Source organism: Sesamum indicum, linkage group LG5 (genome assembly GCF_026168435.1).
Source record: "Sesamum indicum cultivar Baizhima isolate 11 linkage group LG5, ASM2616843v1, whole genome shotgun sequence".
Classification (NCBI taxonomy): Eukaryota; Viridiplantae; Streptophyta; class Magnoliopsida; order Lamiales; family Pedaliaceae; genus Sesamum; species Sesamum indicum.
The window spans coordinates 8,389,929-8,462,017 of NC_142661.1; the positions used below are offsets into that span (position 1 = coordinate 8,389,929).

General features: G+C 34.6%; 5 protein-coding genes and 1 pseudogene across 5 annotated transcripts; 5 read left to right on the forward strand and 1 right to left on the reverse strand.

The window, feature by feature from the left end:
• Positions 1-13,400: 13,400 nt before the first annotated feature.
• LOC148788100 (putative disease resistance protein At1g59620) lies at positions 13,401-13,964 on the reverse strand. Its single transcript, XM_088880351.1, has one exon. The coding sequence runs from the start codon at positions 13,962-13,964 to the stop codon at positions 13,401-13,403; it is 564 nt and encodes a 187-aa protein (XP_088736477.1).
• A 7,894-nt stretch (positions 13,965-21,858) lies between these two features.
• LOC148788101 (putative disease resistance protein At1g59780) lies at positions 21,859-24,914 on the forward strand. The gene is made up of 3 exons (XM_088880352.1): positions 21,859-22,228; positions 22,722-22,862; positions 24,022-24,914. Exons 1-3 carry the CDS (start codon positions 21,859-21,861, stop codon positions 24,912-24,914), a joined length of 1,404 nt encoding a protein of 467 aa, XP_088736478.1.
• Positions 24,915-29,550: 4,636 nt separating this feature from the next.
• On the forward strand, positions 29,551-33,215 carry LOC105179883 (small ubiquitin-related modifier 1-like). The gene is made up of 3 exons (XM_088880842.1): positions 29,551-29,688; positions 32,008-32,157; positions 32,822-33,215. The coding sequence occupies exons 1-3, from the start codon at positions 29,602-29,604 to the stop codon at positions 32,897-32,899; spliced, it is 315 nt and encodes a 104-aa protein (XP_088736968.1). The 5' UTR covers positions 29,551-29,601; the 3' UTR covers positions 32,900-33,215.
• Positions 33,216-37,956: 4,741 nt separating this feature from the next.
• LOC148788102 (putative disease resistance protein At1g58390) lies at positions 37,957-41,190 on the forward strand (annotated as a pseudogene).
• Positions 41,191-46,531: 5,341 nt separating this feature from the next.
• Positions 46,532-47,340, forward strand: LOC110011435 (uncharacterized). The gene is made up of 2 exons (XM_088880353.1): positions 46,532-46,681; positions 46,852-47,340. Exons 1-2 carry the CDS (start codon positions 46,532-46,534, stop codon positions 47,338-47,340), a joined length of 639 nt encoding a protein of 212 aa, XP_088736479.1.
• Positions 47,341-52,617: 5,277 nt separating this feature from the next.
• On the forward strand, positions 52,618-57,407 carry LOC148788103 (putative disease resistance protein At1g59780). The gene is made up of 6 exons (XM_088880354.1): positions 52,618-52,685; positions 52,755-53,354; positions 53,475-53,565; positions 53,616-53,780; positions 57,192-57,296; positions 57,369-57,407. The coding sequence occupies exons 1-6, from the start codon at positions 52,618-52,620 to the stop codon at positions 57,405-57,407; spliced, it is 1,068 nt and encodes a 355-aa protein (XP_088736480.1).
• Positions 57,408-72,089: the final 14,682 nt, after the last annotated feature.

Sequence of the window (72,089 nt, forward strand, 5' to 3'; positions counted from 1 at the left end):
TAAGAAAGCCACACAAAATGGGTTCGTGAGTTGAAACAGGTTTGCAATAACCTGCCAAAACTTGCTATACCGCAGGACAAGGATGAATTGGTACTCTATACAGACGCCAATGATTACAGATGGCCAGCAGTGCTCATGAAAAAGACAACTACATGGGAAGAACCTTGTAGATATACAGGAGGGTTGTTCTCAAAACAACAAGCCAAACTTTGGCACATCAACGAGAAATAATTCTTTACGGTTTGGAAGGCTTTTAAAAAATGGCCGTTATTTTTACTTGCCAAACAATTTACTTTAAAAGTTGATAATACTAATGTCAAAGCTTTCTTAAAGAATTAATTAGAATAAAAAATAGAGAAAGCTCGTATTATCAGATGGCAAGCTGAATGCCAATATTATTGTATAATATTGTTGTTATAAAATCTCATGAAAACGTTCTTGCAGATTTTCTGACGAGAGATGGAGGCATCTGAAGCAAACCCATCATGTTGATACTCAGGCACCTTCGGGAAAACCGAGAGTAGCTTGACATAAAGTTCGGACAGCTATCGGTTATTGCCCAAGTTGCCGGACAAATCCAAAGGGATCTAGACATTGTCTAGGTCGCAATAAGGAGTTCCTTATTAGCATCCACCTCGCTATGGAACGACCTATGAGAACATATTCGGAAGGCGTCACCTTCTGGGATGACTTACGAGTTGAGGGACCATGACCCAAAACATGCCTTTAGAGTCTAGAGCTCTAGACCTGTAGTGTCGGATTCGAGTCCATACGGGTATGGTCCTTTCATCCACCGTCTCTCGGTCTTAGTCTTGGACATGGAATTGGGTGTCAGTTCCCATCCTGGACTATGCGTCTATGTTTAATATACTTTAGATCCCATTACGCCAAATTGCTCGACCTAGGCACCTCTTTTTCCTATCCAACCAATTACTGTGGCCTGAAGTTTATAAAGCATTAACGTATCTCCATGTACATAGGAGATACCTCTGTCACATTTAGACAGGGGACGGGTCCTCATTTTGAAACTCACCATCCTCGCAACATAGTTTGAATGCACTAAACAAGGTTTATGATGACCATGTCTGAGACACAATCATCTCTCACACAAATCTAAGATACAATCATCGCATACACGTGACTGCCGTATTTCTTCAATTCTGAGGAGTACTCCAGTACTATCAGAGCTGGGGACTCAAGTCATACCGACCAAGCCTGAAAGGCTTCCATATGACGATCCCCGTGAGTTAGTTCAGTCGATTTGACACCTAGTCAATCGACCCATTAAGATCACATAAACGTCCCACGTCTATTGCAAATGAAACATGACACTCATCAAATGAATGCGACTCTTAATGCAAGTCTACATCGGACACTTCGATGTCCATTCTCGAGGTCCTCAACTTGCAACATTTCAGACCCAACCCTAAACAGTTAGTTTCATGACCGCCTTCCAATGTGCAGTCCAACTGTTGCACGGTTGTTCAAGGTGGTCTGTGGGTTTTGTTGTGATGTTTGAAAGAAATGCAAATATAAATGTAATGAGCACAACAATGAAATGCCAATATCGAATACTCATTTTATTCACTGAATAATATTGCACAACATCGACTTATTATTAGAATAGATTATAAGAATGCCAATCCAATTAGCATTCAGGTCACCTATTCTAAGAAGTAGTAGCTTCCTTATGATATTATTATGGATGGACGCCCTGAACAGATTGAAATGCCATTTCAATCCATGTCCATTATGGACTTAATATTTAATTAGTATCGTGCTCAACCCATCAACCAAATCATACCTCAACTTTCGCCCCCCACGACTATTTTGTCTGAATAACGGTGAGCGTGTTCCTTTATTCACAATATTGGTGGACCTTGCCTCTAATCAGAATGTGCCACGACTCGCGAGACCACACTTGGGCAGTGGTAGTTTCCTCACCACATTATTGTGGATGAAAGCCTTGCACAGATCAAACAATTTTTATCCAAGTCCATTTTGGATCCCAACACTTTAATTTGGTCCAACCAATTGCGAGTTAAATTTTTAGTGTTTGACTGAGATCTCATCACATTAAATTTTGCATGCACAAATATCAAATATTTAAATGAATTTAACTAAAAACATTAAACGCATCACATGCAACAAAATTAAGCATACCCCTGTTGGATGATCACGAGCCCAAGCTATGTGGCCCACTAAGACCGTAGTCAGTCTAAGGTACATCTAAGGTGGCCCTAAGCTATTAGAAATGTAATTTACTCATTAACATATAGATGGGCCTTGTAAGTCCTCCATGGGGCTCCTTCTCTGTCGGCCTCCTCCTCCGTAGACCTTCTTCTCCATGGAATTGCTTCGGTAAAACTAAAAATTCCACCAAAAATATATTCTAGTCTCATTACAATTTAAAAACAAATCCTGATCAATTGTTCAGGAGAGTACACAATGGGAGGAAAGCAAGTCTTATTTCCAAGGCAAAAACGAGCAAAGGAGGAAGATAATAAAAAAGCATATGGGCCCACCAAACGTAAACAAAATAAATAAATACATTCAAATGGTCAAGGGCTCCATGATCATCCATTTTTATCCAACTAGCAAAATTATCCAATTAAACATGCTTGACATAAAATAATGCATTCCATGCATTAGAAAAATCATGATATCGAACATTACAAAAAAAAATTATATGCAGAAAATACAAGTTTAAAATTGCAATCGAAAGGATGATAAAAATATGTGCATCCAATGCACAAAAATAAACCATATTAAGAAAAAAATTTAATTTTATCCTTCATATGCGAACGGGCGGCTGTGCAGCACCGACCGACAGTTGCTGCTACAGTGCTTAAATTATTTTTTTGATTCCACACATTAAACTAAAAAAATAACCAAGTTTTACAGAAAAATTCAAATTTTCTTAAATACTAAAATCATCCAATTAATCATAAAATTATACAACTTAATTTCTACACATAATTATCAATAAAATAATCAATAAAACATTCTTTAAAAATATTAAAACACGTTGACATGTTTATTTGACATAAAATCGTTGAACGTTCATAAGAGATTCCAACATAGGAATTCTCTAAAGATGATCCTATCACACCAAAAAATGAGACCTTGATTCCTTTGTTAGAAGGAATCAGGATGATAAAATTCACCTAAGGTAAGATGAAGGGGGCAATCGAATTATGATGGAGAAGGAGAGGGAATTTTTCTGTTGTATTTTGTAATGAATTATTACCCTAATAATCATACACAAAATATATTTATATACCTTGAATAGATAAACAAGAATGTGTCTAGATACATTCTATTATCTATAAGGTAACTCTTCAATCCGTTCCAAATAGAGATGAGCTAATTATGACCAAACTAACAATTTCTAAAATGCAATTCTTTGATCAACTTTTCCTCCATCAATTTTGCTAGTGCGCCTTAGTTATTGGGCCGATGTTATGTAAAGTAATTTCAAGCCCAATGAATTTTAATTAACTCTAATATAAAACAATTCATTTAATTCATCCCACTAGGTATTTAATCTAATTAAATATTCAAGATGAAATTGTCTCTTATTCATTAATGGAATCCAATTCATTAAACTAATAAAGACAAGCACAATTTCAATTAATTTAATTAGTTTAAACTTGGGCTATCCATCCACTGTACCCTCATGTGTGAGTAATCAAATTACTTACATCTTATGGAATTAATTTCAAATTAGTTCCTTATTCTTTCTCGGTTATTCTTTCAAGAAAGTCCGTTACCATGGATGGTCATCTAGCAACGGTCCATGGCACTAGAAACTAGATGAATTTTTGTGCGAACATTTATTTTCACCAGTCCGTACGGGTACGGTCCTTTCTTCTATCATCTCCTAAGCTTAGTTGAGGGCATGGAATTAGGTGTCAGTTCCCATCTTGGACCAGGCATCTATGCTTAATACTTGAGATCACTGAACACCAAGTTTCTTGACATAACCCTCCTTTTCCTATTCGATCAACGACTGTGGCTAAGGATTCATAAGACGTGAATGCATCTCCAAGTGAATAGGAGATACCTCTATCACATACTGATAGGGGATGGATCCTCTTCTCGGAACTCACCGTCCTCACTACACACTTCGACTACACTTGATAAGGCTTATGATAATTACGTTTGTGACACAATCACCTCTTCCACAGGTCTAAGATACAGTCATCGTATGTATATGACCACTGTGATTCCTCAAGTTTGAGAACTACTCCCTTAGTATCCGAGCCAAGGTCTCAAGTATACTGACTAAGCTACTGAGGCTTCCATATAACGATCCCCACGAGTCAGTTCAGTCAGTTGACCACCTTGTCAACAAATCCACTGAAATTCCAAAGATGTCCAACGTCTTTCACCGATGAAACGCAGCACTCATCAAATGAATGCAATACTCAGTGCAAGTCTCTGTAGGACTCTCAATGTCTAGTTTTGAGGTCATTGACTTGGAATGTTTTAGACCAACCCTCAAAAGTTAGTTTCATAGCTGCCATCCAAAATGCACAACCAAACTACATGGGTTATTGAGTGGTCTGTGGGCATCTGTTGTGACGTCAAAGTAGTGATTGACGTATTATGACAAGGACAATAGACACATGTGCTAAAGTCACTTACCATATTCGTCGGAACAATACTGATTAAATAAAGATTTCTAGAATAATTCTCAAAACCGCCAATATTGGCTTTTCACCTTTTCCAACAGTTCAATTACTAATAAACTGATTAAAAATTTAAGTATGGTTGCATCCACTACAAGTGAATACGTTTCAGTATAATTAATTTTTGGCCTTTGAGTAAAGCCTTGGTCAACAAGTCTAGCCTTGTATCTTACAACTTCATTTCATTCATTTCTCTTTGTTACAAACAACCACTTATAGCCAACTGGCTTGAACATCTTGTGGTGCTGGAATAATAGATCCAAATACTTCTCGCTTATTTTTAACTTTTTTCAATTATTTGTGTTAGCATTCTCTACAGTTTGAGAATCATTTTCATTTTCATCCATGTTTTCGACGGCTACAAAATAGGCAAAAATCTCATTCATTTCAATTTCTATTCAAGGATAACTTTCATTTTTGGTCAAATAAGTGGACTCGTTTTTAATTTTGGTCGATAAGGATATAAAAGTTCCAATCCTTCCGTAGTGACAAAGAACTTCTCCATTTGCATCTGTGTTTTATACCTTTTTCCTACTAAATGGGAGAGATAAGAAAACAAATTAGCTATTCAGATACGGTAGAAGAACAAATAAACCTTTCCCACCAAATTTTCATTTATTAGTATAATTTCCCTCCAAATTTTCACCCACCTAACGGAAAAATAATCTGTCATTAGCAACTTAATGATTGCCCCTCTTGTGTACTGACATTGGAAAAGAAATGCACATATTGGATGGAATGTGTAAATCATCTACAGTATGGCACCAAAATTAAAAACAGGTCCATTTATGCGATCAACAAATGCAATTTACCCTCTTTTCGGTAACAACCTAAACTGTTGTAAAGATAATTAATAGACATCTCGTAACTGACCTTGAGATCTTGCTCGTTACATTTAGATAAATTAGTTCAAGAATTTTATCCTTAGAGACATTACGTGGTCACATTAGCATTGTGATTAATAGAGACGGCATGCTCCTTTCTCTTTCGAGGATTTGCTTCTTCAGAGCCAAGTGTTCTAGCACGCTATTTGATTTACTAGAATATTATGTGTAACCTTGTTTCTTTAGGTAATCATATAGTAGTTCTTCCAGAGCCCTCAATAAGATTACTAACTCCGAAAATAGTATTCACAGTTGGTCTTGTCATTAACAAGTTTCAAAACAAAATCTTGTGTCTTAGAATGGTATGTGTAGTGGCACTCTCAAGAAAACAATGCTCCTTGCCATTGAGAATTATAATGGGGTACAATATGAGAAAATTATAATAAATGGGAAGAAATTAGAAAATTCCCTAAATAGTATCTTAAGCTAGCCTGTAAAACCAAAAATCTTGTGGATCCCATCTCTTGTGCTATTATCGTATCCTAGATCTTGTGCTCCGCCAACCACCTTTATGGATGAGATTTGGCTAGAGCACATCATCATACCATAAAAAAAGGTGGGATTTGGCACGGTCAAGACAACCATTCCTAAGCCCCTTTCATCTTGGAACGGTCTTTGGAACACATAATGAATGGATATGAAAAGATGATGTCATGATCTATATTTTTTTTAGGTTATAATTTTTGAACGGGCAAACCGTTCCAACATGAGTCCCAGACAATTAGTTACAAAATCTGATCCAAATACAGTTACAAAATAGTAACAATAAATGGTTGGAACTCTATTTGGAACATAATTTTAGAATTAGGTACGGTCTTGAATTGACCATTCCTATATGGGTGACAAAGGATGTCCAAAAGATGACAGTTAGAAAATGTATGCCAAAATGAGGTACAATTTCGAATGATTTTGGAACACCCTTAATCAATTATGCAAGAACCATTCCAAATTATTAGTTTTATTTAAAAAGTAATTTGTTTCAAAAATCGTTCCAAAACTTGGTACAGATTGCAACTATTTTTTTGTATTATTTATTTACTATTACTGAGACTGTTCCAAATGAAATACAACGACTACATTTCAATGGTAAAAAAAAAGTGTTCCTAAACTCGTTGAAAGAACCATTTCAAAATCTAAATCAATAGCTATTTTTAACAACTAAATATGTGTGCTCTTTCCATTTAATGTCACTATTTTCTTCCATTCTTATTTTCTCTCTATTTTCTCAAACTCTCTCGATTTTTTTTGATCTCTCACTAACCCACAAACATTTTTCTACTCTTGTTCGTCAACCTATCTCAAATTTTTGTTGATATTTAAAATTATTTTGATCAGGTAAAAACATTAACCCTTTACTTGTCAATTGATTATATTTTTTGTAATTTTATAAATTAATTTAATATCATAATATATGTATATATCAGTGTGTGTTTGTGTGTCTGTGTAGAACTCACTGTCATGTTAAGATAGTTGAGGAGATGGATGTATGAGAAGAACCTTCCAAATAAGGCGGGTCTTACTCTATTGAGGATAGTGTTGCTACATTTATAGAATTATCCAAGTGTCAACATGCATATATGGATGGTGAGAAAATTAAGTGTCCTTGTCGTAAGTGCAAAAATGATGTTTTCAAAACCACGGACGAGGTAAATTTTGACTTATTTATGAAAGGTTTTATGCCGAAGTATTATAATTAGACTTCTCATGGCAAGTAGAGTGTGTAGGAGTATTTTGAAGCCATCACCGTGGCCCCATTTCAAGAGGAGCAAACTCCCATTTCTAATGTTATGGAGGGTACTAGTACGGCTAGTGGTGATGCGGTGCAGATGGATTCTCGGCACAGAGGATGGTTTTTTATTCCGCGAGGCTGGCTGTCTGGTCTTCTAAGTAAAACCATATGTTGTGCCTGATAATCGTCCGAGGTCATGTCCTACTAATATAGGGCCTAGTTCATATTATGGTAGAGGGCCCTAATTATGTGTCTGGGCTAGCAGATCAATCTCACGATATAGTGCATGCATTCAAGCAGCCATTGTGAAACGGTTGCACCCAATCTCAATTGAAGGTTGTTGCTGAGTTGGTGAGTATCAAGGTCGCCGACCATTTTCTCAGCATATGTATGACCAAATATCTTAGTGGGTTGATCATATAATGCCCCGCAACCACACCCTGGCCCATGATTACTATAGTACAAAGAAATTAATAAGAAACTTGGGTTTACTGATTTAGAAGATTAATGAGTGTAAAAATGGTTGCATGTACAGGAAAGACGACATTGATCTGCACTACTGCAAGTTTTGTGGAGAAGCTAGGTAAGCGAAATCCTAATCGTAAAAAGACACTGTATGCCATTCTTAGGTACCTATCAATTACCCCTCGCCTGGAAAAGTTGAATGCTTCAGAAGCGACTGCCGAGCGAATAACGTGGCATGCCAAGAATCAAACGGAAGAGGGATCCATGTGCCATTCGTCTGATCCAGATGCATGGAGGCATTTTGATCGGAAACATCCTCATTTTGCAGTAGATCCCCGTAATGTTAGATTGGATTTCTGCACGGATGGGCTAGCACCGCACGGGCAGTACGGTGGTACGTACTTATGTTGGCCCGTTATACTTATACCGTACAGTCTCCCATTGGGAATGTGCATGAGTGCTGAGTATATGTTCGTGATGATGGTGATCCCCGGTTCTTCCAATCCAAAACGTCTCATTAATGTTTACCTGAAGTCGTTGATCGAGGAGTTGCAGAATCTGTAGTATGCAGTTGTACTAAGGTGTGACACTAAGAAATGGGATAAACCCAATGCAGGCCTGTTGATGTGGACTTTGAACGACGTACCGGCTTATGGAATGGCGTCTGGATGGAGTTCCACTGGTATTATGTGGTGTGCAGTTTGTATGGAAGACACACATTCATTCTACCTGCAGAACGGTACAAAGGTGTGCTGCTTTGACTGCCACAGACAGTTCCTGCCCCTAGACCTTCCGTTCCGTAGGAATAAGAAAGCATTCACAAGGAATCGAGTAGAAAGGAATGTTGCACAATTAAGATTGATGGGAGAAGATCCGCAAATGGGTTGAAGAGTTTAGTCCTGCGGTTGAAGTTTCGCTGTCACTCCCGGACGGGAACAGTAGCAAGCATAAGTGGACAAAGAAAACTATCTTCTGGGAGCTCGAGTACTGGTCGGTACATCTAATACGACATAATCCTGATGTCATGCACATTGAGAAGAACGTGTGTGACAATATATTCAATACCGTTATGGATATAAAAGAAACAACGAAGGATACTCTGAATACATGGAAGGACCTGAAGATTATATATGATTGACCGGAGCTTGAGTTGGATGAAAGGAGGCTGAACGTGACGCCCAAAGCTGTATATAACCTGACTCTCGATGGACCGACATTGCATTTCAAGAGATTGAGACAATACCTACTCCATAAGTTGTGACGGACAATTAGTCGTTCCCCTTTCTATTGCTAATCAACAAGGAGCAGGTACATATTGATCGAGGAACAATAAACTGATGACGAGTTTAACGAGGATAGCTTTGATGAGGATTACGAGAAGACAATAATTATGATTGACATTTACCATTTTCTGTATCAAGTGTCTCTGTATTTTGCCAATAGAAATTAGTAAAAATTAAACAATTATCGATAATAATTTAGAAAAATAGTTTTCCAGCTAATTTAGAAGTATAACTTGCAAACTATTTTGTTCATCGAATGTAGTATTTTGTCGATTTTATACTATCCAACGGCTTGATAAAAATTTTATCAGTCTGATTAGACGATGCAATAGAACAGTATAAGATGTCACTTACATCTACATAAGAGTAACAATCTTATATATACAAATATACTTGATCTTCTCAACATGTATCAATTTAATTTATAGCATTATATGTTTTCAATGACCTTAATTCATTCTGCAATTATAGAATGTCTGTGTAATTTTTGAAAATTAATTGTATAGTTGTGTAATTGATGCAAGTATTGTTAAATTTAGTGCAATTTACTCATGTCACATTCCATAATTTTTGCAATTCTTATGTGTATAATATCATATTGCTTTTTTTTTGTGAAATTTATTGTATACATGTGCAATTTATTTTATAAATATGCTACTATTTACATCTTAATGTAAGTAACCAAAAAAATTAGACAAATATATAATCTCAATAGTAACATTATTTAAATAATAAAAAGTATTGGACCAATATTTTCAAACAATATAATTTTTACATCATAATCTAAACAATCACAAAAATTAGACCAATAGTTAATCCCAATAACAGTATTATTTAAATAATAATGTAAATAACAAAAAAATAAGTTCAATATTTCCAATAATAAAAATTTTAAGAAGTAATGTAAACAATAAAAAAAATTACACCAATATTCCTAATAATAATGTTTTTACATAATAATGTCAATAGTAAAAATATTAGACCAATTTTTTCAATTATAACATTTACATAATAATATCAATAATCACAAAGTTAGACCAATAATCCCTATAATAATATTATTAACAAAGTAATATCAACAATAACAATATCAAGGTAATATTTCAAATTAAAATACAATTACATAATCATTAGAAATAGAAAACAAATTGAGGACAATATTTTCAATAATTAATAATTATTTAAAAATGTATAGTTCTTTGGTAACTGCGTACAAACAAATCACGCATGCCTTTCTTGTTAGCCCATTCATTGAATTTTGCCCGTAGAACTTGTTATGTTTATCCATCTTCATCTGTCAACAAAATATAATGTTAATAGATTAAAATGTATAAATGTAACGAGTACTACAATAATAAGTTCATGTGATAGGGTAAACAAGCTTAAATCAATACTTGGCCCGTTTGTATATATGCAGAAGAGAATTATACATTTTAAATAATTAATGAGTACAATAATCATAACTTCATGATAATGTTTTCGATGTGTAAGAATTAGAATATGCTTTTTTATTTAAATATTAATGTCAATAACCGTAAAATTTAGACTAGTACTTCTGAATAATTTGTTTAGATCTTGTTTAGTGGTATGCCTCCTATACCACATGGTCGTGGTCGTCCCCCGCCACTTCTACCATTTTCGTGGGATGCTTTCCAATTTGGGAAGCAGTTCTTCAACCACCCACACCACCTGACACGACTGCACCGTACCCCGCATCGCAGACTCCAGATGAGGTTGAAGCATCTGGAGCTGGACCGGCAGCGGAAGAGAGTATATAGCAGTTTGTCACCCCGGCGGTTGCTCCACCACTACCATCAGTGCGCCCAATACATCAGCCTCGATGACGCGAGGTAAATTTGTTTAACAATTTTTTTTAGTATTATTTTATATTAAAAATGTCTAATATAGCATGTAATTTTAAATCTGACCGCCACTTTCACGAGTGCATCAATGCAGTCGTGACGGGGACATTTTCCCCACCTGTCGCCATATCTGATGAAGGTGCCGCCAGAGTACCAGCATTTCTGGTTTGACAGCGCAAAGGTAATCAATTTTAAATTAATTTTGTTTTATCTAATAATCTAATTATTTAATGAATTTTACTAATGTGTTATTTAATTTTATTATTGTAGATGACCTACTGGTGGGACTGTGACGATGAGTTAATGTTCTTGGTTTTCAACATGTTGGCCGATAAGTGAATCTGGAAGATATTTTCTATCACCCTGTCCAGCCTCGTCAGGCCACTCTGGCTGGCCAACAAGATTTGGCTCCAGCTCCAGACGTACTGGGCCAACGTGGATTTCCAGCAGGAGTCCTCAAAGAATAAGTCAACCGGGCGGCGAACTCTACGGTCTCCTCAATTGTGTATCAGGGGGAGGGGATCGTCCTCTATCGGCATGAACAAGAGGAAGTTGGTAAGTAAATAATATTTAAATGCTTTACCATTATTTTATAAACAAGATGCTAAATGTTTATTCTTCTACATGAGGCAAAGGTCGGTCGCCCCCCAAGATAGATAGAATTATTGGAGATGTGCTACAAGAAAAAAGTAGACGGTGGCTGGAGTGGGCTGAGGGCGTTGGAGGTGGCAGTAATAGATACATTATTAATATTATTTTCTTAAAAAAATTAATTCTTGCTTAAAAGTGTTTATAATTTTGTTTGTTTTGCAGGAGACGTTCCAAAAGCTACTAGAGGATAGGCAGCCTTAGAGTGGTGGATATTCCAGAAGCTGCTTTATTTTTTGCAATATCCAACCCTCTAGTCTTTGTTATTCTTTTAGCTTTTTTAAGTGTCTATTATACATATGTATGTAGATATATAGGAATTAATGGATTCAAATGTGTCAATTGATTTTTCTTTAAAAAAATATTTGAAAGTGATTTGTTCTGTGGTGGCAAAGAACCAAATAAATTGGTGCAAAAAATTCCTACACACATTAGTTGATGTGTATAACTTTAATATAATTGCAATTCAATTTCAAACATAAATTACTAGACTGCAGTTCATCAATGAAATCCAGTCCTCAAAGTGTAATAAATGACATTAGTCTATACCTATCTTTATGTACCAAACCATTAATTACATCTTTCAGATTAAAACACACCTACCACATATATTTCGCTCTAATATCCAGCCTTTGAAACCGAATTCCAAACCGGTAGTTAAAATTATTGCCAAATTTTATAAACACAAAATGATTGAACTTGCAAGAAAGGTATACATGATTAATTTTTCAATTTTGAGTATCAATTTTAACTTCATCACTACTTTATGTTTATCAATTTTAGTCAGAAACTGTAGTTGTATACAAAGAAGTAAAGACAAATGGTTGATTACAATACAACAATATGTACAGATTGATGAAATCTTTAATTAATTTTCATAAATGTTGTCTCATTTTTTTTTTTTGCTTTTTCTGGACCAATTAATATAGAAAATAATTCATTGTATTGTATTCATAGATAGAATCAATATATACATTTCTTTCTAAAAATGCTTTTTGTCTTATTATTACAATAATTTATGTAACGACAAACCAACAAAGAAGAAATTAATAGGAAAATATTATGACAAAAAGACAGGATGTAACTTCCAAGGCTTCTGCTACGCCCTCTCGAGATTTGTTTTTTGAAACACTCGCACATACACACACAACATTTACTCACACTCTCTCAGTCAACCACTCACACTTCAGATTTTCTCACGCCTTTTCTCCCTCAACACACTCACTGCAGAACACTGTTCAAGTCCATAAAGTACTACACTCAGAGAGCCCTAGGGACGTTACATCTGATTCCTTCGTTAGCCAAGAAATGGCGAAAAACTCTATAAATGTAAGATGAATTCTATCCAGGCAACTGCATTATTCCTTTTCTCAAACATTTGATTCTTTCTTTTTCCTTCTTTAATTCTTCTTTTTGAATCAATTTGTTAATTCGTCATCGTTATAATTTGCCAACAAAATACTTCAAGAACATACACTAAAGATTTTGGCCGGATTATTTCATCCGACCCAAATTCAAATTCATCTTGTAAAATTTCGGTGATGTGCTATCGTCAGATCCCATCTCTTGTGCTCTTCATGCAAGATTAATGGAGCCTTAGGTACAGATTTAATTATTTCTCCTTTTGTTTCTCCAATTTGTTTTTAATTAATTTCTTTTCTTGTCAAAGTTTAAAAAAGTAAATATTTAATTTTTGAATATATTAAGAATTTCTTTTCCATAATTAGGGTTCAACAAGAAATTCAACATTATCTTCACAATCAATAAAATAAAATAAGAAATTTTACAAACTAACCTTGTGAATAGTTGTTTGGGAGTTCTATCTTTTGAAGGAGCTACCATCCTTCATCTTCATCCAAACACTTCATATTGTGGACGTATCCTGTGGAAACAATGTTTTGATTTCTGGTTGTGAGCAAAACTTTGCTATCTGCCTCTCCAATAGGAAAAGCGTGCCTTAAGCAATTCCAGTGATCAACTTCCCAAACGTCATCCAAAACTAGGAGACATTTTCTGTCTCTTTGTCCTTGGTACAACTTTCTGATCAATGTATCTTCATCTTGCTCCTCACTTTCATTGGGAACAAGTTGTTTTAATAGTCGTTGGAAAATAGTGTTGGGTTGAAATTGTTGGCTTACACAAACCCAAGCACGATATTTGAAGCACCGCTGCACGGCCTCCCCATTGTAAATTTTAGTAGCAAGAGTGGTCTTCCCCAAGCCTCCCATGCCACATATGGAAATCACTCCATTTGATTTGTCATCAGTTGTCGGAACTGATTCTAATTGTTTAAAATGCTCCTTCATTCCTACAAAATACTTTTCAACCTCATGCCCATACGTTCTTCTTGACCAATCGTTATCATCTACCAATCTTAATGAGTTGTCTCCTACACTCATGGACTCCGACTATTTGGTGAGGTCGGACATACGAGACTTGATATCTTTAACGTCTTCTCCAATTTGGTGCATTCTCAACCACTCGCTCAATATACAAGTGAGTCGAAAACACTAATTTTGATACCTTATATTTAGCACAAAACGGGGGATGAAGAGAAAGTGCAATAGCAGTGGTGATGGCTCAAACCAAACCTGATTGTGCCTATTTTCTTTTCTTTCTTTTTAAATGAAGATGAGATACTTTTTTCAACAAATTTAAATAATTTATGATTTTATTTTAAATAAATAAATTATAAATTAAACCAAACAAATAATCAAAACTACAAAAAAAAAAGTAGCTAAGACCGCATAAAGAACTTAATAACAATTGAACCAACTAGCTACAAATAATAAACTTAAATAATGGCAAGCCCAAAAAAAATTTAAAATACATTTTAGAAAAAATAACAATGAGTTTTAGTGAATTGTTGTACTAATATAGAAGTATAAGAATAAAGGTAAAAATTTTTAGAGTTTCCAAAGTATATAAAGTATAGAATAGTTAAGCTACAAGAATAAAATAAAACTTCTATGTCATATATTATTAAAAAAAAAAGAAGTGGCTCGATTAGGTCAGCCCGCTAACTTGACCCAGGGTTAGGAGGTCCTAGGTCATTGGGCTGGGCCTATCCCAAGTATTGATACTTGGAATCAGCCTTGGTTTGGCATGGATTGTACCAACCAACTCTTTTTGAATGGGCTAATCAGATCCTAGGTTGAGTCCCTCTTGATCCCGACTCTTTAGGCATCTTGATCACCTACTAGAAACCATGTGTTTAGTCCATGACCATTGAATTAGCATTAGTTTGGTGGATGTTTCTCAATTACAAGATATAATTTGAAATTCCTATGACAAATAAAACTAAAATAATAGTAATTCTTTATTTTTGGGTCGCAAGCTAGGTTTATATATCAAAATCATTTGAAGATTAGAAATCCGTTTGCTATTATGATTTATTGATTCCGAGTACTGAAGTAATCTTTATCTCATCTTATTAATTTTTATTCTAATATTTAGTTATTTTCTTGGTAATTTTTTATTTGCTCTTTAATCTACATATAACACTTTGTTTGTAGATTTTTTGACCATTCCTAAATAAAAAAAAAATGTGTTTTGTTTTTTTAAAAAAAAATATTGGTATGGACAAATAGTTTGAAAGTTGTACTTCTAAATTAGCTTGTAAACTATTTTTATAAATTATTATCGGTAATTTTTTAATTTATACTAATTTCTATCGGCAAAATACACAGACACTTGATATAGAAAATGCTAAATGTCAATTAGAATTTTTGTTTTCTCAGTCTCGTAATCCTCATCAAAGCTATCGTCATCAGACTTGTCATAAGATTTACAGTTCCCCGATCGGGATGTACCTGCTCCTTGTTGATTAGCAACATAAAGCTCAATGACTAATTGTGTACCATTTGGGTTATGCAGGTTATAATTATGATTGTCCGTCGGAACTTCGAGGTATTCTCTCAACTTCTTGAGACGCAATGTCGGTCCATCGAGAGTCAGGGTGTATACGGCTTTAGGCATCACGTTCATCCTCCTTTTATCCAGCTCAAGCTTCTGTCAGTTACATATGATCTTCAGGCCCGTCCATGTATTCAGAGTATCATTCGTTGTTCCTTTTATATCCATCACGGTATTGAATATAATGTCAAGCATGTTTTCTCAATGTGCATGACACCAAGATTGCATCATATCAGATGCATCAACCAGTAGTCGAGCTCCCAAAAGATGCTTTTCTTTGTCCACTTATACTCGCTACCTTACCCGTCCGCAAGTGACAACGACACTTGAACCGCAGGGCTAAACTTTCCAACCCATTTGCGGATCTGTTCTCCCATCAATCTTGGTTGTGCAACATTCCTTTCTACTCGGTTCTTATTGAATGCTTTCTTGTTCCTACGGTTTGGATGGTCCATGTGGAAGAACTGTCTGTAATAGTCAAAGCAGCATGACTTTCTACTGTTCTGTAGGTAGAATGAATGTGCGTCTTCCATACAAACTGGACACCGCATAGCACCAGTGGAACTCCATCCAGAGGCCAATCTATAAGCGGGTAGGTCGTTCACAGTCCACATCAACATGGCGTGCATTGCGAATAACTCGCTTCTTAGTGTCGCACGGTAGTACACCTACATGCCGCAAATTCTGCAAATCCTCGATCAAAGGCTCCAGATAAACATTGACGAAACGTTTAGGATTGGAAGGATCGAGGATCACCATTATCACCTAAACACTCATGCACATTCCCAGTGGGGATTGTATGGTGTAAGTATAATAGGGCGACATGAGTACGTACGACCGTACTGCCCGTGCGGTGCGCGCCAATCCGTCCACAAACTCAATCTAACATTACGGGGCTCTACTACAAAATGAGGATATGTTCGATCAAAATGCCTCCATGCATCTGCATCAGACGGATTGAATACGGATCCCTCTTTCGTTAGATTATTAGCATGCCACGTCATTTGCTCATCAATCGCTTTTGAAGCATACAACCTTTGTAGGCGAGGGGTAATCGGCAGGTACCTAAGACTGGTATACGCTGTCTTTTTGCGATTAGGATTTCGCGCCCTGGTTGACTTGTACCTAGCTTCTCCACAAAACATGCAATAGTCAAAGATCACCTTCCAGTATAACAGACAACCATTTTTACACACATCAATCTTCCAATAGGTAAACCTAAGTTTCTTATCAATTTATTCGTAGTATAGTAATCCTGGGACAAGGTGTGGTTGCGTTACTATATGATCAACCCACTGGGATATTTGGTCACATATATGCTAAGAAAATGGCCAACGACCTTGATATTCACCAACTCAGCAACAATCTTCAATTGAGATTGGGTGCAACCGTTCCCCAATGGCTGCTCTGCTGCATGCACTACATCGTGAAACTGATTTGACAGCCCAGACACATAATCGTACCACCTACCGTAATATGAACTAGGTCCTACATTAGTAGGATACGACCTGGTAGCATTATCAGGCACACTATCCCGGTTATACTTAGAAGACCAGACAGCCAGCCTGGCGACATCAAAAACCATCCTCTATGCCGAATCATCTGCACTACATCACCCCAAGGCGCACTGGTACCCTCCATAATATTAGAAATGGGAGTTTGCTCCTCCTGCAATGGGGCCGCAGTGACGGCCTCAAAATACTCCTACACCCTCTCCTCGCCTCAAAAGCTTTTGAAATGGCAAAAGATCTTCGAATTTAAAATTTCCTTTTTAATTATATATGTTGACAAAATAATAGGAAAATAATAACGAGAAAATTTACTGGCTATAAATCAATTAAAGTGCAAGCAATGATCTCCAACACTTCATTATCCATTTTATTTGGATTTTCATTGCCCGGATCTGATAGAATGTCTATTAAGATAAGAACATATAACAAAGATAAGAGTTAAAAACATGAATGTGTAGGAAGTTTTAATATGCATACTAACAAAATGACATAATAGTTCATTCATTTTTTAAAATCTTCTATAGTTGAAAAGTTATAAAATAAAACATATCAACATAAATTTTGATCAAAGATAAAATGAGTTTATAGATTTTGAATTAACTTGTTCCAGCACTAGATCACTCCTCGGACAACTATAGAGTATAAAAGCTGCAACCTCCTTTAAAGAGCGGAAGTTTTCAGAAACTCTATCATGAATATAGTACTATTGCATGAAAATTTGGTTGAAGAATGTTAGTTATATTATATTATTTTTGCATAACTCAGAAATTAAAGATTATTTAGGTAAAGTATTAAATAATTACTACCTTATCAGTAGCATTTGAGGCTCCTCTAATCATTCCTGTAGGGGTAACTTGGATCTTGGTTGGATTTTTATTGTCTCAATAATTTTCGGTAGAGAGTCCACGTCTTGTTGGAGAGGCACTTTCTTCACCCTTACGTCCAACTTGTCTTCAATTTCTTGTACAATTATATAATACATGTCCATTTCCCGTACTTCAACCTGCCATACATATATACGTTAGTAGAATAAATGAGTTTAGATTTTTCTCACTACTCTAAGTTGAGGATATGGATGAATTAACTATCTTTGATTTGCTTTTTTTCATAATGTTGATACTGTTTCTTCTTTATATTCACCAATGAAATAACCAATTTTATTGGAAAATGTCACGTGCATATTATGTGCATGGCAACTGTAACTAGGGAAAATTTTCAGAGACAAATGTCCGCAATGTGCTGCATTTTTTTTTTTCTTAAATTATTGTCCTTCGTTGCTAGAATAAATTTTAAGTGGACCAAAAGTGTTACCTTCCATTCTTATAGAACGAAAATTACAATTTTTCCAAGAAAAATAGAAGTTGAGTTCATTGAACTATTAATTTGTATTAATGTTGTAACAAGCTGTCTATATAGTTCAAAATATATTAATGTTCTCAACTATATTAATGTTCGCACCAATGAACATGTATTAATATTTATTCTAGCATTGGCATTTTTTATTGGTGCTATATTTGTATTAATATAGTTCATTGGCATTTTTTTTGCTTTAATACTAGCTATTATAGCACGTCTTACCTGTAGGAGTAGGGCTTATTTGTCTCTATGGAGGAAGGCTCGTGTGCCTCCATGGATTAAGGCTTAATGGTTGTCTACTCAAGTGTAGGGCTTTATTTTTCTAAAAGAAAATGTTAATAATGGAGATATATGTATTATGAACAGAAGTTGTGTACTTGCACGGAGCAAAATATGTGTGCCTCATCAAAAGAGGATAATTTCGGGGTGCCTACTCAAAGAAAGACTTAAGGGCCTTGCTAGAGGAGCGATAAAGTGTCTGGTCAGAGCAGGTTTATATGCCTTCACATAGGAGGGTTCAAGTGCATGCACAAAACTTACAAGAATCGCTAGAGAAGGACCTAGATTTACCTCCTTATAAAATCTAAAATACACCAATCTACCTCCCTATCTTTTTTTTTTCCTATAAAAGACTAATTTACTCATTTATAATATCACAGGGTGCAAATTGCTATTCACCCATGAATTATATATTTGAAGTTCAGATCATAATTAATAATAATAGATATACATAATTAGAATATCTTAGTAATACAAATGAGTTAATTAATTCTTGATGCAAGTTATCTTTGACCTACTTAATTTTTATGTCATTGCAGGACGGGGACGAGGTCTACTACAACACTTATTTACATCTTACTGTAAGCAGAAGAAATTAAACTACGACACAATAGCATTTGTGTACGATGGCCAACGCGTCGAAGCTTCAAAAACTCCCCTGGAGGTAACGTCTACTGATACTTTCGCGTAACATCTTTATTTCCGTCTTTGATGCTAGAATTTAATGTTAAATGTGATTCTGTAACGATATGCACAAATAGAAAATATGCAATTTACCTCCGTGATATGAGAAATTGAAAAAAAAAAAACTGTTGTGAATAAAATAACAAATTACCCCATGTGTCTTGAAAAATGAAACCAATTACCCTCCACCCCCACCCATCTAAATAGTGGGGTAATTTGCAATTTTTTTTTTTCCTAGAAAATATTTGTTCATTTCACATATCACATGGGGTAAACTGCATTTAACCCCTTTTTTACTATATAAGTAAAATTTTTGTTCCTACCATTGTAAGATCAAAGAAAACAATGATGAAATTTGCCGAAAAATAACATTATGATAGCGGAAATGTAATTATTCTCTTGCATTTGCATTAGTTTGCGTTGATGTATTATCATTCGCAAGTATAGTTTAGTTTTGAAGTTCTAATGCATAGTAATGTTTTTGTGCTTATGATGCATGGCTGATTTTCGGACGGAAAAGTCACGTGCACATAAGTCTTGCATATCGCTTGCTTTTGCTAACGTAAACATGTAATAACTATGAAACTTTTTTATTTGTATTGCTACTTTTGACTTTATACATAGATGGAAATGGAGGACGGAGATTCTATAGATGCCATGATGCATCAGGACGGAGGTGGCTATGCATTCGTGATGACTTGATCAAGAGTGAAGAAAGTTAATACAATGATCAACCAAATAGACATTTATGTTGTTGGTTTGCTTTTATCTAGTTTGTTTATTAGACTAAATGCTACAACGTGTGGGAGTTTGTCTATTTGGATGAGTACTAGAGGTATATGATAACAATGATTTTTCTCACTATTCCTAAGTTGAGGATATATATGGATGCATTATCTATCGTTCTTGATTAATGAAAAAATCCTTGGCAAATGCTTTTGCAGTCGGCAACTTTAAGGAGTCCCCATTCCACCAATACAGAGGTGCTAGCTAGAAGCAGGAGAGAGTAGGTGAGAGCAGGTAAGAACACAGAAGTCTGAAGGATTTTTCTCATACCCGTTACAAAATATCCATTCCAAATCGAGTTCTTTTATTTTGCAGTGCCACATTCACAATCACACAAGTTTCTCCCACTAAGACAAAGTCGACGATGCAGATTCATGAGTTACATAAAGCCGGATCAGGATCCACAGTTCAAAAACATACCGTAAAAGAGTTATTTGATTTGACAAAGTTGAGTTATGGAAAGCATAGAGATTTTCACCAGAGAGAAGCCAAGCAAACCATCGAATGGACCTTTGCCTGTGATGTACTCACAAAGGACGCTATGTACTCTTCTAAATATGTGTAGCATAGGACAAGAATGTTGGATTTCAAACAATCACAACTATTCATGTATCGCAGATTTTATATGTAAATTATCATATAGTTTAAATTTTCTTATTAATAAGGTACTTTAAGTTATCATGCTCTATTTTAGTATCATGTAATAGTCCAAGACTTATATTTTTTAGACTAGAGTTGTATTACTTCTGAAAGTCATTTTGCACACTCCTCATCATCATTTTTCGATGTCGTAAACGTTCTATTTGTTGGATGTAGCTCAAATTGGGTGAGCCATGTACGTCTTATGTTATTAATTTTTCTAATTTTTATGTTTAAGATGGATGTGAATTCATAGATTTATTTAACATTCTTTTAAATGAATAAAAAATGCATAGCAATTGAAATATCTGATACTTTTTCCATAGACTGATTGTAGTCCATGTGCTTCACACTTAAGTGCATTTTGGCATCCACATCTTATTCTTTGGGGGGGGGGGGGCGAGAAAGCATTTGAGTTACTTATATAATATAGATTGAAGGATCAATGCGGATCATGGTAGTGATCATTATTAAAACCCGAACATAATTTTTTTTAATAAATTGATTATAATTATATTATGCAATCATCAATAAATAATATCAAATATATATAATTAATTAAAATTAGTACCATAGTTAACCAATCACTAATTTGATATGGATACATTGATAGTATAGGGGTGTCAATGGATAGGGTGAGACCCTACTCAGACTCATACTCAAATCCAATAAATATTACTAAACCTAGGTCCAAATCCAAACCCATTAAAAAATATAAATTATATTTGGATTGAGTCAATACCCATCAATAAAATTGTGTGAAAGAGGAGAAAAGAATTTGTACCTATGAGTAGAATTTAAATTAAATCTGAAAGGCATTTCTTAAACTTGTGTTATGAGTAGCCGATTCTTTTGCTTTAACTTAAATTAAAAGTGAGAATCAAGAAAGTGTGAAATATGGGAGAAAGAATCTAAAACTTCCAATTTACAAGAAAAGATAAGAGGAGAAAAGAATTTGTAGCATGCGTAGAATTTGTGTCAAGTAGGGATAGAAGTTGGTATGCGCATATATAAAATGAAGGCAGTTGGTGAATTAAAAAGATCAATAACATCCATCCACTTTGCCATTAGCCGCTACTGATCCAACACATTTCTCCAGAAAATCACCCAAATACAAAGTAAAATGGTTGATTCTGTTGCAACAATTGCACTTGATACACTTCGGGACTTATTGATTGAGGAAGCAAAGTTTCTATCGAGTGTGGGCGGTGAGGTTGAGGAAGTCCTAAGGCAGCTCAACATCATGCACTGTTTCTTGAAGGATGCTGATAGGAGGCAAGATCGGTACAATTCACAAACAGTCCAGAATTGGATCGCTGAACTTCGCGATTTGTCCATTCAAGCTGAGAATGTGCTAGAAAGATATGTCATTGAAGTGGTGTCCAGAAGAAAAGGAAAAGGCCTTAAAATGGTTCTCAAAAGATTCACTTGTATATTGAGCGAGTGGTCAAGAATGCACCAAATCGGAGAAGACATTAAAGATATCAAGTCTCGTATGTCCGACCTCACCAAACAGTCGGAGTCTATGAGTGTAGGAGACAACTCATCAAGATTGGTAGATGATACCGATAGGTCAAGAAGAACGTATGGGCATGAGGTTGAAAAATATTTTGCAGGAATGAAGGAGGATATTAAATAGTTAGAATCAGTTCTGACAATTGATGACAAATCAAATGGAGTGATTTCCATATGTGGCATGGGAGGATTGGGAAAGACACTCTTGCTACTAAAATTTACAATGGGGAGGCCGTGGAGCGGAGCTTCAAATATCGTGCTTGGGTTTGTGTAAGTCAGCAATTTCAACCCAAAACTACTTTCCAACGACTATCAAAGCAACTTCTTCCGAATGAAAGTGAAGAGCAAGACGAAGATAAATTGGTCAGAAAGTTGTACCAAGTACAAAGAGACAGAAAATGTCTCCTAGTTTTGGATGACGTTTGGGAAGTTGATCACTGGAATTGCTTAAGGCGTGCCTTTCCCTTGCAGAGGCAGATAGCAAAGTTTTGCTCACAACCAGAAATCAAAACATTGCTTCCATAGGATACGTCCACAATCTCAAGTGTTTGGATGAAGATGAAGGATGGGAGCTCCTTCAAAAGATAGCATTACCGAACAACTATTCACAAGGTTAGTTTGTAAAATTTCTTGTTTTATTTTATTGATTTTGAATCTTCATTCTCTAGTTAGTGACAAAAGAAAAAAGAGTAATGATACTAAAGATATCATTTATAGTATATATTTAGCGAAAAAGATTATTTTGTTACGTCTAATGTTTTTTTATAGTTTTCATGATGACAAGATTGTTTGAATTTTCTTATGTAAATTTCAAGTTGATCTATATGTATAAAATGCTATTGAATAGCAATTTAAAATTTATTTCTTGATACAAAATTTGTTTAAAACGTAAAAGGAATCAAACATTTAGAAAGTCATACAAAGTAATGGATTCAGCAATATAAAGTTATGCTTTCAGATTTTATTTCTATTTTTTATTTGTTGAAAGCATAGGGCGAAATTCTCTTGTTTTGATTTGTTTTAATTACTATACATATTTATAAGAAATTCAAATTTTATAATATTTTGAATTAACTGACATTCATTGATTATGTATTCAGAGATACCTACAACTGAAATAAAGTTGTTGGAAGAATATGGAAGGGAAATAGTAAAAAAATGTGGTTATTTACCATTACCCATTTCAGTTATTGGAGGAACTCTTCATCACGAAAAGGCATCAATAGAATGGAAAAATGTGTGTAGAAATCTTGATTCGTACCTTCTACATGGGAGAGGTTTGGAGAATGACAAAGGAGTAAATGAAATACTAGATTTGAGTTACAATGTGCTCCCTTACAATCTGAAACCATGTTTTTTGGTTTGGCTTGTTTTAAAGAAGATGAAGAAATAGATATAGAAAAACTATATTTACTATTGATGGTTGAAGGTATGATTTGTTCCAAAGATAAGGGAAGAGGAGAAAGTTTGAGAGATGTGGCAGAACGGTATTTATTCGAGCTAGCAAATAGGTGTATGGTTGAAGTGGAAACAGACAAGTTGCCGCTATATAATAGGTTTAAGTCATGCTGGCTTCATGATATGATACGAGATTTGTGTTTGTCAAAAGGAAAAAAAGAAGGATTTCTGGAGGTTATGGATAGAGAGATGGGAGGAGGAGACTCTTCAATTTGCAAAACAAATAGATTGGCTATTCATGCGGTGGGAGTGGATAACGATCTTAGTTAAAGGATTAGGGAAAATAAGAACATAAGATCTTTTGTATTCAAAGGTTATCAATTTGAGAATTGGAAATTGCCCAAAGGAATCGCAAAATGGAAGCTGTTGAAGCTATTGAGTCTCGAAAATAGTATTGTGAAAGAATTGCCACAATCCATATGCAAGCTACCTTGTTTGCAGACATTGAATGTGAAAAATACAATGAGATTACCTAATTGCATATACAAAATGAAGTGCTTGAGGCATCTATTTATGATAGATGATCATGAGAGGGTTGGAGGCGAAAAATTGAAATTTGAAGGGTTGAATGAATTGGAGATGGTTGATGATATCTGGGTTGGTGATGTGGTTGATGATATCACTCATCTTCTTAAATTGGCCAAGATGGACATGGATGTCAATACGAATCGGGAAGATGGCTCAACTCTTTTCAGGAGGTTGGTGATGTGTCACTCACTACATTACTTGAGAATCACACATTGTCGAGTGAGCAAATTACCGGCTTATGAAGTTCAACTATATCAAAATGTGATAGAATTGCAGCTTGTGGGTACAAGGATTGAGGAAGACCCAATGGAAATACTAGAGAAGCTTCCCATGTTAAGAGTTCTTAGCTTGTGGAGCAATCCATATGTGGGCAGAGAGATGGTTTGTCGGGCAACTGGATTTCCTCAACTCAGGGAACTTGTTTTGCATGGGTTGTTGAATTTAATGGGGTGGAGAGTGGAGAAAGGAGCAATGCTCAACCTTTCCAGTCTACTTATTGCAGAATGCAGTAAATTGAAGATGATTCCAGATGAATTGGAATTCATTAATACTCTCCAAGAACTGAGAATTATATCTATGCCAGAAGAGTTTGTGAAGAGGGTAGGAGTGGTGGATGGTGAAGGAGAAGATTATCACAAAATCAAACACATTCCAGATATTTTCATTTATACCAATTAATACCAATTATAGGTCTCACTTATTTATAACTATAATTGATGAATGTATAATTAAATAGCATGTGTTCTGTGTAATGTAATGTACGCATTAATTAAATTAATTAATTAAAATCACAATTGGTACCTTTTTTTTTTGTTCTGGTTATTTCATAATTTTTTAATTTTGTTAAAGTCAATCGAAATATTAAATGTTGTACATTAGTAATGCAAATAAATTTTGTTCTTTAAGTTACAATACATCGGTATAAACAAAAAGTTCATAATAATAACAATATATATAAATGTAATGTTCTCTGTTTGAAAAATTACCATGCAACCTTTGATTCTAACATTGGTGTGATAATTAGTCCAATTAATCTATTTTTGTGGTAAACTGACTAAAATATTCTTGTGAATTTTGAATTATAATTTTAGTTATTTTTAGAAATTTTGCAAAAAATTTTTATGGACTAAGTTGATAATATTTCATCCACTATGTATGTTTTTTTTCCATTATTTATTTTTTTTAGAAAAAAAGATAAAAATACATCAAGGGCAAAGTTGATAATTTTAAACCTCCATCCAAGGATTATATGATTTTATCAAATATTAAGGGGGAATTTATAATATTTCAAACAATGAAGAGTTATTCGTAATTTTTCAAACAAAGTTGAGAATAAGAAATATAATTAAAAAAAAAATTGACCCACCAAAAAAAGTGAGACACCAAAATAGTGCTCTTAATTAGTAATAAAGATAGATTGTTAAGGTTTAACTTTTAGACTTATCTTTAATTTTTGAAATAAAAAATTACTGAATTCAATTTTTTATATAACTTTTCGCAAAATGTAAATTCATAAAATTTATCATAATTTTGGATTTTTTTTATTTCAATAAAAAAAGAGAAAATAGAGTAGACTGTTTTTTTTAAGTTAAATAATATATTATTATTATGTTCACAAGAGTGCAAATTTTTTGTTATTCATAAAAGATAATTTTAATATATCAACATAAAAAATATAGACACATTTTTTTTCCTTTGAAAAAAGGAGGAATTTGACAATGTTATAAATTTAAGGGACTAAAGTGGTAAAATCAAATTTAAATGGACTATTTTACCCTCCAAAAAGTCAAAATTCAGCCACGTATTCAACAAAAAATAGCTTGAGGGACCAGACTGAGACAAAAATTGTAAATATTTTGAAATTTTCATGATTTTTTATATTTTTTAAATTTTTTCTGTAAATTTTTTGTATTTCTAAAATTTTTCTGTAAATTTCTGAAAATACTTTTTCAAAATTTTCTAATTTTCTGTACATTTTTGGTATTTTAATTTTTTTGTGTAAATTTTTGGTATTTAAAAAAAAAATCTGTATGAATTTTCAGAAAAAAATTCTGAAATAATTTTTCAAAAAATTTCGAAAATAGTTTTTCAAAATTTCTAATTTTCTGAAAATTTATACAATTTATGTGCAATTTATGCAGTACATGTGTAACTTATGCAATTTATAGTTTTTATGTGTAATTTCTACAATTTCTGTGTAATTTTAGCAATATATGTGTAATTTATGCAATTTATAATTTGTATGTGTAATTTATGAAATACATGTGTAATTTCTATAATTTATAATTTTTAGTGTAGTTTATGCAATTTATGTGTAATTTACACAAATTTATGGAATTTATGTAATTTAATAAAATTTTACACCTAATCACATTAATAAAGAATTTTGAAACAATTAATGCAATATCAACAATATTACATTAATAAATATAAATAATTATAAATTACATAATAATCATAAAAAAATAAATTACAACAATATTCCCAGTACATACTAACATTGTTACATAATAATGTACATAATCATAAAATTTGTTAAAATGTATAAATTTATTTATTTGTTCAAAATTATTAAATATATTAATAATTTATAAAAAATTATAACATTCAAAAATTAGGAACGGGTTTAGTAATGCTAAAGAAAATATTAAAAGTTTTAGCAAAACTCGTTCCAGAATCCGTTACAAAGACAGTCCCAAAAAAGTGTTCCTAAACTAAACGAATTGTTCCAAATTAATATATAATCGTTCCAAATAGAATTACTAATCAGTATCTAATATGCGTTCCAAATTATATGAACCGTTCCTAATTCTATTCCTAAAATAATTCTACAAATGTGTTCCAAATTCAATAACTCGTTGCAAAAAAATGTTTCAAAGACCGTTCCTAAATTCATCCAAATTAGAAAAAAAAATAGTTTCAAAATAAAATTATGATTATAAATACCGTTCCAAAATTTCACCTAAAAAATATAAGTAACCATTAGAAAGACTATCCCCGGTTGTTCCAATTCTTAAATTAAAATTTTTTGGGCTGAATCGATATTAGGAACGGTTTTCAACGACCGATACAATTACCATCCCTAGTTGCAACTGCTTTTTACCTAAACCGTTCCTACATTATTGTAACGCCAACTGCAGGGGCGGATTTCCATCCATTCCAAACTCTAGTCCAAATAGGTTTTGTGATCTTGAAATCGTCCAAAGTTAAACATTTCAAAATCTACCCAAATCCTGCCTTTTTTTGTAGTGTTACCATCAAGTTGAGTCAAAAGTTTGGTGTGTTAAAAAAATTTTATCACATCGTCAATTAGCAATGAATATATCTCAACTTGAATCCTTTAGATTATTTGTTGGAGGTACCTGCAACAAAAAATCAAACAAACCAACACAGCCAGAAAAGAAGGGCACCTTAGTTTTATGGCCGGACAAAAGAGAGCATAAGCGGGGGTAAAATCCACTAACATTTGTCAACAACAATAAAACTCAAGTAGAGACTAAGGAGTACAACTTACAAACAATAAAAATTTCCAAGATATGCAATGCAATGGAGGACACCTCCAAATACAGTTAAGTAGCAAAATAAACATGACCCCGTTTTACACCAAACAGACAAGCATAGTGAAGGATAGAACAGTCAGCCCATGGATCCTCATAAGCACCTATAGGTATGGTTAGTATTGACAATTCAATACAACTAAGGAAAAATAAAGCATAATTGGGAGTGCAACACCCTCACGTCTCTGCATAGTTCTGATGTTGGGGAAGCCATAATTGTCAAGTTTGGTGATTCCTATAATCTTGCCTCGCATGTGATCGTTAGTTAGTAGAGCGTAACACAGGCTTGGTTAGCAAGCAAATCTGCTGCTTGGTTGTTTTCTCTACAGATATGAGATTTCTTGATCTCATATTTGAATACAAGATTTCTCATAATTTTTTTTTAACTATATACATAAAATAAATGTATAAAATATTAGTACAATATTATACCAATAAATAATAGTATTTATGTTAGAAATAAACGTGAAAAAATATTTGAAAATTGAAAGAAAGAAATTGAAGGAAAAAAGTCCTTTTACAGTCAAAAAGATCAATTTTGTGCCTAGATTTTATTCCATATGAAGACTAATTAAATAATGTGGAGCAATTTACTCTATATTGTAAGTTTAAATGAATATAAAAATGTGAATAATAAATTATAAAAAAAATTAAAGATATAACTTCTATTAGACAAACAATTATTTAGGTCCAACTTCCAATCAACCGATAGTCTCCTAATTTAATCGTTGGAGTGAATTTTTTGGGTTTACCCCAACACTTTTGACGTGTTGCTTTGATTTCAGACTTATTTTCTATGAAAACCCCGAGGACTTAGGGCGATCCCACCGACCTCGTCATGTATACAGTTATCATAACAAATAAAAGCATAATCATGTTTATTGCGGAGTAGCACAAAATTATTGAACTAAAAATATTACCTTCGATTGTAATCAGGTTTATTGTAATTATTATTTTTAAGAATAATAACAATGTTATTACAACTATAGTTACCATAAATATATTAAAAAAAATAAAAGAAGTACTCGACTTGGTTCATGAATTTCTAAACATTTATAATCTGATTCGAGCTCGACTCCTGAACGAGCTCAAGTTAAGAAAAAAAAATAGCTGAAAGATTTTAAAGCTCGCTTACTCTACATTCCTAGACTAGAACTAATTAATGCCTAAATAACATTTAATTGGTAACGGAATTATGTACACAATTCGACAGTGTATACATATCTAAAAGTTCGAATATAGTTAAAATTAACATATAAACCATATAAACGGTCGAAAGGTCATTGTATTACATGATCATTAGAATACGTGAGGAGAGGGTGTTTACGAAAGAATAACGTTAAATATTCATGTTAGGAAATTTAATTTTATTTTTGGGAATTGATTCTTAAAGAAACCAAAAATATATTATAAACTCATTACAGTTTACATAGTTCAAGAAAAATTTTAAATCACTAAATTTGAATATATTTCTAAAAAATGGACATAATACAATGTTATTTCCTCTACTATTTGTATTTTAGGAGTCTCCAATTTGATTAAATTCCATATCGGACTTTATTATATTTTATTTTTCCAGATACTTACTATACAATGTATTTCCATTTTAGAGAAAGAAAACCTAAAAATCATACACACACACACCACAGAGACACACAAAATTAAAGTGTATAAAGACAGAAGTGGTTCAATGCTTTAACTCAAACAGCAACCAAAGGAGAATCAAAGGAGGCGTTCTTATTTGTATTTGTGTTTGTGTTCGAACACACACACACACACACGCACACTGAAATTAAGGCTGAAAGAAAATGAGACCAGGAGAGACTTCCAACGGCAAGAAACCAAATCATGACCAATCCATTGTTTCTAAAATTGCCCTCTCCATCAAATCTCAGGTACATTTCTTCTTTCATTTCCCTTTTTTTTTTAATTGTTACTTATATATATATATATATATATATATATATATTCTCCTTTTTGTGTATGGTTAGATTAGTTTGATTTGATGTTAATCCTTTTGAAAATTTATAACCAAGAAACGATTTTTATATGATTTTTTTTTATATTTTTTATGGGATTTTAAAGATTTATAACCAAGAACTAGTTATTCGGCCTGTTTGTCGACTCGGTTCTTTTTTGTAATTCTTGATCTACTCGAAATCAAGAATCTTTCCCGTTGATAATCCCAAGAACCAAGATTGATAGACATTGCAATAATAATAGTATTATATAATAATAATAATAATAATAATAATAACAAGAACAACAACAACAATAATAATAAGGGAAAAGTATTATTTTAGTCCGTTAAGTATGCCTAATTTTAATTTTAGTCCGATAACTATGTCTATTTTTATTTAGGTCTAGTAACTTATGAAATTACTTACTTTTAGTCCTCTGACAGATTTTCGAATAATTTTACCCCTATGAGTGAGTATGGACTAAAACTGCCTTTCAAAGTTGCATAGGGGTAAACTAGTCCGAAAATCTGTCAGTGGACTAAAAGTAAGCAATTTCATAACTTACTAGACCTAAACAAAAATGGACATAGTTATCGGACTAAACTTAAAATTAGGCATACTTAGCGGACTAAAATAATCTTTTTCCCTAATAATAATAATATGAAATTGAAGTATTCCCTTCAACCAAAGTTGTAGCTCGGGGCTCTCTATTTATAGGTAATCATAAGTTGATTGGAGATGATTCAATCCATCTGTGACTCGGTGGAGGATTTTCATAGATCTGATGGAGCATCATCTCAAAATGGTTAGATAAAGCTAAATCTTGCTAGATTTTGTAGAGGTAATCTCCCAACAGTTAGGAGTTCTCCACCTGACTAGGTTGAGGGTTATTTCTTGGAAGTTGGAGACCCCTGATTCTTGGGGGGATGGGATTGGAGTCCGTTGCAGGTGAATGTATCTTTTAGAGATAAGAATGTTTTCCAAAATTTTACATTAAGTAATTGAGGAGATACCTTATTCCAACCGGAGTTCAAGCTTTTAGATTTTAAGGTTACTTCTGGTTGGAGGCACCATGTGTCCTCGAGGGGGCTGCTCGTCTTTATTTGATTTTGTGATATGTGCCTTTAGAGATCCGACATGAATGCCTTGTACAATGAATTTTGACTTTGCCTAGGGGATTTCAAGTATCTAAACTTCCTTATGGGCCTGTGAGGACTTCTTGGGTCTGGGCCTTCTTGGATTTTAGCCAATTTGGGTTTCTTTTGGCCAATTTATGTTTTTAGAAGCATTTGCTGCTAGACTCCTGGGGGGCTTTACCCGAACTAAATTTTCATAAGGCATTCTAAGCTCTTACTCGAACTGGGCCCCTTGGGCTCCACTTCGGCTTTGCATTCTTTTGAGTTTTGAAGATCTCTTTTTTTTTTTTGGAAAACTTGGGCCTTTTTAGGCCAGTGTATTTTTATGGGCATCATTCTACTCCTCAATCTAATAAATGGAAATTTCAAAACTTATTAGAATAACCATCTCAGAGGCAAGAGACTAGCTTGAAGAGGGACCCACTTTTTTTCTTACAGGAAAATATTAGTGGCATAAACATGCTTAGAGAAAGAAGAGCTTACTTCATGCTATATGGAGCAGGAATTTTCCGAACCAACCCATTAGGAGTAGGGCTTATCTGTCTCTATGGAGGAAGGCTCGTGTGCCTCCATGAATTAAGGCTTAATGGTTGTCTACTCAAGTGTAGGGCTTTATTTTTCTAAAAGAAAATGTTCATAAAGCAGATATATCTATTATCAACAGAAGTTGTGTGCTTGCACGGAGCAAAATATGTGTGCCTCATCAAAAGAGGATAATTTGGGGGTGCCTACTCAAAGAAAGACTTAAGGGCCTTGCTAGAGGAGCGATAAGGTATCTGTTCAGAGCAGGTTTATATGCCTTCACATAGGAGGGTTCAAGTGCATGCACAAAGCTTACAAGCATCGCTAGAGAAGGACCTAGATTTACCTCCTTATATAATCTAAAATACAACAATCTACCTCCCTATTTTTTTTTTCATAAAGGACTAATTTACTCATTTATAATATCACAGGGTGTGAATTGCTATTCACCCATGAATTATATATTTTGAAGTTTAGATCAATAATTAATAATAATAGATATACGTGTTCAGAATATCTCACAGTAATACGAATGTAGTTAATTAATTCTTTATGCAAGTTATCTTTGAACTACTTAATTTTTATGTCATTGCAGGATGGGGACGAGGTCTACTATCGGTTTCCGCGCGACAAGAAACTACAATACTTATTTACATCTTACTGTAAGCAGAAGAAATTAAACTACGATGCAATAGCATTTGTATACGATGGCCAACGCGTCAAAGCTTCAAAAACTCCCCTCGAGGTAACGTCTGTCGATACTTTCGCGTAACATCTTTATTTTCATCTTTGATGCTAGAAATTAATGTTAAATGTGATTCTGTAATGATATTCACAAATTGCTGCACAAATAGGAAATGTGCAATTTACCTCTGTGATACAAGAAATGGAAAAAATAAATAAATAAATAAATAAACTGTTGTGAAATAAAATAGCAAATTGCCCCATGTGTTTTGAAAAATGAAACCAATTACCCCCCACCCATCTAAATAGTGCAATTTGCAAGTCTTTTTTTTATAGAAAATATTTGTTCATTTCACATATCCAATGGGGTAAACTGCATTTAACCCCTTTTTTACTGTATAAGTAAAATATTTGTTCCTTGCATTATAAGATCAAAGGAAACAATGATGAAATCTGCCAAAAAAATAACATTATGATAGCGAAAATGTAATTATTCTCTTGCATTTGCATTAGTTTGCGTTGATGTATTATCATACGCAAGTATAGTTTAGTTTTTATGTTCTAATGCATAGTAACGTTTTTGTACTTATGATGCATGGCTGATTTTCAGAACGAAAGGTCCCACGTGCACATATGTCTTGCATATCGCTTGCGTTTGCTAACGTAAACATCTAATAACTATGAAACTTTTTTATTTGTATTGCTACTTTTGAGTTTATACACAGATGGAAATGGAGGACGGAGATTCTATAGATGCCATGATGCATCAGGACGGAGGTGGCTACGCACTCGTGATGACTTGATCAAGAGTGAAGAAAGTCGATACAACGATCAACCAAATAGACCGTAGAGACACTTACGTTGTTGGTTTGCTTTATCTAGTTTGTTTATTAGACTAAATGCTACAACGTGTGGGAGTTTGTTTATTTGGATGACTTGATGCTAGCATTTAATGTTAAATGTGATTCTGTAACGATATGCACAAATTGCTGCACAAATAGGAAATGTGCAATTTACCTCCCTGATACGAGAAATGGAAAAATAAATAAATAAATAAATAAAGTGTTGTGAAATAAAATAGCAAATTACCCCATGTGTTTTGAAAAATGAAACCAATTACCCCCCACCCATCTAAATAGTGCAATTTGCAAGTCTTTTTTTCATAGAATATATTTGTTCATTTCACATATCAAATGGGGTAAACTGCATTTAACCCCTTTTATACTGTATAAGTAAAATATTTGTTCCTAGCATTATAAGATCAAAGGAAACAATTATGAAATCTGCAAAAAAAAAATAACATTATGATAGCAGAAATGTAATTATTCTCTTGCATTTGCATTAGTTTGCTTGGATGTATTATCATACGCAAGTATAGTTTAGTTTTTAAGTTCTAATGCATAATAACGTTTTTGTCCTTATGATGCATGGCTAATTTTCGGACCGAAAGGTCCCACGTGCACATATGTCTTGCATATCGCTTGCTTTTTGCTAACGTAAACATCTAATAACTATGAAACTTTTTTAGTTGTATTGCTACTTTTGAGTTTATACATAAATGAAAATGGAGGACGGAGATTCTATAGATGCCATGATGCATCAGGACGGAGGTGGCTACGCTCTCGTGATGACTTGATCTAGAGTGAAGAAAGTCGATACAACGATCAAGCAAATAGACCGTAGAGACATTTACGTTGTTGGTTTGCTTTATCTAGTTTGTTTATTAGACTAAATGCTACAACGTGTGGGAGTTTGTCTATTTGGATGAGTGCTGGAGGTATATGATAACAATGATTTTTCTCACTATTCTAAGTTGAGGATATGGATGAATTAACTATCTTTGATTTGCTTTTTTTCATAATGTTGATAATGTTTTTTCTTTATATTCATCAATAAAATAACCAATTTTATTGGAAAATGTCACGTGCATATTATGTGCGTGACAACTGTAACTAGGGAAAATTTTCAGAGACAAATGTCCGCAATGTGCTTCTTTTTTTTTTTTTTCTTAAATTACTGTCCTTCGTTGCTAAAATAAATTTTAAGTGGACCAAAAGTGTTACCTTCCATTCTTATAGAACGAAAATTATAATTTTTCCAAGAAAAAAAGAAGTTGAGTTCATTGAACTATTAATCTGTATTAATGTTGTAACAAGCTATCAATATCTTTTAAATTATGCTAGTTATTCGTCGTGGCACGTCATTCTTGCGTGCATATAAATATAATTATTTATATTTTAAAATATATTGTATATAATTAAGAACAAAATATATTAACCAACAAATCACATTTAAAAAAAAAATTTAAGGTATTATCGACACAATAAAAAAATTAGTGTAGTAGTATTAAAATGATGCGTAATCACTTTTGTAAACAAAAACAGAGGAGTAATTAAAATTAATTTTTTAAATTAATTTAACTAGGGGTGCAATTGCGATATTCAAAAATTGGTGCGATGGTGTCATTAACTGCTTTTTGTGAGTGTAGATGGCATTTTTTTTCTTTAATGCTAGCTATTATAGCACGTCTTTCCTGTAGGAGTAGGGCTTATTTGTCTCTATGGAGGAAGGCTCGTGTGCCTCCATGGATTAAGGCTTAATGGTTGTCTACTCAAGTGTAGGGCTTTATTTTTCTAAAAGAAAATGTTAATAATGGAGATATATCTATTATGAACAGAAGTTGTGTGCTTGCACGGAGCAAAATATGTGTGCCTCATCAAAAGAGGATAATTTGGGGGTGCCTACTCAAAGAAAGACTTAAGGGCCTTGCTAGAGAAGCGATAAAGTTTCTGGTCAATTTATATGCCTTCGTATAGGAGGGTTCAAGTGCATGCAAAAAACTTACAAGAATCGCTAGAGAAGGACCTAGATTTACATCCTTATATAATCTTAAATACACCAATGTACCTCCCGATCTTTTTTTTTTTCTATAAAAGACTAATTTACTCATTTATAATATCACAGGGTGCAAATTTCTATCCACCCATGAATTATATATTTGAAGTTCAGATTAATAATTAATAATAATAGATATAAGTATTCAGAATATCTCACAGTAATACAAATGTAGTTAATTAATTCTTGATGCAAGTTATCTTTGAACTACTTAATTTTTATGTCATTGCAGGACGGGGACGAGGTCTACTACCGGTTTCCGCTCGACAAGAGACTACAACACTTATTTACATCTTACTGTAAGCAGAAGAAATTAAACTACGACGCAATAGCATTTGTGTACGATGGCCAACGCGTCAAAGCTTTAAAAACTCCCCTGGAGGTAACGTCTATTGATATTTTCGCGTAACATCTTTATTTCCGTCTTTGATGCTAGAATTTAATGTTAAATGTGATTCTGTAACTTATGCACAAATTGCTGCACAAATAGGAAATATGCAATTTACCTCCATGATATGAGAAATGAAAAATAAAAAAAACTGTTGTGAATAAAATAGCAAATTACCCCATGTGTCTTGAGAAATGAAACCAATTACCCCCCACCCCCACCCATCTAAATAGTGGGGTAATTTGCAATTTTTTTTCCCTAGAAAATATTTGTTCATTTCACATATCACATGGGGTAAACTGCATTTAACACCTTTTTTACTATATAAGTAAAATTTTTGTTCCTAGAATTGTAAGATCAAAGAAAACAATGATGAAATTTGCTGAAAAATAACGTTATGATAGCGGAAATGTAATTATTCTCTTGTATTTGAATTAATTTGCGTTGATGTATTATCATTCGCAAGTATAGTTTAGTTTTGAAGTTCTAATGCATAGTAATGTTTTTGTGCTTATGATGCATAACTGATTTTCGGACGGAAAAGTCACGTGCACATAAGTCTTGCATATCGCTTGCTTTTGCTAACGTAAACATGTAATAACTATGAAATTTTTTTATTTGTATTGCTACTTTTGACTTTATACATAGATGGAAATGGAGGACGGAGATTCTATAGATGCCATGATGCATCAGGACGGAGGTGGATATGCATTCGTGATGACTTGATGAAGAGTGAAGAAAGTTAATACAATGATCAACCAAATAGACATTAATGTTGTTGGTTTGCTTTTATCTAGTTTGTTTATTAGACTAAATGCTACAACATGTGGGAGTTTGTCTATTTGGATGAGTACTAGAGGTATATGATAACAATGATTTTTCTCACTATTCCTAAGTTGAGGACTTATATGGATGAATTATCTATCATTCTTGATTAATGAAAAAATTCTTGGCAAATGCTTTTGCAGTCGGCAACTTTAAGGAGTCCCCATTCCACCAATACAGAGGTGCTAGCTAGAGGCAGGAGAGAGTAGGTGAGAGCAGGTAAGAACACAGAAGTCTGAAGGATATTTCACATACCCGTTACAAAATATCCATTCCAAATCGAGGTTTTTTTGTTGCAGTGCCACATTCACAATCACACAAGTTTCTCCCACTAAGACAAAGTCGACGATGCAGATTCATGAGTTACATAAAGCCGGATCAGGATCCACAGTTCAAAAACATACCGTAAAAGAGTTATTTGATTTGACAAAGTTGAGTTATGGAAAGCATAGAGATTTTCACTGGAGAGAAGCCAAGCAAACCATCGAATGGACTTTTGCCTGTGATGTACTCACAAAGGACGCTATGTACTCTTCTAAATATGTGTAGCATAGCACAAGAATGTTGGATTTCAAACAATCACAACTATTCATGTATCGCAGATTTTATATGTAAATTATCATATAGTTTAAATTTTCTTATTAATAAGGTACTTTAAGTTATCATGCTCTATTTCAGTATCATGTAATAGTCCAAGACTTATATTTTTTAGACTAGAGTTGTATTACTTCTGAAAGTCATTTTGCACATTCCTCATCATCATTTTTCGATGTCGTAAACGTTCTATTTGTTGGATGTAGCTCAAATTGGGTGAGCCATGTACGTCGTATGTTATTAATATTTCTAATTTTTATGTTTAAGATGGATGTGAATTCATAGATTTATTTAACATTCTTTTAAATGAATAAAAAATACATAGCAATTGAAATATCTGATACTTTTCCCTTAAGCTGATTGTAGTCCATGTGCTTCACACTTAAGTGCATTTTGGCATCCACATCTTATTCTTGGGGGGGCGGGGGGGGGGGGGGAGAAAGCATTTGAGTTACTTATATAATATAGATTGAAGGATCAATGCAGATCGTGGTACTGATCATTTTTAAAACCCGAACATAATTTTTTTTAATAAATTGATTATAATTATATTATGCAATCATCAATAATTAATATCAAATATATATAATTAATTAAAATTAGTATTATAGTTAACCAATCACTAATTTGATATGGATACATTGATATGATAGGGGTGTCAATGGATAGGGTGAGACCCTACTCAGCCTCATACTCAAATCCAATAAATATTACTAAACCTAGATCCAAATCCAAACCCATTAAAAAATATAAGTTAAATTTGGATTGAGTCAATACCCATCAATAAAATTGTGTGAAAGAGGTGAAAAGAATTTGTACCTATGAGTAGAATTTAAATTAAATCTGAAAGGGATTTCTTGAACTTGTGTTATGAGTAGCCGATTCTTTTGCTTTAACTTAAATTAAAAGTGAGAGTCAAGAAAGTGTGAAATATGGGAGAAAGAATCTAAAACTTCCAATTTACAAGAAAAGATAAGAGGAGAAAAGAATTTGTAGCATGCGTAGAATCTGTGTCAAGTAGGGATAGAAATTGGTATGCGCATATATAAAATGAAGGCAGTTGGTGAATTAAAAAGATCAATAACATCAATCCACTTTGCAATTAGCCGCTACTGATCCAACACATTTCTCCAGAAAATTACCCAAATATAAAGTAAAATGGTTGATTCTGTTGCAACAATTGCACTTGAAACACTTCGGGACATATTGATTGAGGAAGCAAAATTTCTATCGAGTGTGGGCGGTGAGGTTGAGGAAGTCCGTAGGCAGCTCAACATCATGCACTGTTTCTTGAAGGATGCTGATAGGAGGCAAGATCGGTATAATTCACAGACAGTCCAGAATTGGATCGCTGAACTTCGCGATTTGTCCATTCAAGCTGAGAATGTGCTAGAAAGATATGTCATTGAAGTGGTGTCCAAAAGAAAAGGAAAAGGCCTTAAAATGGTTCTCAAAAGATTCACTTGTATATTGAGTGAGTGGTCAAGAATGCAGCAAATCGAAGAAGACATTAAAGATATCAAGTCTCGTATGTCCGACCTCACCAAACAGTCGGAGTCTATGAGTGTAGGAGACAACTCATCAAGATTGGTAGATGATACCGATAGGTCAAGAAGAACGTATGGCCATGAGGCTGAAAAATATTTTGTAGGAATGAAGGAGGATATTAAACAGTTAGAATCAGTTCTGACAACTGATGACAAATCAAATGGAGTGATTTCCATATGTAGCATGGGAGGATTGAGAAAGACCACTCTTGCTACTAAAATTTACAATGGGGAGGCCGTGGAGCGGTGCTTCAAATATCGTGCTTGGGTTTGTGTAAGTCAGCAATTTCAACCCAAAACTACTTTCCAACGACTATTAAAGCAACTTCTTCCGAATGAAAGTGAAGAGCAAGATGAAGATACATTGGTCAGAAAGTTGTACCAAGTACAAAGAGACAGAAAATGTCTCCTAGTTTTGGATGACATTTGGGAAGTTGATCACTGGAATTGCTTAAGGCGTACCTTTCCCATTGCAGAGGCAGATAGCAAAGTTTTGCTCACAATCAGAAATCAAAACATTGCTTCCAGAGGATACGTCCACAATCTCAAGTGTTTGGATGAAGATGAAGGATGGGAGCTCCTTCAAAAGATAGCATTCCCGAACAACTATTCACAAGGTTAGTTTGTAAAATTCCTTGTTTTATTTTATTGATTTTGAATCTTCTTTCTCTAGTTAGTGACAAAATAAAAAAGTGTAATGATACTAAAGATATCATTAATAGTATATATTTAGCGAAAAAGATTATTTTGTTAAGTCTAATTTTTTTATAGTTTTCATGATGACAAGATTGTTTGAATTTTCTTATGTAAATTTCAAGTTGATCTATATGTATAAAATGCTGTTGTATAGCAATTTAAAATTTATTTCTTGATACAAAATTTGTTTAAAACGTAAAAGGAATCAAACATTTAGAAAGCCATACAAAGAAATGGATTCAGCAATATAAAGTTATGCTTTCAGATTTTATTTCTATTTTTTATTTGTTGAAAGTATAGGACGAAATTCTCTTGTTTTGATTTGTTTTAATTACTATACATATTTATAAGAAATTCAAATTTTATAATATTTTGAATTAACTGACATTCATTGATTATGTATTCAGAGATACCTACAACTGAAATAAAGTTGTTGGAAGAATATGCAAGGGAAATAGTAAAAAAATGTGTTATTTACCATTACCCATTTCAGTTATTAGAGGAACTCTTCATCATGAAAAGGCATCAATAGAATGGAAAAATATGTGTAGAAATCTTGATTCGTACCTTCTACATGGGAGAGGTTTGGAGAATGACAAAGGAGTAAATCAAGTACTATATTTGAGTTACAATGTGCTCCCTTACAATCTGAAACCATGTTTTTTTGTATTTGGCTTGTTTTAAAGAAGATGAAGAAATAGATATAGAAAAACTATATTTACTATGGATGGCTGAAGGTATGATTTGTTCCGAAGATAAGGGAAGAGGAGAAAGTTTGAGAGATGTGGCAGAACGGTATTTATTCGAGCTAGCAAATACGTGTATGGTTGAAGTGGAAACAGACAAGTTGCCGCTATATAATAGATTTAAGTCATGCCGGCTTCATGATATGATACGAGATTTGTGTTTGTCAAAAGGAAAAAAAGAAGGATTTCTGGAGGTTATAGATAAAAAGATGGGAGGAGAAGAGTCTTCAATTTGTAAAACAAATAGATTGGCTATCCATATTGAGGGAGTGGATAACGATCTTAGTTACAGGATTGGGGGAAATAAGAACATAAGATCTTTTCTATTCCTCAAAACGGACTGGCGAGATACATTTTTGTATAATTACATTACGTTTGCGATTTTCAAATCTCTCAAAGTCTTAGTATTGGAAGGTTATACATTTGAGAATCTGAAATTGCCCAAAGGAATCGAAAAATTGAAGCTGTTGAAGCTATTGAGTCTCGAAAATAGTGGTGTGGAAGAATTGCCACCATCTATATGCAAGCTACCTTGTTTGCAGACATTGAATGTGAAAAATACAATTAGATTACCTAATTACATATACAAAATGAGGCACTTGAGGCATCTATTTTTGGGATTTCTTCATGAGAGTGTTGGAGGTGAAAAATTGAAATTGGAAGGGTTGAATGAGTTGGAGATGATAACTGGGTTCAATAGTTTGGTTGATGACATCACTCATCTTCTTAAATTGCCGAAGCTCCGAGTATTGGAAGGAAGAATTTTTTATGAAGAATGTTTGCCAATGATTGTTGATCACATCTTAAATCATCAAGAACAATTTCGCGATGTAAACCTTAATATTTACATGGGTGTTAATATGGATTCGGAAGATGGCTCAACTCTTCTCAAAGGGTTGGTGATGTGTCACTCACTACATTACTTGAGTATTGCATATTGTCGAGTGAGCAAATTACCAACTTATGAAGTTCAACTATATCAAAATGTGATAGAATTGCAGCTTGTGGATACAAGGATTGAGGAAGACCCAATGAAAATACTAGAGAAGCTTCCCATGTTAAGAGTTCTTGGCTTAAGGCGCAATCCATATGTGGGCAGAGAGATGGTTTGTGAGGCAACTGGATTTCCTCAACTCAGAGAGCTTTCCTTGAATGATTTGCGGAATTTAGTAGACTGGAGAGTGGAGAAAGGATTAATGCCCAATCTCTCTCATCTAGTTATTGCAAAATGTAGTAAATTGAAGATGATTCCTGATGGATTAGAATTCATTAATACTCTAAAAACACTGATTATAATTATGCCAGAGGAGTTCGTGAAGAGGGTAGGAGGGGTGGATGGTGAAGGAGAAGATTATCACAAAATCAAACACATACCTTTTATTGACATTTATTATTACGACTAACAATGGTGAGACAGTAGTAGTTACATTCCTCATAATCCTTTAATATTGTGTTCATGTGCTTTGGCCTCCATTGATTGTCAATTGATTCTTGTTATCTCTGTTTGAATCATACATGGCTTTTGAATTTGTTACATTTGTGTCTTTGGTTTTTCTTTTGATTTATAGATCTCACCGTTTGTCGCTACTAGTAGGAATCACGTGCGTTGCACATGATACTTATAATCTTGACAAAATTTAGAAGTTTAATTTAGCAAAAATATAAAATACTTCATAAATGAATACATATTATTTTAAAATTTAATAAGCACTTTATTAATGAAAATATTTTATTCATTAAGTTTAATGAATTTGAAATTTTAATAATTACTGTAAATATATTTGATGAGGATGCCACAAGGAGAGGGAGATTAGAATGTGGTGTTGCTGGTTGGTCGCATAGAAGATCGCAGGTCAAGGGGGATAAAGAACATAAACAAGGTCGCAGGGTGAGGTCATGCGATCGCATGTGACGCATTGTGGCTTGATGATGTCTCAAATCGGGCCCAGGGAACCCAGATCCGACCCGCAATACTCATCGACAGGTGTCCATTGAAGAAGCAGCTTAGTCACTGCAGGGGCGAGCGTGGAGCTGACACCTGTCCCGCAAGTGGGTCCCATCCTCCATTGTCTATAAATACTCCAAGTCCCCACTGAGAGAAGGTACACTGTTTCTCCACACTTATATTTTAGATCACCGAATTTACCTTCGATCTCAGCATCTGGCCTAGGCATCGGAGTATCATCGTCGGGACGATCCCGACTAGCTTTGTGTTTTGCTTCCAGATAACGTGGGAGGTCGAGCTCATTGATCAAGGTCAAAACGTGATCCAGGCGGATCAGTTTGGCGCCTCTGTGGGAACGATTTTGGAAATAAAACATAAACCCTAAAACATGAAAAGATTGGAAGGTGGTAGGCGGGCAATTGAGGAGACCCCGAGGGCGGGGAATGAAAGGATAGTCCAACATACACAAGGCGAATTACAACGAATGATGGAGGAGGCTAGTAGGAATGCCATCTTGGCATACGAAAGAAGAACACAACCTACTGAGAATGAAACGGCCAGGCGAAGGGTACGTGAAAGAGAAACCGAGCGGGTTTCTGAAGGAATGAGTAGAAGAGCTCCCGAAAGGAGGCGTGCGGTCGCCCCTTCTGAAGTGGGGTCAAGTTCACAAATTGGATGGCAGAGACGGGAACCCGCGATCTCGAGAGCGGATGTTGATACTGTAGGTAGACAGATCCATCTGCTGGGGAAACAGATTGATGAATTGAAGCGGAGGGGAGAATTATTCAATCAGAACAAGCACTCACCGTTCTGCAATAGGATTCTGAGTGAAGTTGTAAATGCAACTTTTAAAATGCCAGATTTACAGAAATATGACGGTTTGAAGAACCCGCAAGAGCATGTGTCTGCTTTTGATTTAGTGATGAATCTTTACGGACAAACGGAATCTATTAAAGCAAAACTGTTTGTGACAACCTTGACGGGGAAGGCGCAAGAGTGGTTTACAAGTTTGCCGGCGGGTAGTATTGAATCACACGAACAGTTGGTACAAAAATTCGTTTTTCATTTTACGAGCAAAAGAAAACAAAAGAGGTCAGCGACCTATCTATTCACCATCAGGCAGAAAGAAAATGAGACCATAAAAAATTTCATGGGGAGATTTAATAACGAGACTCTAGAGGTCCAAAATTTAAGAATTGACATGATGGTGAGCATCCTTATTCACGGGTTGAAAAAAGGACCTTTTGCCTCTGCTCTGGCAAGAGACCCGCCGACCAATGTCGAACAATTGGTGCGCTTGGCGCAAAAATATATTAACGAGGAGGAAATGAATGCGATGAAGGATGGAGAGTGGATGGGTAATGTAAGGACCCGCGAGCAGGATCATGGGAAAGATGGAAAGCAGGTAGATCGAGGTCGAGATCCTCCCTACCGACCGAAATATCACAGATATACACCTTTGAATACAACCCGAACCAAGGCGCTATTGACTGTAGAAAAGTCTGATATACTGAAGTGGCCTCATCATACGAGGTTCACAGCAGCTAAGAAATTTTCTAGCAAGTATTGCAAATTTCATCGAGAGCGAGAACATGATACAGAAGAATGTTATCAGCTAAAAGATGAGATAGAGAGGTTAATTAGATAGGGCTATTTTAAGGAACTGGTGCTGAAATGTCGGGCAGACGACAATGTCATCAGAAGGAGTCGATCTAGGAGCCCCGATAGGAGGCAAGATAAAGGAAAAGGTGTGCTGAAAGAAGTTAATCCTGAAAATAATGCGCCTGCGAAAGGTGTAATTTAAACGATTGCAGGAGGACCAGAAGGGGGTGATTCTAGAAAATCCAGAAAGCGACAAAGCAGGAGTGACCAGAGAAGTCAGCTGATGGCAAACATTGAGCCGGAAGAAGAAATAACATTTGGGAACAAAGATAGGGCAGACAGAGTAGGATCGCAGAATGACCCGATGGTGGTCAAGTTAGACATTGCTAACTTCGTAGTGCATAAGGTTCTGATAGACAACGGAAGCTCGGCGGATATCATTTTCAAAGATGTATTGGAGAAAATGGGACTGGAGAACGCTAGATTGGAAACGGTGCGGACTCCTTTGGTCGGGTTCGGGGGTAGCGAGATCGCATCCTTAGGTACCCTTGATTTGCCTGTTTCGATGGGAGATGAACCGCGAAGGAAAACCTTGATGGTCAAATTCCTAATAGTGGATACCCCATTTGCATAAAATATAATCCTAGGAAGGCTGGCACTTAACTCCTTTCGAGCAGTAGTTTCCACTTATCATCTGAATATGAAATTCCCGACCAATGCAGGAGTGGGAGAAGTAAGGTGTGATTAGGAAGAGGCAAGGAATTGTTATAATCTGTCCCTAAAAAAGGGCGAAAATGCTAACAAGAGAAAGATATTAGAGGTTTTTGAAGAAAGCGGTGGGTACCTGACGAACAGATTCAAAGAATACAGCCGATTGAAGGTCAAAAAATAGTGGAAGTAATACCAGGTGACTCATCCAAAACCACCCGTATCGGGTCACAATTGGGCGAGCAGTTGGAAACCATGATGGTATTGTTGCTAAGAAAGAACGCTGATGTCTTCGCATGGAGCTTGTCTGATTTTGTGGGTGTGGCGCCAGAGTTGATTGTTCATCGGCTCAATGTAGACCCTACCATGCGACCTGTGCAACAAAAATAGAGAAATTTCAGCATAGAGAAAAACCAGGTGATCAAAGAAGAAGTGGAAAGGCTGTTGAACGCTGGGTACATTACCGAAGTCCAATATACAGATTGGTTATCCAACGTTGTTGTAGTTCCTAAACCAGGAGGGAAGTGGAGAGTTTGTATCGATTTCACGGACTTAAACAAGGCGTGCCAAAGGATCCGCACCCACTTCCTCGAATTAATGCATTGGTGGACTCCATAGCAGGATATGAGCTATTCTCCATGATGGACGCTTATCAGGGCTACCATCAAATTTTCATGGCAGAAGAGGATCAGAGTAAGACTTCATTTGTGACTGAAAGGGGAATATATTGCTATAAGATGATGCCCTTTGGGCTGAAGAATGCGGGGGCCACATACCAGCGGCTAGTGAATAAAATGTTTGGAGATCAGATTGGAAGAACTATGGAGGTTTATGTTGACGATATGCTGGTAAAGAGCTCGAGGTCGCAAGATCATATAGTTTATCTTGAACAAACTTTTGCGATGCTCAGGAAATTCAGAATGAAGCTGAATTCGATGAAACGCACCTTTGGAGTGACAGGGGAAAAATTCCTGGGGTACCTAGTCAGCGAGCGAGGTATTGAGATGAACCCTGAGAAGATAGAGGCAATACTGAAGCTAAAGTCGCCAACCACCATTACAGAAGTCCAGAAACCTACCGGTAAGCTCGCATCCCTTAATCATTTTATATCAAAATCCTCAGATAGAAATCTGCATTTCTTTAAAGTGTTGAGGAAAACCAAAAATTTTGAGTGGACTGACGAGTGTGAGCGAGCATTTCAAGACCTAAAAACATTCTTGCCCTCACCACCGCTGCTCACGAATCCGAAAGGAAATGAGGTGTTATATGTGTATCTGGCTGTTTCAGACAATGCGGTTAGTTCAGCCTTGGTCAGAGAAGAAGATGGGGTGCAGAGTCCGATATACTATGTGAGCAAGATGTTGCAAGGGGCGGAGAAAAGGTATGCACAGATTGAGAAGCTGGCACTTGCGCTTATTGTAACGGCCCGTAAACTGCGACCTTACTTCCAAGATCATCGCATAGTCGTCCTAACCAATCATCTGCTCCGTAATGTATTGGCGCGACTAGAGGCCTCGGGTAGGCTTGTGAAGTGGGAAGGTGTACTGGGGGAATTTGATATTGAATACCAAGCTCGGACGGCATTGAAAGGACAAGTATTGGCTGATTTCATGGTCGAGCTCATCGGCGAGCCTGAGACCGAGCCCGAGCTGGATAAATGGATGTTGCATGTGGACGGATCCTCTAATGCGGGAAATGGAGGAATTGGGATATTGATACAGGGTTACGAAAATGTGGAGATCGAGGTCGCAACACGACTCTCTTTTCTAGTCACTAATAATGAAGCTGAATATGAAGCTCTTATCATGAGTTTGGAGCTGTCGCTAGAAGCGGGAGCGAAAGATTTAGAAGTGTTCACAGATTCGTAGCTTGTTGCTTTACAGATAGAGGGCACTTACAAGACCAAAGAAGAGAGCATGATATTATACCACACCAAAGCGAAATCCATAATGTCCAAATTTAACAAGTGCTAGGTGCACCAAATTCCACGACATGAAAATGACAGAGCCAATTCATTATCGAAGTTTGGGGCTACTCTGTCGGTAATTAGAAATCGCAAGATTACTGTGATGATCAAAGAGACATCCGCGATAACTGAGAGTATTGACGTTAATGCAGTAAATGAAAAGCCATCATGGAAGGATGAGATCGTCTAATATTTGAAAGAAGGAAGTTTACCTGCTGACCCCATTGGTGCGCGAAGATTGAAGGCAAGAGCAGCTCGTTTTACGTTGGTTGATGAACAATTATACAAAAGAACCATAGAAAGGCCTTTATTGAAATGTCTTGATCCGGAGAAAGCTGAATACGTTATAAGAGAAATTCATGAAGGGAGTTGTGGAAATCACTCTAGGGGAACGTCGCTAGCACAAAAAGTTATCAGACAAGGATATTTTTGGCCAACCCTAGTGGAAGACACGAAAGAGTTAGTCAAGAAGTGCGAGGCCTGTCAAAAATTTGCAGTACAGATTCACGCACCTGCGACCTATATGGAACCAGTTAAGATTGCTTGTCCCTTTGACCAATGGGGGATAGACATCTTAGGGCCTTTCCCCACTGCGCGATCTCAGAAAAAACTCATTGTGGTAGCAGTTGTGGAGTATTTCTCCAAATGGGTAGAAGCAGAGGCTGTGGCTAAGGTGACGGAGGGGAACATGATCGAGTTCATATGAAAGAACATCATATGCCGATTCGAGGTCCCTAGAATTTTAATTTCTGATAATGGCACCCAATTTCAAGGGAAGAAGATTACGAGTTGGTGTAAAGAGCTAAAAATTCAGCAGAACTTTACCGTGGTGGACACCCGCAGTCGAATGGACAGGTCGAGGTCGCTAACAGGACCATCCTTCAGCATTTGAAGACAAGACTAGATTCCAAAAGATCATGGTTGGTCGAATTACCTGGGGTTTTGTGGGCATACCGGACTACTCCTAGATCATCAACAGGTGAAACTCCTTTTTGCCTTGTATTTGGTACTGAAGCTCTTATTCCTGCAGAGATAGGCGAGGAATCACATCGGGTGACTATGTACAATCCAATGACCAATCACGAGGAGCGCTTGCTGGACTTGGAACTAAACGAGGAAAAAAAAAGGGAGGTCGCGTACGCAAAAATGCTGCATCATAAAAGCTTGATGATGAGGAGTTACAACAAAAGATTGAGGCCCAGACAATTCCAAGTTGGAGATCTTGTTTTGAAGAAGGCGGAGGTGTCGAAGCACGTGGGAAAGCTGGACTCAGGCTGGGAAGGACCCTATAAAGTTACAGAAATCAAACGAAGAGGCACGTATCGCCTCTAGGATATGGAGGGTCGAGATCTACCCAGACCGTGGAATATCCAAAACTTGAAGAAATTTTATGCGTAATTTTGAACCTGAAAAAGGTCATGTATCCATGTGAATAGAGATCATTTTTGTACCTGAGAAAGGTCTAGTTCGAGGCCGATGAAAGGTCATGTACATTGTATCTGAAAAAGATCGCTTGCATATATAAATATCATGTTCTTTTTCCGCAACTTATTTTGTTAAGCATTTAGTTTATGTTTAATTCTGGAATCTGAAAAAGATCACAAGATCTGGAAAAGATCATTCAATCTGAAAAAAGATCGTAGAATCTGCAAAAGATCACAAGATTTGAGAAAGATCATTCGATCTGAAAAAGATCGTAGAATCTGCAAAAGATCACAAGATCTGAGAAAGATCATTCGATCTGGAAAAGATCGTAGGACCTGTAAATGATCATTCGATCTATAAAAAACACGACCTGCGGAAGTAGGAAAAAGTTGCAGAAGTAAAAAACATCAGATGATCATCTGAGCATTAGATCTTCATGATTTGAAGAACGTTTCATTGGTGTCAAATCCAAATATTCGAGAGCACCGTTTACACATTCATTGAATAATTAGAAAAGTATCATGCATTGAATTGTTGAAGTCAATAAACATGGCAAAAGTTCCAAAAAGTCATTACAAAATACATGACCAATAAGCATGAGCAATCAAAATATAATTGTTTCTCTAACCCTAGGTCTATAAAAAAAATTTCAAGTATTTGCAGGAATGCTGGTCATAAGGTCAAGAGGTCAAGCTCATTCATCCATGGCTTCCACATCATCCATTAAGCTCGCGAAGTCAGTGCCTTCAATCTGAGGAGATGGCTCTACAGGGTATGGCTGGAAGTTTTCATCTACAAAGGGGTTGAGCCTGTTCTGATCGAACCCTTCAACAAATGCCTCCAATTTTTTGACTTGAGCCTTGCACTTTTTGAAGCCCTGCACCATGTACACACTCTCCTTGATCTCGACTGTAGTATCGAAGATCGGAGTCTTCAAGAAATCCCGTGCTCCTTCCAATCGAAGGTCGCGAGATCGAGCAGCGAACTCAGGAGAGTTTAAGAACTCCTCTCGGACTAGACCTTTGGCCCTCTTCACGCGCCCTAGCGACCTCAGCACCATGGGATTCCACGATCTCCCTCAATCGAGCGACCTCCGCCTCGAGACCTGTCTTCACCACGTCAAGGTGCTGACATTCCTCTCCCCATTCCTTCTCTTTCGCTCGGATGTCATTTCGGAGCTCGCGATATTTTTCTTGAGCCTCCCGGCGACGCTTGTGAAGGATGGTGCATTTGAGTGACAACGATCGCATGAACGACCCAGGATAGTGCTGTTGTCAGAAACCCTCCAGTTGGGTGCAAGTTGAGCTCCAGTCAGTTCGGCCGACTTTTGAGACTCCGTGCGATGATTGGCCAGGGCAGACAACTCCCACTCTTCAACCTCCTTTAAACATTTCAAATTTTCATCCTCAGCAGCTCGAGCAGCAGCAGCTTCCTCTTCGGATAGCCTGTGAAAGTGCGACCTCCCATGCTTGGACATAGAAGGCGATCTGTGCTTACGCTTCCGAGGGCGGCTAGGACCAGCAGCTTCGGCCTCGACCTGCGAGCCAACCATCTCGCTGTTGGGGGAAGCACCTCGAACTGGGTGAGGAGAAAGGTTGTGAAGATGGACCTCCTCGCTGCCGATGTCAATTGGGGTGTCCGGCCTTTGCATCTCAGCTGTTGGAGTGGCCGAAGTATCTGGGTCGGGTAGCTGAGGAGTGGTGCAACGTGGAGCCCGATCATGTTTAGAAGTGGACTGTTGAGCTTGTTCATGAGCAGCTCACTCCTGGCGAGCTTGAGCATGCTGAGTTAGATGGCCCAACATAACTTTGGTCTCTGCAAATTTGCAACCTCAAAAAGTTAGCGGAGGAAGAAAAAAGAAAACTAGTAGAGAGGATAGTGAATCACCTAACGACCCGGTGATGGGCACAGAAGCACGAGATAGGCGCGCGAGACAGAAAATCTCTTCAATCAGTAACTTTTTTGAAAAAAATGGGTTAGAAGCGAGACTATTAATCAAATCCTGATCTAGACCCTCTCCTTCAGTAACCGGTTCGAGTTTCTCTACAGACCATTTGAGAGTGAATGGCCATTTTTGACCAGGTGGAGGTCGCACGAAGTTGAAGCGATCCTTCCAAGGACCAGTGTTGGACTTAAGAGGCTCTAAATATCTACATTGTCTACGGAAGGTGAGGTAGAAAAAACCTCTATTGGCAGACCTAGTGGAAGTAGTAAAAGAATAGAGCGACCAAAAGTCGAGATCGAAAGCTCGCATTATTATGACAAAAAGTATGATGTGGCTAATGGAATTGGGGGACAACTGCATGGGATTTAACCTTAATCCCCTAAGTATGCGAGCTACAGGGGGAGCTAAAGGCATTCGCAGACCGGCCTCAAAATGGCCAATCGATAAAGTACAGAAACCTCTAGGAGGTGTATGCATGCGATCAAAAGAACGGGGGATCAAGACCTCGAAATCATGCGGGATGAAGTACTTTTCCTTTATTTGGGAAATGGATTGTTTCACTTTACTCACAATACCAATCCAAAGGCTGTTATCTAATGCTTGTTGAAATCTAACGTGCCTAGGGGTCTCATCATCAGATGAGTTATTGGAGAGATTCGATCTAGACCTCGACCTAGACCTAGATCTAGACCTAGACCTGACCACTGAAGGTCCCTCTGGATGTTCCTCATGCAAGGGAGAAGTTGCAGAAATAGAAAAGAAAAAGCTCGAATTAATGGAAGACATGGTACCTTGTTAAAGATCGAGGAGACAGGTCGCTGGGAATCTGGCAACGATCTCGAGGGCGGAGTGGTGGAGTAGGCGGATTTTGAAAAAGGGGGGTATATATAGACCACTGTATGGAAAGACGCACCCTTCCAGGATGAGCGGATGTACGGCACATGGCGCTTCAAGGATCGAGCCGACCAATGGATTGTTGACGCATGGCGTTTCATTGATGCGACGATTGGACTTATCGTAGCAAGACCTTTCGGTTACTGATCTTGGATGACGGTACATATTCAAGGCTTCAACCCTTGATTATCAAATTGCATCAAACACGCGACCCTGCGAGGACTTCTTTCGACCCAAATTGGAAGAGATATGCTTCTCCCCAATGTAATAAATTACATTTGAAAGAAGTGGGGGAATTATGATGAGGATGCCACAAGGAGAGGGAGATTAGAATGTGGTGTTGTCGGTTGGTCGCATAGAAGATTGCAGGTCGAGGGGGATAAAGAACATAAACAAGGTCGCAGGGTGAGGTCATGAGATCGCATGTGACGCATTGTGGCTTGATGACGTCTCAAATCGGGCCCAGGGAACCCAGATCCGACCCGCAATACTCATCGGACAGGTGTCCACTAAAGAAGCAGCTTAGTCACTGCAGGGGCGAGCATGGAGCTGACACCTATCCCGCAAGTGGCTCCCATCCTCCATTGTCTATAAATACTCCATGTTCTCACTGAGAGAAGGTACCCTGTTTCTCCGCACTTATATTTTAGATCGCCGAATTTTACCTTCGATCTCAGCATCTGACTTAGGCATCGGAGTATCGTTGTCGGGACAATCCCGACTAGCTTTGTATTTTGTTTCCAAATAACAGATCCAAATCGGTGATGTGGGAGGTCGAGATCATTGATCAAGGTCAAACGTGATCGAGGCGGATCAATATTCAATGAAAATTCAAAAGTTAATTAACAATAGAACTCATTAAGTTGTCATGTAAACATATGGTTCCATTATTCATTTGCTAGTTTGATTTTGTTGGAGGAGAAATCCTCTTGCCTGGCTTCATGAGTTTATTGAGTTTTTTTTTATATATATATAATTATTTATCATCTACCCACTACTAATCGTTGGAGTTTCAATATCAATTTTCTTATTCATTATTAACTATTTTCATTGTCTTCTCAAATATACTGCACACATATTTCTTATCAATTTGATGTATTCACTTTATGAACTTTACATGGAATTTTGAACCAATCAAAATTAAGTGATTTAATTTATGTTTTATTTTCGATTTCCTTTTGTAATAGGGAACGTATCCTACTTTTATAGATACACCCGTGTCTATGTGGATGGTCAACATCTATCTTATTTTTTATTAATTTTGTAAAAGATAGTTATAAAAATTATAAACATATTATAAACTTTGGATTATTTTGAAAAATATAATTAGTAATAACTATTTCTTTAAGAATTAATACAATTTTTATATTCCGTATAATAGTTGCTATTTATTAAGATGTTGTTTAGAAATGTCCTTAATGAATCTATTGTTGCACTAGGGTTGTTGATTCTATTTTTCAATTTTCTCGCTTGAGCTTTGTCTGTTTTCGTATCATTAAGTTAATTATTTTGATGCAATTATTCAAAAATATTCTTAGATTGTGTAGGTTGTAGTAAATTATATGCATGAGTGAAGATGAAGGATGGGAGCTCCTTCAAAAGATAGCACTCCCAAATAGTTATTCACAAGGTTAGTTTGTAAATATTTTTGTTTTTGTTTTATTGATTTTGAATCTTCTTCTCTAGTTAGTGACAAAAAGAAATAAGAGTAATGATGCTAAAAATATCATTAATAGTATATATTAGGCGAAAAAGATTATTTTAATATGTCTAATATTTTTTTATAGTTTTCATGACGACAATATGTGTGAAAAAACTATCTTTAAAAATTATTAGTGACAAAAAAATTGTTATTATGAATAATTAGTGACAATTTCATGAAAATACAAACATAACAACAATTCTCTTTTTATTTGTTTTAAGTATGGGGCGAAATTCTCTTATTTTGATTTGTTTTAATTGCACAAATTTAATATATTGAATTAACAAACGTAAATAACTAACATTAATTCATTATGTATGCAGAGCTACCTACAACTGAAATAAAGTTATTGGAAGAATATGGAAGGAAAATAGTAAAAAAATGTGGTTATTTACCATTACCCATTTCAGTTATTGGGGAAACTCTTCGTCATGAAAAGGCATCAATAGAATAGAAAAATGTGTGTAGAAATCTTGATTCGTACCTTCAACATGGGAGAGGTTTGGAGACTGACAAATGAGTTAATCAAATACTAGATTTGAGTTACAATATGCTCCCTTACAACCCGAAACCATATTTTTTGTATTTGGCATGTTTTAAAAAGGATCAAGAAATAGATACAGAAAAATTATATTTACTATGGATGGCTGAAGGAATGATTTCTTCAGAAGACAAGGGAAGGGGAGAAAGTTTGAGAGATGTGGCAGAACGGTATTTATTTGAGCTAGCAAATAGGTGTATGGTTCAAGTGTAAATAGATGAGTTGCCGCTGTATAATAGGTTTAAGTCATGCCGGCTTCATGATATGATTAGAGATCTATGTTTGTCAAAAGGGAAAAGAAAAGGATTTCTGGAGGTTATGGATAGAGAGATGGGAGGAGGAGACTCTTCCATTTGCAAAACAAATAGATTGGCTATTCATGCGGTGGGAGTGGATAACGATCTTAGTCAAAGGATTGGGGAAAATAAGAACATAAGATCTTTTGTATTCAAAGGTTATCAATTTGAGAATTGGAAATTGCCCAAAGGAATCGCAAAATGGAAGCTGTTGAAGCTATTGAGTCTCGAAAATAGTATTGTGAAAGAATTGCCACCATCTATATGCAAGCTACCTTGTTTGCAGACATTGAATGTGAAAAATATAATGAGATTACCTAATTGCATATACAAAATGAAGCGCTTGAGGCATCTATTTATGAAAGATGATCATGAGAGGGTTGGAGGCGAAAAATTGAAATTTGAAGGGTTGAATGAATTGGAGATGGTTGATGATATCTGGGTTGGTGATGTGGTTGATGATATCAGTCATCTTCTTAAATTGCCCAAGATGGACATGGATGTCAATACGAATCGGGAAGATGGCTCAACTCTTTTCAGGAGGTTGGTGATGTATCACTCACTACATTACTTGAGAATCACACATTGTCGAGTGAGCAAATGACCAGCTTATGAAGTTCAACTATATCAAAATGTGATAGAATTGCAGCTTGTGGGTACAAGGATTGAGGAAGACTCAATGGAAATACTAGAGAAGCTTCCCATGTTAAGAGTTCTTAGCTTGTGGAGCAATCCATATGTGGGCAGAGAGATGGTTTGTCAGGCAACTGGATTTCCTCAACTCAGGGAACTTGTTTTGCATAGGTTGTTGAATTTAATGGGGTGGAGATGGAGAAAGGAGCAATGCTCAACCGCTCCAGTCTACTTATTGCAGAATGCAGTAAATTGAAGATGATTCCAGATGAATTGGAATTCATTAATACTATCCAAAAACTGAGAATTATATCGATGCCAGAGTTCGTGAAGAGGGTAGGAGTGGTGGATGGTGAAGGAGAAGATTATCACAAAATCAAACACATTCCAGATATTTTCATTTATACCAATTAATACCAATTATAGGTGTCACTTATTTATAGCTATAATTGATGAATGTATAATTAACTAGCATGTGTTCCATGTAATGTAATGTACGCATTAATTAAAATCACAATTCGTAACTTTTTTTTTTTTGTTCTGGTTATTTCATAACTTTTTTAATTTTGTGAAAGTCAATCGAAATATTAAATGTTGTACATTAGTAATGCAAATAAATTCTGTTCTTTAAGTTACAATACATCGATATAAACAAAAAGTTCATAATAATAACAATATATATATATATGTTTGACATAATTATAAATACACCCTCTTTATTTGAAAAATTACCATGCAACCTTTGATTCTAACATTGCTGTAATAATTAGTCCAATTCATCTATTTTTATGGTAAACTGACTAAAATATTCTTGTGAATTTTGAATTATAATTTTAGTTATTTTTAAAAAATTTCTAAAAAATATTTATGGACTAAGTTGATAATATTTCATCCACTATGTATGTTTTTTTTTCCATTATTTAATTTTTTTAGAAAAAAAGATAAAAATACATCAAGGGCAAAGTTAATAATTTTAAACCTCCATCCAAGGATTATATGATTTTATCAAATATTAAGGGGGAATTTATAATTTTTCAAACAATGAGGAGTTATTCGTAATTTTTCAAACAAAGTTGAGAATAAGAAATATAATTAAAAAAAAAACTGACCCACCAAAAAAAGTGAGACACCAAAATAGTGCTCTTAATTAGTAATAAAGATAGATTATTAAGGTTTAACTTTTAGACTTATCTTTAATTTTTGAAATAAAAAATTACTGACTTCAATTTTTTATATAACTTTTCGCAAAAGGTAAATTCATAAAATTTATCATAATTTTGGATTTTTTTTATTGCAATAAAAAAAGAGAAAATAGAGTACACTGTTTTTTTTTTAAGTTAAATATATTATTATGTTCACAAGAGTGCAAATTTTTTGTTATTCCTAAAAGATAATTTTAATATATCAACATAAAAAATATAGATACGTTTTTTTCCTTTGAAAACAGGAGGAATTTGACAATGTTATAAATTTAAGGGACTAAAGTGGTAAAATCAAATTTAAATGGACTATTTTACCCTCCAAAAAGTCAAAATTCAGCCACGTATTCAACAAAAAATAGCTTGAGGGACCAGACTGAGACAAAAATTGTAAATATTTTGAAATTTTTGTAATTTTTTATATTTTTTAAATTTTTTCTGTAAATTTTTTGTATTTCTAAAAATTTTCTGTAAATTTCTGAAAATACGTTTTCAAAATTTTCTAATTTTCTGTATATTTTTGGTATTTTAAAAAAAAAATCTGTATGAAAAAAATTCTAAAATAATTTTTCAAAAAATTTCGAAAATATTTTCGAAAAATATTTTTTCAAATTTCTAATTTTCTGTAAATTTATACAATTTATGTAATTTATGTGCAATTTATGTGTAATTTATGCCCTTACATAATACGTAAATAACCAAAAACCATTAGACCAATATATAATCTCAATAGTAAATCTATTTAAATAATAATGTAAATAATAAAAAATATTGGACCAAAATTTTCAATAAAACAATTTTAACATCATAATGTAAACAATCACAAAAATTAGACCAATAGTTAATCCCAATAATAACATTATTTAAATATTAAAAAAAAATTAGATCAATATTTTCAATAATAATACTTTTAAAAAGTAATGTAAATAATCACAAAAATTGCACCAATATTCCTAATAAAAACATTTTTACATAATAATGTCAATAATAAAAAAATTAGACCAATTTTTCCAGTAATAATATTTTTAAATAATAATTTCAATAATCTTGAAAAATAGCTAATATTCCCAGTAATAACATTATTTACATAACAATGTGAATTATCGCAAAATTAGAGAATATTCCCAACAATAACATTTTTACATCATAATGTCAGTAATCACAAAATTAGACCAATAATTCCAGTAATAATATTATATACAAAATAATGTCAACAATAACAATATTAAGATAATATTTCAAATTAAAATATAATTACATAATCATTAGAAATAGAAAACAAATTGAGGATAATATTTCCAATAATAAATAATTATTTAAAAATATATAGTTCTTTGGTAACAGCGTACATACAGATCACGTATGCCTTTAATCTTGTTTATCCTATTAATTGAATTTTGCTAGTAAAACTTGTTATGTTTATCCATCTTCATCTGTCAACAAAAGACAATGTTGATAGATTAAAATGGATAAATGTAACAAATACTACAATAAAAAATTCATGTGATAGGCTACAGGCTTAAAACAATACTTGGCCCGTTTTTATACGTGCAAAAGATAATTATATATTTTTAAATAATTAATGAGTACAATACTCATAACTTCATGATAATATTTCCGATATGTAAGCATTAGTATATTCTTTTTTATATACATATTAATGTGAATATTCGTAAAATTTAGACTAATGTTTCTCAATAATTTGTTTATATCATGTTTAGTGGTACGCCTCCTGTGCCATGTGGTCGAGGACATGGTCGTCTACAAGTTTCGTCTCATGTTGGGAAAGTAGTTCTTCGACCACCCCCACCACCTGACACAACCGCACCGTCCCCCGCCCCGCGGACTCCGAATGATGCTGGAGCATCTGGAGCTGCACCGACAGCTAATGACACGATACAATAGTCTGCCACCCCGACGGCTACTCATCACTACCATCAGTACCCCACCATTAGCACGCCCAGTACATCAGCATCGATGACGCGAGTTAAATTTATTTTTCAAATTTTTTTATTATTATTTTATCTTCAAAATATCTAATATAGCATGTCCTTTTTAGGTCTGATCGCCGCTTTCATGAGCGCATCAATGCAATCGTGACGGGGACACTTTCCCCACCTATCCCCATGTATGAGCAGATGCCGCCAGAGTACCAGCATTTCTGGTTTCAGACCATTAGGTAATCAATTTTAAATTAATTTAGTTTTATCTAATAATTTAATTATTTAATGAATTTTACTAATGTTTGATTTAATTTTATTATTGTAGATGACCTACTTGTGGGACTGTGACAATGGGTTCATGTACTGGGTCTTCCACATGTTGGCTGATAAGTAAATCCAAAAGGTACTTTCCATCGTCCTGTCCATCCTGGTCAGGCCACTCCTAGGTGAACCGGGCGGCGAACTCTACGACGTCCTCAATTATGTATTGGAGGGGGTCTTCCTCTATCGACATGCACAAGAGGAAGTTGGTAAGTAAATAATTGTATTTTAAATGCTTTACCATTATTTTATAAATAAGATGCTAAATGCTTTTTCTTCTACAGGAGGCAAAGCTCGATAGGCCCCCCAAGCAGATGAAATTATTGGAGAAGTGCTACAAGAAAAAAGTGGACGGCGGCTGGAGCTGGCCGAGGGCATTGGAGGTGGCGGTAAGTAGGTATTATTTTATAAAAAAAATTAATTCTTGCTTAAAAGTGTTAATAATTTTATTTGTTTTACAGGAGACATTCCAGAAGCTGCTAGAGGATTGTCAGCCTTAGAGGGTTGGATATTCGAGAATTTGCTTTATTTTTTGTTATATCCAACACTCTAGTCTTTGTTATTCTTTTAGCTTTTTTTATGTGTCAATTACATATGTGTATATATATATTGGGATTAATGGATCCAAAAGTGTCAATTCATTTTTGTTTCCAAAATATTTGAAAGCAATATGTTCTATGGTGGCAAAGAAATAAATAAATTAGTGCAAAAAATTCTTACACACATTTGTATATATGTATAACTTTAATATAATTGCAATTCAATTTCAAACTTAAATTACTACAACATTATTTCAGCAATGAAATCTAATCCTCAAAGTGTAATAATCACTAACATTATCAATCAAGTGACATTAGTCTATACCTTTATTTATATACCGAACCATTAATTACATTTTTCAGATTAAATCACACCTACAACATATATTTCTTTCATTTTTGAGTATCAATTTTAACTTCATCACTACTTTAAGTTTTCAATTTTACTCAAAAACTGGAGTTATATATAAAGAATTTTGTAAAGACAAATGGTTCATTACAATACAACAATACGTACAGATTGATGGACTCTTTAATTAATTTACAAAAATATTATCTCTTTTTTTTTTATTTTCTGCCTTTTCTGTACGAATCTAATGTAGAAATTTTTTTCCGTAATTAGGGTTCAACAAGAAATTGAACTTTCGCTATTTGATAAATATTTTAAAATAAATTGATGTGGAATCCATTCTTGAGGCTATAGAAATCATGCTCAATAAAGCTTGTCTTTTTCTTTTACCTTATTTTTTTATATATTTTCTTACCATATTTGAAAACACTAATTTTTATACCTTAAATAATTTTTATACCTCAAACCAAATAAGTTTTCTTTCCTTTCTTTTTTAATGAAGATGAGATACTTTTTTCAACAAACTTAAATCATTTATGCTTTGATGTTTAAATAAATAAATCATAAATTAAACCAAACAAAAAGTTAAAACTACAAAAAAAAAAGTAGCTAAGACCGCATAAAGATTATTATAACAATTTAACCAACTAGCTACAAATAATAAACTTAAATAATGATAAGCCCAAAAAATATTTAAAATACATTTTTAAAAAAATAACAATGAGTTTTAGTAAATTATTGTACTAAGATAGAAGTAGAAGAATAAAGGTAAAACTTTTTAGAGTTTCAAAAGTATAAAAAATATAGAATAGTTAAGCTATAAGAATAAAATAAAACTTACATGTCATCTATTATTAAAAAAAAAAAAAGAAGTAGCTACGATTAGATTGCCCCGCTAACTCGACCGAGGGTTAGGAGGTCCTAGGTCATTGGGCTGGGCCTATCCCAAGTATTGATACTTGGAATCAGCCCATGATTGGTCTGAATTTGACCAACCAACTTTCCTGGATTAGGTCAATCAAATTCTAGATTGAGTCCCTCTTGAGCCCAACTCTTTAGGCATCTTGATCTGCGACTAGCAACCATGAATTTAGTCCATGACCAATAATTTAACATTAGTTTGGTGGAAGTTTCTCAATTACAAGATATAATGTGAGATCCCTATGATAAATAAAACTAAAATAATAATAATTCTATATTTTTGGGACGCAAGCTAGGTTTATATATCCAAATCATTTGAATATTAGAAATCCGTTTGCTATTATGATTTACTGATTTGTAGTACTGAAGTAGTCTTTTTCTCATCTTATTACTTTTTATTCTAAAATTTAATTATTTTTTTGGTAATTATTTATTTGTTCTTTAATCTACATATAACACTTTGTTTGTAGAAAGCTTATGCCATCACTTTACTTATCTCTAGCACCTCATGCACTAAAAAACAGAAAACAAGATTAGATATTAGTGTGCAATCACGTGCATTTTTGTTATATGCACTTTTACATTTCTTTATCTAAAAAATATGATATTATAATTTATAAAAAATGTGATATTATAATTTACATATGTAAGGCAGATTGAAGTAGGAAAAAGGGAAATGTATCACATAATTGTACAAGATAATGAAGACAAGTTGGACGTAAGAGTGAAGAAAGTCCATCTCCAACAAGACGTGGACCTTCTACTGGAAATTATTGAGACAGTAAAAATCCAACCAAGATACAAGGTTTGGATATTACAAAAGAGAAAGTGCAATTTTTTAGTTATGCAAAACTAATGTAATATAACTAACATTCTTCAACCAAATTTTCATGCAATAGTACTATATTCATGATAGAGTCTCTCAAAACTTCCGCTCTTTAAAGGAGGTTGCAACTTTTATGCTCTATAGCTGTCGGAGGAATGATCTAGTGCTCGAACAGGTAAATTCTGAATGCATAAATCCATTTTATCTTTGACCAAAATTTATGTGGATATGTTTTATTTTCTATCTTTTTAACTATAGAAGATTATAAAAAATGAATGAACTATTATGTGATTTGTTCATGACACATATTAAAACTTCCACAACATTCAGGTTGGGGATGTAAGTGGAAGTAGTACAAGAAATATTACTGAGATAGAAAAGGAAATAGAAGGTATGTAGAATTTTCTACTTTAAATCATATTCATTTCTTACCAACATAATTGGTTTAGGTTTGGTTGAATTTTAACTCTTATCTTTGTTATATGTTGTTATCTTAATAGGCATTCCATCAAATCCGGACAATGAAAATCCAAATAAACATTTATAGTTAAAAAGATGGAGAGTTAGAGATCTTTGCTTGCGCTTTAAACAACCCAATAATTTATTTATAGACAATCAATTTTCTCTTTATTCTTTTCTTATTATTTTGTCAACATTTATAATTAAAAAGGAAATTTTAAATTTTGACATCTTTTTAATTTGATTAACTAATTTTTAATATCAATAAAATGATTAACTACTTATTATTTTTGTTAATCAATGAAAAGTTTAATTGACTTAAATTTATTTCATTAAACAAATTCAATGGATCGATTAAATACTTTTTCAATTACTTTAACTATAGATCAAATTATGTCTCAAACTAAGTGAGCTCGTCAACTAAATTTTTAATTCAATCTTCATTTTGAATTATCAAAAACCAAAACAAATTTATAATCATTGGAAGGTAGTAATATGATCAACTTTTTTTCTTTTGTTATGTTAAGGGACATTTTTTTTTACTATATTAAAAGTATGATTCAATATTCTAAAATTCATTATTAATTATTATATACTTGCGATTCATGAAAACCTAAATATAAGTGAATTATTTTTATTGAAAATAGTGTAATAAATTATCGATATATATAGACACATAATTTCAAATTAAATCATACATTAAATAAAAATTACTAAAAGCAAGAAACTACTATAAAAGTAGACCAAATACCCATATTTATAAAATTCAAACTAAAATAAGCATGTCTTGTATCGAAATATTAATACCTCTTGTATTGTTTCTAGATCTTGTTACTCATCTTGCCCAGTGCAATACTGCGTACATTTCGATTGTCCTCATGCCACTGACGAACGTCAAATATTCTCATTGCAGGAGCCCTTCCGGCAAATTCCGAGGTAGAGACTCATCCAGCATACTAGTCAGGTTCTTGAAATCGATGACTATCACTTAGTGTATTTCCCATCCAATTCCAATAGTTTGTTCCACTAAATTTATTAGAATCAAGTATGGTTTTCAATGGATTCTTAGGCATCTATTAATAAATAGAAAAATTAGTAGATTATCATAATATTATGTTCAAGTTAAGGACTTGGACTTCAGTCATTAACCCTCTCATTATTTCTATGAAAGCCCATCACTCTCAAATGGTGTTTCCGGAAACTTTTCCTAGTGGGCTTGGGGTCCACAAACGAAGTTCTCCATACCCCACGTTTATGATTCACATGGAAATAACAATGTAGGACGCATCAAATACCATTCTTGACCTATGAGATCCCCAAGATATTTAGCCTCACCTTTTTCAAGTGATTACAAGGACTCCAAGCGAGTGACCTTACTTAGTGTCATACTCGACCCATCAACCGAATCATAGTGTAGACTATCTACCCCCACGACTCATGACACTAGGAAATAGGTGTGTGTTCGTTCACGACAATAGTGCAGGTTCATTTCAGTCCAAATGTGCCAGGACTCTTAAGACCACGTATGGATGAAATCACCTTCCTCATTACATTATCGTGGATGGAAGAAATGGTATAACAATCTTTTGTTTATTTTCATTTTAGGGTCTAATATTTTAACTTGGTTAAACCAAGTGATAGTCATTTGTTATTTATATGACCCAGACATTGTCACATTTTAGTATTTTGTATGCATAATATTCTAAATATTAACAACATTAACTAAAATGCATCGCATGTGAAAAAAAACGTACACGCCTGTTGGATGATCACAAGCCCAATAACCTATGTGGTGCACTGAGCCCGTGGTGGATCTTTGGTAGTCTAGGGTAGGCCCTACGCTATTACAAGATATTAAAACCCATTAACATATTACAGACCTTGTAATCTTTCTTTATTTCTTCATCTACTTCGTAGGCACCATCCTTCAGGCCTCTTTTCCATGGATTTCTATGGGCCAACCTGTGGCCTATTTATGGGCCTTCATCATATGGGCTTGCTCTCTTCGATTATTATAAAAAATAAAAGTAAATGTCTCTCTAACCTATTGAAATGAAACCTCAAATAAAAGTTAGGGGGAGTACATAAATAAGGAGAAAGCAAGCCTTAAATAGTTAGGCTAAAAATGAAGAGATAAGAAAATAATATATGTAGGCCCCAAAATAATAGAAAAGAAACCATCCATAAGGTCCAAATGGCTTTGTGATCATCCATGTTACCAATTAACAAAACAACACATTTATTTCGAAAATAAACAAGCACAAAAACTATAATGCAAACCATACATTATAATAATGATATCCAATATCATAAATTAATCACATATCCAATTCAATGAATTTTACATTAAAAATAATGCAACTTAACTATGGATATAAGTGCAACCCATGCAAACAAATAGTTTTTGTTCGAAAATCCATTAAAATTAATTTTACAAATTTAAGGTTGGAGAATACCAAATTTTAAAAAAAATTAAATACCCAAAAATTAACTATTTTCGAAAAATATGCAAAAATTCTGAAAAAGCATAAACATTTAGTCCAGATGACCAACTGGCCCAACCTGCCGTAGCTAGGCTCACGCACGCAGACACACCTGCCAGATGCGCTCGTGTCACAGCCGGCATTAGCAGACAGGGCTCCGCACACGTGTTGTGTGTACGCCCGCACACATAGGCTCACTCCTACCAGCATTCACGCTCACAAGAACGCTGGCCAAACTGCGTGAGCAAGGCTCTCGCTGCCAACTGTACCTTGCCAGCCAGTAATCGGCCAGTAGACAACAACACATCTACTACTGTTTTTTTATTTTTGTGAAACTTTTTGTTTTTCTTTTTCTAGAATACTTGAAACAACAAAAATCAATTATATTTGAAAATTTTCAAATTTCAAAAAATTCTCATGCCCAAAATTAAATGCATAGTTAAAACATCTAAAATCTTAGTTCTAGAGATGTAATTAAGACCAAAATTCAAGCTTCCAAAGCCAATTAAAATATGTTATCATGCACATCCGTATTAAACATGTTAAATTCTAGGTCTATACACCGATTCGTGCTCTGATACCACTTGAAGAGCGAAAGCTCAAAAAATCAAAAAATAATAATTTAACATACAATTAAATCTCGAAAAAGGGGTGTACTCTTGATCTTTTTTAGGGCATTTGGTGTAAAAACAAAACAAAGGAGGCAAGAGTTCTGCTGAAAATAAATAAGAGGGACGAAAATACTAAATGAGATTTTTACACCTTTTTGTTTTTATCATTCGGCTAAAAGCTTTGATTCATTGTTCTGGATCCGTTCATAGTGATGTCTCGATCTAGAGACCATCTAAACACTAATGCACCAAGAATGTGGAGATTTTGTTCTAGAAAAACCTCCATGGAAGTGCAAAGAATCAACAACGTTATTGATTAACGTCTGATCTCTTGTTCCTCTTTCTCTCTTTGAGATCTTGCGAGGTTTTTTTGAGAGAAAATAGGAGAAAAATTTTCATGGGTATGCGTGTGCAGCAGCTGCTGGTTGGCTATAAGGATTTCAGAGGCTTTATATGTGACCTATGCACAAGATACAAAGGAATCTTGATCTAGCAAGACTCCAACTGCCATCTAACACATCTAAGCTACCTTGTGGTTGATTTTGGTGCACCATAGGACACCAATTCGGCCAAACCACACCCAAGGAGGTGTTTCCTCCTTAACTTAGCCATGGTCTAGCCAAGGCCTTGGCCTTGCATTTGAATGGACTGGCTCTAGATTAATTAAAATTAAATCAAGTCCACTTTAATGGACTTTAAATCAAACCTAGTTTAATTTATAAGCTAATATTAAAATATCCTTTAATCCAATTAAAGGATCCAACCCATTTATTATCTCTCTATCAATTTATAAATTAGACCAGGTCCAATAAAATTAGTCCAATTAATTTTAATGGCTAACTTGAAATTCTAATTAATCTAATTTATTAAACTTTATGTCATCCATCCAATGGATTGATGTACATAAATAAGCTTTGGCATTATTTGCTAGAAACGTAACCCTGGGAACACCTGTATACTTAAAAAAAAAGAAACAAATTTTGTCGAAGCGAGTGACCTTACTTAGTGTCAGACTCGACCTATCAACCGAATCATAGTGTAGACTATCTCCCCCCACGACTCATGATACTAGGAAATAAGTGTGTATTCACTTTGTTAACAATAATAGTGCAGCTTCACTTTAGTCCAAACGTGCCACAACTCGTGAAACCACGTATGGATGAAATCAACTTCCTCATTACATTATCGTGGATGAAAGGAATGAAATAACAATCCTATGTTTATTTTCATTTTCGGGTCTAATATTTTAACTTGGTCAAACGAAGTGATAGTCATTTGTAATTTATATGACCCAAACCTCGTCATGTTTTAGTATTTTGTATGCATAATATTCTAAATATTAACACCATTAATAATGCATGGCATCCAAAAAAAAAGGTACACGCCTGTTGGTAATTTTGTTGGCAAATATTCCATCCTCACCAGAATTTGGTAATTTTGTTATTCATTCACTAGGATGCATATTCCGATAGTTTCTTTAGTTTTTGGTCAATGGTTCTTTCGAGAAAACCATCGGAATTTATTTCCGAAGCCTAATTTTCAGATTAAAGCTTTTTCCGTTGGCAAAACCATTGAAGCCGTCTAAAATTCCACCGCTATAAAACCTTTTTTTTTTTTTATGCTAGTGATTGCTTTCAACATTTTTCTCAAAAAGTTATATAAACAATTAATTTAAATTGGATGGAGCAAACAAATGAATTATAAAGATTGAAAATTTATAAAGTTGAAAAATTAAATTTTGAAAAAGAGTTTTACAACAAATGAATGAATATTATTAGAAATAACTAAACAATTATATAATTGAATATCAATAAATATATGAACTCATAGTGTAAAGAGCTCAAAAGTAACTTCGTCAAAATAAAATAAAAGTTAATAATTCAGTCTTTTGAAATCAAAATTTCATTGCATGGATTTTTTAAATTACAAACCCAGTCCCTTTAACATACCACCCCTTCTAATTAGCATAGGGGACTAAAAATATTTTAGTCCAATTTTTTCTTTTGTGTTCCAATAAAAAAATTGTAGCAATTGAATCGTCCTTATTGTTTTAGCATTTTTTATGTATCTATTATACATATATATATATTGCGATTAATGGATTCAAAAGTGTATTGATTTTTCTTTTCAAAATATTTGAAAGCGATATATATTTCTTGCACACATTAGTTTATCTGTATAACTTCAATATAATTGCAATAAAATTTCAAACTTAAATTTCTGGAATCTAGTTCATGAATGAAATCTAATCTTCAAAGAGTAATAATCATTAAAGTTATGAATTAGGTAAGTGACTTTAATTTATACCTATCTTTTATATACCAAACCATTAATTATATACCACATATATTTGTTTTAAAATTTCCACCCTTTGAAACCGAATTCCAAAAGATCCTTAGATAAAAATATTGTCCAATTTCAACAAAACCCAGAATGGTTGAACTGCTAAGAAAGGTATACATGATTAATTTTTCATTTTTGAGTATCGATTTTAACTTCATCACTACTTTAAGTTTTTCAATCTTACTAAAAACTTGAGTTGTATATAAGAATTTCGTAAAATAAATGGTTGATTACAATACAACAATATGTACAAATTGATGAACTCTCTAATTAATTTTCATAGGTATTATCTCTCATGTTTTTTGCCATTTCTGGAGGAATCTGATATAGAATATAATTTATTGTATTGTATTCATAGATAGCATGAATATATATTTTCTTTCTAAAAATGATTCATGTCTAATTATTACAATAATATTAAGTAAAGACAAACCAAAAAAGAAGAAATTAGTAGAAAAATATTATGAGAAAAAGATAGAACGTCAATTCCAAGGCTTCTGCTATCCCGAATTGAGTTTTGTTATTTGAAACACTCACACATACACACACAACGTTTACTCACACTCTCTCATTCAACCACTCACACTTCACATTTGCTCACACCTTTTCTCCCTCAACACACTCACTGCAAAACATTGTGCAAGTCCATAAAGTACTACGCTCAAGAGCCCTAGGAACGTTACATCTGATTCCTTCGGTATCCAAGAAATGGCAGAAAACTCCATAAATGTAAGATGAATTCTACGCAGGCAACTCCATTATTCCTTTTCTCAAGCATTTGATTCTTTATTTTTCCTTCTTTAATTCCTTTTTCTGAATTGATTTGTTAATTCGTCATCATGTATAATGTGCCAACCCAAATTGATTTGTTAATTGATTTGGCCGGATAATTTCATCCAACCCAAATTCAAATTTATCTTGTGAAGATTCCGGTGTGCTATTGCTGGATCCCATTTCTTGTGCTCTGTGAGCAAGTTTAACGGAGCCTCAGGTACATATTTAATTATTTTAAATTAATTTTCTTTCCTGTCAAAGTTTTAAAAAATAAATATTTAAATTTTAATATATTAAGAAATTATTTTCCGTAATTAGGAATTCAACAAGAGATTCAACTTTATTTATTTGATAAATATTTTATAATAAATTCATGTGGAACTCCTTGTTGAGGCTGTACAAATCATACTCAGTAAAATTTGTCTTTTTCTATTTTACCTTATGTTTTGATATATTTTCTTACCATGACCGTGCCATATCTTATATAGCGTATGGGGTACAGCTCTGGATGGCGCCATGTTGAAGAACTTGGCCGCTGTTTCAAGAGCGTATCCCCAAAAGGACATGGGCAATTCAATAAAACTCTTCATGGATTTAACCATGTCCAACAGGGTTCGACTTCTCCTTTCGGCCACGCCGTTAAGCTGTGGCGTTCTAGGAGGAGTCCATTGAGAGAGAATTCCATTCTTTGTTAAATAATCCATGAAATCACCACTTAAATATTCTCTACCTCGGTCAGACTCAATGAAAGGCTTTGATCTTATGGCAAGTTTGATTATCTACTTCAAGTCTGAATTCCTTAAATATTCCAAATGCCTTAAACATGTACCTCATGAGCTAAAAATAACCATACTGTGAGTGGATATAGATAAAGGTTACAGAGTACGAGTATCTTCTTATAGCCGGAGTATTTAGTGGTGCATAGACGTCTGTGTGGATTATGTCCAACAGACCAATGGCAAGCGTGACAAACAAAAAGTTTCTTGGTCATTTTGCCTTTTAGTCAGGACTCACAAGTTGATAGTTTTCTCAAGTCATTTACCTCTAGACTCCTTGATTCTACCAACTTCCTCATGCTTTCTATGGAGATATGACCTAACTTACATGCCAAATCTGTGCATTTTCATGATTATCTAAGTTTTGTTTGTGTTGGGTAGTTATAATCCAATTTAACTTTTGGAAAATATAAAAACCATTCGTTAATGTATCAAGCAGATGAAGGTTATTATCAATCATCAAATAAAAATTATTTTTATTAATCTCAAATGCATAACAATCATTGTCCCAAACAGGAATGGAACTAATAATTTTTATCATGATTTGTAGATAACAACAGTTCTTTAATGCTATCCGAATATGATCACTAATACCTAAGTTGAGAGATCCCACCGATGTCACAGCAACGACCTTGTCATCAATGAGCCTTGGATCATCTCATCCTTACTTAGCCTTCTGCTTCTTTCCAACACCTGCAAATCATTGCAGATGTGAGCTCCACAACCAGTATGCAATACTCAAGAACCAGAATTAGTTTTCATATTTATTTCAATACAAACGTACTTGGGTTGGAGAGAAGTTGTGGGTACTCCCTCTTCTAATGCCCCTTTCCACGGCAATGAATGCAAACATCATTTGCCCTCGACCGGTGTGAACTATTGTTCTTCATTTTCCTTTTCTCTTTCCCTCTGGTGCAACAGGGGCGGTCGGAGCGCTAGCAGTGGCTGCGATGGCTTTTTTTTTTCCTTCTTCCTCTTCCGGCGCCCGGCTCTCTTACCTTTTGCCTTGGAGGTTGAAGCCTCTCCTATTAGTAACATAGGTGCAGACTTGTAGGTCATTGCCTCGTATTAGACCAGCATATTAATTAACTCATGAATAGACTTTTTAATTCAATTCATGTTGTAGTTTATGATAAATGGGTCATAGGATGGAGGAAGTGATTGGAGGATCACATCGATATACGTGTCATTGTCAAGCCCAGCTTTGAGGTCTTTGTGCTTCTGCACGAGGGATAGCATCTTGGTCGCATGACTTTGCATAGAAGATCCTTCAATCATCTTTGTCCTAAAAAATATTTTTCTAGCAGCACTCAAATATTACTATCAGGAATCATACAAACTTCGATCATGTGAAGCATTATCGAGGGAACGATTTCCAGCCTATCATATTGCTTTTGGATGTCATTGCTCATTGAAGCTAATATGTTACTGTGACCTCGTTGTTGTCCTTATGCAACTTCTCGAACGTCACATGCTCTTCGGGCGAAGACCCTTTCGGCAAGGTCATCGGGAGCGACTTGTCCAAGACATAGTCTGGTTCTCGAAACCTAGGACAATCGTTCGATTTTGCAGCCAACTGTTGTAGTTTGTGCGATTGAATTTATTAGTCTCCATTATCAGGGTTAGGGGTTCTTAGACATGTTCTACAATATAGAATTAAACAGATTTCAACATATAATAGTAATATTATTGATAAGTTCAAGTCATGGTCTTTTAGTCTTTAACTCTCTCATTACTGATAAGAAAGTCCACCACTCTTAAGTGGAGTTTTGGGAAATCCTCTCCTAGTGGGCTTGGGATCCACAAGAACAATATACCATGCCTTTACCTCTTCACACGATCCTGAGGATGTCAAGCAAATCATGTTACTCAATGTTAGGCTCGACCTATCAACCAAATCACACCTCAATCGTCGCCCCCCACGACTCGTGAGAAAGGAAAATGCTGAACATGTTCTTTGTTCACAATAATGTTGTACCTTTCCTCTATTCCAAACTATGCCAGGACACGTGAGACTACACATGGGCAACTGTATCTTCCTCACCAAATTTTTGGATGGAAGGCTTGGTGAGATCAAGACAATCTCGATCCAAGTCCATTTTGGGCCTAATATTTAACTTGGTCCAATCAAGTAAGAGTTAATGTTTGGGTGTCTGACCAAGACCTCATTACATAATTTTATAGCATGCAAAACATCAAATGCTTAAGCAATAAAGAAATCACCGCATGCAACATAATTAAGCATACCCGCCTGGGATGATCACAAGCGCTACCTATGCGACTTACTGAGCCCGCAATGAGTCTATGGTCAGTCTAAGGTGGCCCTATCCTATTACAAAGTAATATTACCCATTAACATTAGATGGACCTTGTAATTTCTTCGTGGGCCTCCTTATCCTTGGACCTTCTTCTCCATGGGCTAGCTTTAAAATAAAAAGCCCTACAAAAAAAATTCCTATATTACTCTTATTACAATTGAAAAGAAACCCCAATCAGGAGTTGGGGTTAGTGCATAAGGAAGGAGATAGCAGTCCTCATTATTCCAAGATTAAAAACGAGAGGGAGAGAGAAGAAACATTACAAGGGCATACGAGCCCAACCATAAACTTAAATTTACAAGAGGTCGTGGGCTCCGTGATCATCCATCCATACATCATATAATAAATACATCCCATGTAATATTATACTCCAAGATATCCAATATCACAAAAATTAATTTTACGAAGGAAACAGAAGCTTGAAATTTGTAATCAAAACGATGATCGAAAAATATGTGCATTCGCCAATTAATTATTAAATTTTAATTTTAGAAAAAAAATCAATTTTGTCCCAAATAATTAAAACAGTCGTTGTTTGTCAGCCCTGCAGCACGCACTGTCGTCGTTGCCTGCGCGTGTCGTCTGGCCCTCTTCTAGCATGCGCGCACGTGGTTGCATTGCAGGGTGCGTGCTTGCTCTCTGCTTGCGCAAGTATGGTCGAATAAACACTATGCCGCTGCTGGGGCGATTTTTTTTCCTATATTTTGTGTTGAATGTAAAACAGCAAAAAAAAGCATAAATACAGAAAATTTCAACTTTTCACATGCTTGAATCATCCAAATAATTACAAAAATCAAACAAGCTATTTTCATCATATAAATTATTAATGAAAAGACTTACAACATGCTTCAAAAACCGTGAAAGTTAACAACATGCAAACATCACATAACCATCAGCCCCTACATCGAACCGTGCTCTGATCGAAAGAATCAGCATGGCCCGGGAATGCGGCGGAAGGGTGAAATAAAAAAATTAAACGGTTCAAAAGGGTCTTCCCTTTATAATTCTCTGTCGTTCAGTGTTTGTCAAAAGCATAATAATCAACACATAAACATGCTAGAAAAGTGGCTAGAGAATGAAACAAAAAGCATAAAAATAAAACATGAAACTTTACCTTTTTATTTCTATAGTTGAGCAGCAATGTGCGTTGTTCCCTTTACGTTCTCCTGTTCCGTTCACTGGAGAATTTAAACAGGATTTCCTCTAAATTGTCCACACCACCAAATGTAATAGATATAATTCAAACTAGGATTCCTATACACACTCATGCATATAACCTTCAAACATGAAGAAATAACGACTCCATTAAGTTCATCATGGTAAAGAGTTTCAACTCCTTAACTTGCTCCAACCTCCCTCGAATGGGGTTGGACTTCAAGTATGCACCAAACAAAATTTAATCAAATTAAATCAAGCCCAACCAAAGTCCATTGGATAATAATTAATTAAGTTAATTTTAGCCCAACAAAGTCCAAAGATTCATTTAATCCAATTAAATAAATCTAAACTGAAATACTAAATAATTGATCGAATCAATTAATTAAGCCAAACCTAATAAATTAATCTAATTAATTTAAAGGTGCTAATTCCAAAACTAGTTAATCCTATTAATTAGTTTTTTAGCAATCCATCAAATGGATTATTAAATAAATGATCGAATGGTTTATATATTCTCCTTGAATTAATTTAATCCAATTAAATTAATTCATTTCTTCTCGAATTAATTCTAAATTAATTTTACCAATTCCATAGTAATTTGTGTCTGACTCTTTAGATTCACCCTCAACTAGACTTGAGAATTATGTCAAACATAATTAGTTAATTAAATTTATTTTGATTAATTATTTTTGATTAACCATTAATCAGAAACGCCAGTCACCATGGGTGGCCGTTTAACAACAATCCATGGCACTAGAGACTAAGTGAATGTTGGCGTGAACATTTAGGCTCTTGAGTTCCATACAGGTATGGTCCTTCCATCGACCATCTCTCGACCTTAGTATAGGGCATGGAATTGGGCGTCGGTTCCCATCCTGGACCAGGCAACTATGCAGAATATTTGAGATGTCTATACTCTATTGATCGACAAAAGAAACTATTTCCTATTCAACCAATCATTATGGCCATAGACTTGGAGAGTCTAAACCATCTTAGAGCGTGTAGAAGATATATCCTTCATATGCTGATAAAGGAGAGATTCTATCTTCAAATCCACCATCCTCAATATATAATGCGACTACACTAGAAAAGGCTTATAATGACCACATCGAAGACACAGTCATCTCTCGTCAGATTCAAGATATAGCCATCATATATATGCAGCTGCCATGATTCCTCAAGTCCAATGATTAGTGCAAGTCTTTATAGGACTTTCGATGCCCAGTCTCGAGGACCTCGACGAACGCTTCAAACCAACCCTCAGAAGTTGGTTTACTAACTGCTATCCAATGCGCAGTCCAACTACATGAGTTATTCAATTAATCTGTGGGCATTGTTCTTACGTTAAAACACCGATTAACATAAATAGTGAGCACAAAAAACACATGGTTCCATAGATGTATGCTTACTACATTCATAAAGATTGCTAAATGGTTCTCAAAACCGTCAATCTAATTGGCTTTTTGGTCACTATTTCAAATATTGATACTACTTGAAGGATCCTGTGGTACGGTCCAGGAACAAGCTAGCGAACCGGTGAATAAAAAGCATAGTAACAAAATTAAAACACATAAACTAACAAATTCAATGGGTGTAAGCTTGGAATTCCTTGACGTTTGATGTAT

Coding starts and splice junctions, on each gene's coding strand:
- LOC148788101 (XM_088880352.1), top strand. CDS start 21,859: ATGGTTGATTCTGTTGCAACAATTGCACTTGATACACTTCGGGACTTA. Junction 22,229..22,721: donor CATTAAAGATATCAAGTCTC/GTATGTCCGACC, acceptor TTTCCCTTGCAG/AGGCAGATAGCAAAGTTTTG. Junction 22,863..24,021: donor ACCGAACAACTATTCACAAG/GTTAGTTTGTAA, acceptor TTGTATTCAAAG/GTTATCAATTTGAGAATTGG.
- LOC148788100 (XM_088880351.1), bottom strand. CDS start 13,964: ATGAGTGTAGGAGACAACTCATTAAGATTGGTAGATGATAACGATTGG.
- LOC110011435 (XM_088880353.1), top strand. CDS start 46,532: ATGGAACCAGTTAAGATTGCTTGTCCCTTTGACCAATGGGGGATAGAC. Junction 46,682..46,851: donor AAGCAGAGGCTGTGGCTAAG/GTGACGGAGGGG, acceptor GGACACCCGCAG/TCGAATGGACAGGTCGAGGT.
- LOC105179883 (XM_088880842.1), top strand. CDS start 29,602: ATGAGACCAGGAGAGACTTCCAACGGCAAGAAACCAAATCATGACCAA. Junction 29,689..32,007: donor CCCTCTCCATCAAATCTCAG/GTACATTTCTTC, acceptor ATGTCATTGCAG/GATGGGGACGAGGTCTACTA. Junction 32,158..32,821: donor CTTCAAAAACTCCCCTCGAG/GTAACGTCTGTC, acceptor GTTTATACACAG/ATGGAAATGGAGGACGGAGA.
- LOC148788103 (XM_088880354.1), top strand. CDS start 52,618: ATGGCTGAAGGAATGATTTCTTCAGAAGACAAGGGAAGGGGAGAAAGT. Junction 53,566..53,615: donor CATATGTGGGCAGAGAGATG/GTTTGTCAGGCA, acceptor TGTTTTGCATAG/GTTGTTGAATTTAATGGGGT. Junction 57,297..57,368: donor CGAGGGCATTGGAGGTGGCG/GTAAGTAGGTAT, acceptor TTTGTTTTACAG/GAGACATTCCAGAAGCTGCT.